This window comes from Vicugna pacos, chromosome 10, assembly GCF_048564905.1.
Source record: "Vicugna pacos chromosome 10, VicPac4, whole genome shotgun sequence".
NCBI lineage: Eukaryota > Metazoa > Chordata > Mammalia > Artiodactyla > Camelidae > Vicugna > Vicugna pacos.
This window is the reverse complement of record NC_132996.1, coordinates 2,645,055-2,717,143: the sequence shown is the minus strand read 5'-3', so window position 1 is coordinate 2,717,143 and position 72,089 is coordinate 2,645,055. Positions and strand designations below refer to the sequence as shown.

At 41.8% G+C, this 72,089-nt stretch overlaps 2 long non-coding RNA genes across 2 annotated transcripts in view; both read right to left on the bottom strand.

Moving 5' to 3' along the window:
• LOC116279489 (uncharacterized) overlaps positions 1 to 6,019 on the bottom strand; it is a 13,070-nt gene extending 7,051 nt beyond the window's left edge. Inside the window, exons 1-2 of the long non-coding RNA XR_012076915.1 lie at positions 5,954 to 6,019; positions 2,564 to 2,661 (exon numbers count right to left, since the gene is read on the bottom strand). This is a non-coding gene — a long non-coding RNA (uncharacterized lncRNA). The remainder of the gene's footprint in view (positions 1 to 2,563; positions 2,662 to 5,953) is intronic.
• A 10,033-nt stretch (positions 6,020 to 16,052) lies between these two features.
• Positions 16,053 to 49,382, bottom strand: LOC140698908 (uncharacterized). Its single transcript, XR_012076914.1, has 4 exons — positions 49,229 to 49,382; positions 25,462 to 25,647; positions 22,853 to 22,973; positions 16,053 to 16,176 (listed from the first exon to the last, which is right to left on the bottom strand). It is a non-coding gene; the product is annotated as an uncharacterized lncRNA (long non-coding RNA).
• Positions 49,383 to 72,089: the final 22,707 nt, after the last annotated feature.

Genomic DNA, 72,089 nt, shown 5'->3' with positions numbered 1-72,089 from the left:
TGTCCTCGGGAGGTTGGTTTCAGGAACCCACCACCCCTGATTCCATAATCCAAGGATGTTCGAGTCTCTTTACAATCAGCCATCTGGATCCATGAAGAGGAAACTACAGAAGTGGCGGGCCAACTGTACAGCCAACAGAATGAAAACATATTCTCACAAAAACTGCACATCTATATTCATAGCAGTATCATTCAGAGTAGCCAAAAGTTACAAACAATATCCATCCATCAATGAATGGATAAAGAAAATTATCAAGAATTGTCCCACAAACTTTTGGTCATTGAATCTTTGACAAAGGAGCTGAGAAAATACAATGGATTAAAGATAGCCTCTTCAGCAAATGGTGTAGGGAAAACTGGACAGCTGCATGTAAATCAATGAAGTTAGACTACTCCCACACAGCATACACAATAATAAACTCAAAATGCCTTAAAGACTTAAACATGTAGATAAGACACTATAAACCTCTTAGAAAAAACGTAGGCAAAACATCTGACATACATCTCAGCAATGTTCTCCTAGAGCAGTCTACTCAAGCAATAGAAATACAAGCAAAATATACAAGTGGGATCTAATTAAACTTACAAGCTTTTGCACAGCAAAGGAATTAATAAGCAAAACAAAAAGACAACCTATGGAATGGGAGAAAATATTTGCAATGAATGAGACTGACAAGGGCTTAATTCCCAGAGTATATAAACAGCTTTTACACTTGATAAGAAAGAAAAACAAACAATTCAATCCAAAAATGGGCAGAAGACCTAAACAAGCATTTCTCCAATGAAAACATACAAATGGCCAATAGGCACATGAAAAAAGGCTCAATATCATTATTAGAGAAATGCAAATCAAAACTACAGTCAAGTATCACCTCTCACCAGTCAGAATAGCCATCATTCAGAAGTTCACAAACAATAAATGCTGGAGAGGCTGTGGAGAATAGGGAACCCTCTACACTGTGCTGGGAATGCAGTTTGGTGGAGCCATTGTGGAAAACATTATGGAGATTCCCCAAAAGACAAAAAATTGACTTCCCATATGACACAGCAATCCCACTCCTGGGCATATATCCAGAAAGAACCCTAATTCAAAAAGACACCTGCACCCCAATGTTCACAGCAGCACTACTTACAATAGCCAAGACATGGAAACAACCTAAATGTCCAATGACAGATGACTGGATAAAGAGGTTGTAATATATATATACCATAGACTACTACTCAGCCATAAAAAATAATAAAATAATGCCATTTGCAGCAGCATGAATGGACCTGGAGAATGCCATTCTAAGAGAAGTAAGCCAGAAAGATACAGAAAAATACCATACGAGATCGGTCATATCTGGAATCTAAAAGAAAGAAAACAAAACAAAACAAAAAAAGACAAACATCTACAGAACAGAAACAGGCACAGAGACATAGAAAGCAAACTATGATTACCAGAGGGAAGAGGGTGAGGGAAGGGATAAATTGGGAGTTCAAGATTTGCAGATACTAACTATGTATAGAATAAACAGCAAGTTTATACTGTATAGCACAGGGAAATATATTTAATATCTTATAGTAACTTATGTTGAAAAAGAATATGAAAATGATTACATGAATTTTCCTATATAACTGAAGAGTTGTGCTGTAAACAAGAAATTGATGCAACATTATAAACTGACTAGACTTCAATGAAACTATTTTTAAATAGACCACAAACAAAGAAAAAAGAAAAAAGATATTATTAAACCAAAAGAATAAATTAATGTTTCAGGCTACAACATAGATGATCCTTGAAAAAGTATGCTAAAATAAGCCAGACACAAAAGGACAAATACTGCCCTTTTAGGTGAAGTGTTTATAAGTGTTCATTGTACTACTCCTTTTCCAGAAGTTTGATGTCTGTCAAAATAAAAATAAAGTGTACTATTCATTAAAAACATAAAACGATTCCTCACAAGAGGGCTTTAAATAAGAAATGAAAAAATGCATGTAAAGCTCCTGGAACAACACTTTGCATGTCCACAGTCACTGCTGTCACTGCTACTCAGAGGGTGGTGCCAGCGCTGATGAGAGCTGCCTCCACTCGCTCCCCTGCAGACAGGAGTGAGGGCTTGGTCTCTGACAGGCAGGGGAACCGAGAACCTGGTTCAGACACAGCCATGCCCCAAACTCTGCGATACCCAATTTTCTTATACAAACTGCTATATGTAACGTAAACACGCTACAGGGATGTATCTTACAACACATGGAATACAGACAATGTTTTACAATAACTATAAATGGAACATCTATTTTACACCTGAAACATATCATATTGTAAATCAGCTATATCTTTATAAAAAATTAAAAAATAATTTAAAAGCGTTATCACTTTAGTATTCAATTCGGTTTTTAAGTAACTAATAAACAGCTTAGAATGTATAAATGCATTTAAGTGTGATGTTTGTTTACATATTTATTTACTTTCAGCTACCTGCTAAAAGAGAAATTAAACAATTTTTTAAACACAGCTTAACAACAGTAGCAACAAAAAGGCAAAAGTGAGAGTGAAGAAAAAATGGAGATTCAATACTTACATGAAACCAGGGGGAGGTAAAGTCATAAAAACGGATGCCATGAAGTCAGGGTAAGTGTTAAACGCCAACTAGAAATTCAGCTGTAAGATTCTTGGCAGCTAAAGCAAAAAGAAAAAGATGATGGGGCGGGTGGTAGAGCTCAGTGATTGAGCTTAGCATGCACGGGGTCCTGGGGTCAAGCCCCAGGGCCTCCACTAATAGATAAATACACATAATTACCTACTCCCCAAAAGAGCCCCAAAGAAAAGAAAAAGAGAAATTTCTTTCCTAAAAAACCTGATACTAAATTTAGATTAAATACTTAAAAAAATAAGAAAAATAGAAAAAGATGAGTGACACAAGCGATAATGCCCGTGAGATAAATCTGCGGTGGCTGCTGGAAGGTCCTCATGTCCCACGTGTGAAAATCTGAAACATCCTTCCCACCACTCAGAGTCATCCTCAGCCCACCCAACCCCTCACCCTGTTAAATGCAGGAGCAGAGGCAGGGCCCAGCCTTTGCTCTCTCTGTGTCATCACAGTGAGACAGGATGGAAGGGGGCAGAGCAAGCCATTCAAGAAAGGCCACAGCAATTAACATCAAAATGGTGAAGGTTTCAACCCCCAATATCCCTTGAGGCTCAGGATGGAGAGATTTAACTTCTAGCAGATCTTGAGCTTCATTATACACCCATTGTAATAGTAACATGGTGAATAACACGCCCCCAGGCACCATGGCAGTCCCAAGGCTAGCCACAAAAGGTCACAGTGTGGGAAATGGCCAACTCCCTGGGAATTCCATCCCCTTGCCCTTAGGCTCGTCCTTCTACTTATTAGCATATGAAACGGCCAAGCCCATGAAAACCAGAAACACAGCGCCGCCTCACGGCCACCCCTCTCTCTCCTTCTTCAGAGAAGGCTCACACACTGTCTGTGCATTGTGAACATACTTTTGATCTGAGCATCAAATCCCCACACCTCGTGGAGTTTCTCTTGCCTTTCAATGTATCTCTCTGAATAAATCTACCTTTACTCAACACTGGCTTGCTCTTGAATTCTTTCTTGCATGAAGCCAAGGACCAACATCTGGCAAGGCACATCCCAAGGGCTCAACCAAAGCCTGGGACACAGCCCTTCTTATGTCCCACGTATTTTTCCTTGTAACAACAGGACTGGGTTGTGAAGGGAGCTCTGAGGCCCCAGCTAAGGGACAGAAGCAGCCCCCGAGGTCGAATTGGCGGGCAGCCTTTCCCCCAGCAGGGGCTCTGGGGTCGGCCAGATTCTCTGTTGTTCCCTGTTTTGCTGACGCCCCATCCAGAGAGCGTTCTCCTAGGCCTGTCCCCACAAAACCCTTCTCTCCAAAATACAAGCACATCATGTCACAATCCTCTTGTTCAACCAGGAAATGCTCAGCCCAATTTTTCTTTCCCCAGTAAAGAACGTAACTGTCCTCCCTCCCATCCCACAACTTTCTTTGTGAGAACTCTGCACTCCCCACACAGCATCCTGAACGCAGGTGCCTTGCTGGCTGGGACCGAGATGATTCAGGCTCACACAGCCTGTGTCCTTACACTTTCCCCTTTCTACCTTAAAAAGCCTTTCCTGAGTCAACCACCCCTCTGATTCTGAACTTCACGAAGTGCTGAGTTTACGGTCATTATGTGCATATCTCCCAGGTTTTGGCTATGTTTCCTTCTCAAGATCTTCATTAAGGAGATGCATCAAGACGTTTAAAGAGGCTTCTCTTACATCTGAGCGGAGAAGCCTGCATAAAATTTAAATGGCTTGGAAGAGAGAGTTAACCAGGGACAGAGAGGTCGCAGGTCCTAGTCAACAGTGTCATGAGGCGAAATGTTCCTCAAAGGCTCAGAGTGGCTTCTGAACACGGAGTCGGCAGGGAGGAGGTGCCAGGCAGTGAGTGGGGTGAGTGACACAGGGTACACCCCCCCAGTTGGGGAAGAATTGGATTTTTTTCAAGTTTTCCAAATAATTTCTTACTACCTTTTTCTCCTATTGTCACATACCATTTCCTAAGAATTAAGAAAATCAACGTCAGTCATTTGGGCCACTTGGGAGAAGCTACAAGATGCCATTCACAGGGCTGGGACATGACAACCACACCAGTCTAAGTTGAAAGACCGGTGGGGGATATTTCCAAGGTGATCACGGGCATGCAGCAAACTCCCCAGCTTCAATGACCTCATCTCACAGGTGGGGCCAATAAAACTACCAAGCAAAATGCGTGATGATTGTGGCTGACATCTGTTTAGTAGGTAAGTGCCCGTGAGAGCTGCCGCTTAATTGGGAATGTGTATGATCATCGAGGCCCAGTCTACCTGTTCACACGCGCCCTGCCTTCCTGCCTTGGTGCAGCAGCAGAGCTTGCTTAGCTGAGATGAACGCCCCCAGAGCAGCCCCGACGGGAAATCTCCCAGCTCTGCACGGCGAGACGTGTTCCTTTCCTTCTCAGAGCTGATCACAATTTGCAGTCGTCTGTTTTTATGTTTATACCTTTTGTAACTGCCTCCCCTCCAGAGTTTTTGCTCAAGCAGCACAGGGCCAGGTTTGTCTTGCTGCCTGCTGGGTATTCTGGGCTGGGAGACAGCCGACCCCACATCTGGCTCTGGTGCTGAACGGAGAGGGCAGAAGGCCCAGGGGCCCATGCTGAACAGAGGCCCCTGTACCCAAAATTATGGTATTACTTTGGGCAAATTGCACAGTCTTCTTTACCCTGAGATTACTCATCTGTCCATGAAAATAACTGCCCATGGCACACAGATTTACAAGGATTAAAGGAAATCACCAAATTCATAACCTATTCAAGGGGCTACCAGTGCATCGTCAACAAACACATGCTGCCGTTACGGCTCTGACACACGCCAAGCGGGGTGGCCGCACACAGTGAACACTGCTAAGTGCCAGTGTGTTAAGTGCTTCATGTGCGCTGTAATATTCTTTACAACGAACAACAATCCCAGGAAGAAATGAATATTACCATGCCCAATTCACAGATTCACCAACAGGTTAAGAGAGGTTACATTCTAGTCCAAGGCCCTATAGTGAGGAAATGGCGATTTAAACCTGAATCTGGCCCAGGCCTGGGCTCCATCTTTTTCCCATCCACCTGACCACTTGCCTGTGAAATCCGCCTGTCCAATACAGAAGTTTGCAGCCGGCCAGCTCTTAAATGCAATGTGTGCCACCTTTTGTCAATGTTGGTTAATAACCATAAACACTTCTCATAAACCACTACAGTAAAGAAAAGTGAACTTATGTCCCTACCCACAAAGAAGAGGAATTCTGCCTTGCCTTCTCCTGTAATGTGCAGAAACCCTTCCCTACACCACGAAATCCAAATGTATGCTTCCTCCATGTTTATGTTAGCACACGGCTTTTTAAAGTAGAAGATACCTGCAGTAATTCCATCTCGGCTGCTTTCCAAGGTTGCAGATTATCCATAATCAGTCTGTGGACGAAAATACTACAATGTGAATGAAAATACTGCAACCAAGTAAAACATAACTCTTAACTTTTAGGCTGCACATGTATTTCAGTCAACAGTTTTGGACACCATGAAGGGACCCACGGCAGACTTCTCTCCAACTGAACTCTCCGAGGAACCGGAGCCTTGTTACCAGCAATTGGCCCTTTGTGCCCGTCCACCTCCTCGGGGAGTCCAGATGAATTTGGGTGAGTCTCTCCTGGTTCTCGGATCTCCCATATTGGTTGATGATCCTGAGTTTTATTTGGCGGTGTTTCCAGGTAACTGGCCCTCCAGTTGAAAGAGAATGGGGGGAATTACCCACCCAGTGGAGACATACTGGATGGAGCCTGGTTGAAAGATAACGGGAAATACCCACCTTGAGGATACATCTGAAGTGGGGCTGGTGGAAACAGCCTAGGAAAATACTCACCCAGTGGAGACGTCCCGAGTGGGTCCAAGTTGAAAGACACTGGGTTCAGGACTGTGTGATTAGGTAAGAGGCTGGTCTAATGTTTTCCTCATTTTGGTTACCTCCATTTAATTTTTCGGGATAAAAGTAAAACTCTTATGCGGAACCTTTCAAGTCCAAAAATGGGACCCTCCTCCTGGCTGGTAACATCTTTCTCGGGTGACAGAGAAACTTACAGGAGTGGTAGATGCAAAGACTTCATGCCATAGAGTTGTCCCTGTGGGAAAACTTACTAGCAATTTTATTCTTACAATGGGGACTAGAACTTTCAAAAAAAGAAAAAAAGAAAAGAGAAGAAAAAGAAATAACAGATTGCCAGCTTCCAACTAATAACCCAGCCAGGTTTATATACGTATAGAACTCACAACATTATTTGGGAATTAGAAAAAAAAAAACTCACTCTGAAAGTAACTAACCAGGCCTGATAAAAACATTTTTTGGCATTCTGAACTTATAAAAACAAAATCCCCTTTAGGGAGAACGTGGATTTCTCATCCTGTGTCCTTGAATTATAAACATTTTATCTTTCTCTGAGTGTTTTATGTGTGTGTATGTATGTATATATGTGTTTCCTTTTTTATAAAGGAAAATTGGACTCTGCCATACAAAAGGTACAATATTGTGTACATATGGTGGCCACGCAAATTAATTGGGATTCTCAACATACTTTTTATGGTACTAATTTTCAGACATTTTGCAATCTTAAACTTTGTTGCATCAGCCTGGACCACAAAGGCCTTTTCCTTTTGAAGAGTAAACTTTTGAATTTTATTTAGGCAACACCCCCACTCTGAAGTGGAAAATCCTCTTCATCTTATTGTTTTAAAATCACTCTCTCTCTCTATATATATATAAATTGATGGTCATATGATGGATCCTTTAATTTGGAAAAACTTTAAAATTGGTGAAAGTTGAAAAAGCTCTCATTATAAACAGCTGTTTTATTGGTACCTTTTAAAATCAAGTTTAAAGGTAGAAAAATATATTTAATGGTTAACCTAAGAACTTAGTTAAAAAAAAATGGTTTGAAAAGCTACATTTGTGTTTTTTCTTTCCGATCAATGGTTTTAGAGATGTTAATAAAAACTTATAATAATTAAAGTTAATATGGCTAAATAACTGGAAAAATGTTGTAAAAATGTCGGAAAAGAAAAAAAGATAAGGGGCTTATCCCAAATGGATAAATATTTTTATATGGTTATTTTGAATGAGATAAATAAAATGGACATTTTTGGATTTAGATACTAGGTTTTGATACTACACTATGTAAAGTTAAATAAAAAAAGGGCCAAAGAGCTCACCTATTGTCCCCCAACATTTAAGTTCAAACAAGTCCGTTTTATTTACCACAGTTTAAAATATATGTATTTATAGGGCTAAAATATATATATAATATATATATATATATATATATATATATATATATATATTATATATATATAGACTGAAATACTTGATCAATGATTGGGACAAAAGACCAAATAATCAAATTAAAAATTGGGAAGTCCCTAAGCTCTTTGGCTCAAACTTTGGGATCCTAGAGACTTTTCTATAAAATTAGATACAATGTACAAACACACACAAAAAGGTTCTAGCACTCCTTCCAGAAATAAGAATTACTGATTAAACCTAATAAATATAAAAATTAAAGGTATGAGATTTAATAAAACTGAGATAAAAGTTTGTAAAATTGGTATATATAAATGGGCTTTATATAAACCTTCTGCTTAATTATGTTGTGGGATAGATATGTTTCAATGGAAAAAGGCTTCCAATCTTGGTATGATAAGGCTGGGCCCATATCTGTTCCTCAGAAAATATTAATTGTACAAAGTAAAGGAAACCAATAGAGTTACATGAGCCATCCAGTATAACGTAAAACTAAAAACTAATATTCAGTGGCTAATAAAAACATAAAATAAGAGGTTTACCCTGGGTTTAACTTATAACTCAAGGAAAAGAGACCTTACTAAATGCCTTATGGAAGCTTTGGGAGACAAGATAAAGTAAACCTTAAAGTTTTAAAACATGGAATTCTTTGTTTACATCTCTTCTCACTGATACAAAAAAACCAATTAAGGATATACAATTGGGTCTGGGTGACAGAACAGTTCTCTGAGGAGCTGGAAGCATCTGTCTTTGTCTTACATATCAGAAATTTAAATACAGCAAAGAGTGACCTAGGACTGAGCCTAATTAGCTCAACGAGATAAAACTTAAGGCCAAGAAATTTTTGGCATTTTAGAACTCAGAACTCTGACAGGTCCTCCAGACTTTGTCAAGAAATCTTAAATGTCTGTTTCATAAATAGTAAGCCTTAGTGATTTGAGAAACCAAATTCAGCTTACTCCAACTATTATTATACCTATCTTATAAGTAAGTTTTAAAGTGAAGCTATGAGATCTCTAGCTTTTGTCTGTTTATAAGCCTGCATACACATTATAGATGTGAGATATTTCTACAGCTAAAAAAAGAAATCAAATTCAAAGAGCTCTGCTTAACTGACGTAAAAAATAAGAGCTTACAAATGAAGTATTTTTAAAATAAAATCTGAACTAATTGAATTTCAGCTTCACGTGAACTGAAAAACATTCAATATTAAGATAATATTTGATATTGTTTAGTTTAAGTATGTTCTAATTAATATAGACATCTTTAAAGTCATCAATATTAAGTATAATACCTTTAATGTACCTAGGTTTCATGAAAGTCAAATAAGATCCTGTTATATCTGTTGCAGATTTGTCAAGAAAAAAATAACAGTAATGTGGTGTGGTAAAATTTTAAGTAAATTAAATGCAAATGAGATGAGAGCTTTGGGTAAATTTTTAAAATATATTTTTAAAATGTATGCTTAAGATAATCTCTAAATGATTGGTATCTTTAAATTCTACAGTTGTGCTACATTAAGTTAACTGATAGGATTTTATTAAATACCTATGCCATTTTCAGATAAAATAAGATTGGCATACGTATTACTTAACATTTAAATTCCTCTTACAGAGAAAATAAAGGTGTTTAGAAATATTAATAAATGGTTGGTGCCACCCTGAATTAGACTCTATTATTAAGGGAATGATCTAAGTATCCTAAGAAATTAAGATAAATGTGTAAAGGAAGATATAAGAATGGAATTATGTTTTGATAATGAAAAATAGTGACTTTCTCCTGAAGCTGGCTACTTCTGAATGGAAGAGAAAATAAGGGACACACTAATATGAGTATAGAAAGCTTTGGAAGGCTTGTGGAAGAGGAATCCTGAGGAAAGTGTTTTGTATGTGGTTGGAATTGGCTAAGTTAAAATCAGCTTGGGCAAAGTAAATGAATCTTAGAAGCAAGCTGGTACAAGACTAGATTTGGTTTTCTCACTGTTAAGAGGACAGAATTTTCTTAAAATGTTAATCCACTTTCATTAACAAATTGTAAAACTTCTTATACCACTTAACTGATCTGTTCTGCCTTTACCTTTGACGTATTTTCTTGTTAATGAATAAGTACTTCTTTAGAGTGATCTATAAGTTTATCTGACCAAGTGTTCTCACATCTTCTAACAAGCTACCTAAATATTAATTTCTAATTAAAGTTCTTTTAATCTCCAGTTAACTTTGGAATGCTACAGAGGGCCCCTGAAACATCCCAAAGAGAGATTTTAAACTAGTAAATTTCATTTGGCATGTTAAATAACATGGTATTGTCAAATGAATAATAAATCTTCCTAGGTTATATTGCATGAGAAAATATTATTAATATAGATACTCTAGAAATTATATGGACTCCCTAAAATTCTGGTATATCAGAAATGTTACCAGTGATAATTCTGGTTATAGTGACCAGGTTTCTTTATCGATTATAGTATAAAGGTGTTTAACCATGCTTTTTAAATCTTTTGTCATTTATAGACAGTTAATGGTTTTCTTCTGATGATTTTGCAAAATGCTTTCTCTTCAAGGGGATTTACTGATTTCTAATAAGTTTCAAACTATAGCACTGAACTAAACTGGGTAATTAATATTAAAGTTCCAATAAAAACTCTGATTAAATGAATTAGTTACATGGGACTGAGTAAACTGGCGAATATGGTTATAATTTTTGATTTTGTCTGAAATACTACTGGCTTTTAACCTGTTTCCCAGACATAAAGAATCTCTTCTCCTTAAGCTAGTTATTATTCACAGCAATTTGATAAATTATACCTATGTAAGCAGACTTGGAACAGTTATCTATTCTATCTGATCCCTCAAGAGACTAAAATCTCTTAGGTCCCCAGAGGCTCTGTCAGACAAATGAGGAAGATCATCTCCTAACAGATATAGGAATCTCAAGATATTTTACGGATTTTAAAGAGAAAAGTATTTACCTAAATCTGTAAGGCAGAATCGCATGACAAGCCCTTAATGTGGCTTTCCTGGCCTTAGAAAACCTTATTAACATTCTACCCTAAGACTCTTTATTAAAAGTTCCAACACAGCCAATTTAAAAAAGCCTATATGATCAAATAATCAGAGTTAACTTGTAAACCAATTAATCTTGATTTGGCTATATTTGAGAAAAATTAGGGTAACTTTAGAGAGAAAAAAATATATTTTAGTGGGTACTAGATTCTAGTTTTGTTAATTGAGGTCTATATTTAATAAGACACTTCCCAGATCATTCCTTGCTGTTATGTCACATTGCTGTAAAGGTTAATTGAATTATGTAAAGGATACTCTAGGTTTGTTTCTGAAGCTCAGTAATCTATCCTTGGGTAAAATTCCAATGCCCCATGACCTGCGGCCAGGGGATTATACATACTGGAACTGGCATGACTTAAAGAACTGTCTCCAACCTGAATGGAAGGACCCTTTATCAAGTACTCTTAAGTAGACTGTACACACCGAAGCTGAAGGAAACGGACATTTGGATTCATTTCCTATCAGAAACAGCCCCTGCAGTGCACTGGCCTATAGAGCACTGCTCACCTTAAAGCAATGCCCAATTGGAGAAAAAGCTACCAGGCCAGGATAAGAAGAGGACATCTGACTTAGACAGCTGACCCAAGACATCGGACCAGGCCTGTATACTAATTCCTTTGACAATTTCTCCTACCTTTGATTATGAACTACTCCAATTGTTAAGTTCATGGTAAATTACCTATGTCTAGTACTTCTGTGTTACCTTGGTGGGTTTCCCTACTCCAAGGCTGTAACTATATAGCCCTGAGAAACATTCTAAAAAGAAATTATAGTTCTGTTTTTGCCACTGTTGTTCTTACAAGGTGGGAGACCTCACCTGGCCAATTAATACCTGCTCTGACCCTGACCATAAATATGAAATTTCTCATAAGATCACTCAAACTCAATCGGAAACACAAGCAAAATTTTAACCCAAAAATATAACTTCTCGACTATTAAATTCTTACTCGTGACTTTATTAATGTTACTAGCTGTATTACTTACATCCTGTCTATTTTATAAAATTGTTGTCTGTAACATTTCCCAATGTGTAACTAGGCCTACAAGATTGATGATGGCTAAACTTCTTGAAGAAATACATAAAATTTATAACCCTGCATAAAATAATTGTTATAGTGTGATTTTAGTTATGGGAATGAGCAACGAAGAGTGAACATTTCCTGGATCATAGTAGACTAGTATGACAGGCGATCCAGAGAACTTTTAATATCAACAGGGCCTGATAAAAAAACTAACATCTTGAATGACAGCTCAGAAGATTCTTCACCGAAACTAGGAATGAGCCATCCTAGCACCGTGGGACAAAATAGGTCATGAAATGACTCTCAAAATATTGGTCGAATTTAGGACTAAGGGGGAGCACTGTGAATGAAAGTACTACAATGTGAATGAAAATACTGCAACCGTGTCAGTAAACAAAGAATGCTGAAACCAAGTCATCAGCGGCTGCTGCCACCCTCCAGCAAGGACAGGCCTGCAGCCCAGCCTCTCAGCCACTCACAGTGGTGCCCTCTGAGCGGACTCAGAATAAGAAAGGACAGGATACTGGCCCTAGATAGCTAGGTGCTCATCAAAGGAATGAATTCAATGACCCCTATGTTTGCTTCCTCCCATACATAGAAAAGCACTAAATTCTTGAACTTGAGATACCTGGCTTTCTTTAGATAACAAGCAATCTTATTATTTCAACTACCTGGTCTTTGTTGTAAAGCTCCTATATAATCCTAGCTTCTCCCCTACTCTTGGGAGTAGTCCCTCAGTGTGATCTGAGGGGAGGTCATCCTGGCTCGAGTCCTCCCGACAAATAAAACATAACTCTTTAATTTTAGGCTGCACGTTTATTTCAATCAAGTCCAAGAATAGACACAAATCGTCAATTCTGTAAAGGGACACACTGGATCAGGAACCAAAAGCGTGCATTAGTCACGAAAATCTACGGCTCCCTCTTTCTTCCTGTCATTATACAATCCCTCCAGAACTCATTACTTTGCTGTCTGCTTACCTGGCAACCAAACTCAGAGAAGGGTTAACTCAGCAGAGCGCCATGCTGGGGAGAACACCCCGCAGCAGTACTGCGGGCTGCTACCCTCCCACACGCTCTGCTGACCCCTAGTGTCCTCCGTGGAGACCAGGCCAACAGAGCTGTTCCCGACAGCTGCAAAGTCCCACACGTTAAAAAAATCATTTTATTTTATACGATATGTTATGTATATACCCATCTCTGAAAACAGCTTTGCCAAAAGCCCAAATCTTCAATATTAATCTGCAAAGGCAAATCTGGTCCCCAAGGGAAAATAAGTCTTAAGACGACGCTAAGGCCTCCAAAGTCTTCTCCATGACTGTCAACCAAAATGACTGCAGGTCTGCAGCTGCAGGAGGCTGCATGTCTGCTTTTAAAGCAACCCCTTCCTGCCCTCGGGCGCTACAATGTCCCTCTATGCCCTCCCATCTCAGGGTAAGAGCAGCCGCTGCAGAACCTTGCAGGGCAGCACTGACAGGACTGGACACAGAGGATCAGAGCTAAACTAAACCTTCTGATGACATGAGCTTGTCTCTCTGTCACTTTACAGATGAAGATATATATAGGGAGAGGTGGGTGGGGTGATATTGCTCAAAGTCACACAGTTAATAAGTTGCGAAGTCTATAACTCTGCTCCTCCCTCCGATGTGACCCCCCAGCTGGGAAGCCAGCAGGGTTCTCTTGTGCCTGCCTGACCAGTCCTTTCCTGTCACTCATATCCCACCACAGGGTCGGACCCTAGCCTGCCTTTTCAGCATCTTTTCCCTCCAGTATCTTAGGAACAAGGCTGTTTGGGCCACTGTATGACTTCCGGCTCCCCAAACCCTCCGTGCTCAGGCTGGTCTTGCCTATGCGCCTATGCATTCGGCTCCCTGTTCTGAGGCTCTTCCTCCCCTGCAGGAGGATGTTTCAACTCTCTGAAGGGACACCCACTCAGCTGAGCCCTCTTCTTCCCCTCAGCACGGCAGGTATCCCAGGCCACATCCTCAGCTGCCCCATTAGGACTGCCGGTGCCCAGGTCTGCTAGTCAGACCAGCAGCCTCAGAGCCAGGGATTATGCCCGGGTCATCCTGCAAACCTACCATCCGCCTCACAGCCCCCAGCCAGCAGGTCACCTGGAAGTCACAGCAAGTGTCCCACCCCATCCAGAAGTCTCTTCACTTGCCAGCACCGTTGATGACTGGTTTCCAACTTTTGGTCAGTTTCGCACAAAAGAGCAGCTTCCACTGTGAAGCAGGGGGTTTTCGCTTCTGCTCTCCATTCTTACTGGAAACGTCAAGGGAAACCAAAAGGCCTCTTCTCAACCCTTTTCTGATGACACCCTCCCACCCACAATACTCACATTCTCAAGAGAATTGGGTCCATGTGATTTTGTTTCCCTTATGCTAAGTGGCTCAAAACACTGCAGAATTCTTTCTCTTTTGAGGATATTTGTACTCAGTTTATCGGCTTTAATCTGTTGTTCTCTCTCTCTTCAGTATACCTAGCAGTTGCCACCTCTTACTCCCTTCAGCAGCCTCCCTCCCAACATCTAGTCTAGGAAATCAGCTGTGATGAGTGTCCCGGGGGCAGTCACAGAAGATGCAACTAAGGCACAGAGAGGCGACATAATTTGCCCAAGAAGATCAGCTTCAACCCCTAACAGTCTGTGTAACTTCCCTCTGTTTAACACTTATGCTAAGCAAGATAAAAAACGTAGATTATGGTTAAAAACAGATGAGGTATCAAAATGCATTCAAGGACATACATCAACCCTTTGACGTTCATTAACTCCACTATTTTGTTTCTATTTATTTTATTTCTATTAAAAAATAATTAAGAACCTCTGCAGTCAATATAGCAAAATGTTACTGGGTTTTAATCCAGAATATAGAGGTGTTAAGTCTGTCATTACTTACACTTATTTGTATGTTCACAAGACAAAATGATTTGTAGGTCTCTCTCCCCTCCGCCCTACTCACTACTGGCTCTCACCTGAGCTCCCAGACCACACATCTAACAGCCTTTCACTTAAACCACAGCTGAACTCATCAGTTTTCCCCCAGAAATCCCTCTGCAGCTTTCCTTCCTCAGAGCACAGCAGGACCATCATTTACCTCATTAATCCACACAGAAACCTGGACCTTACTCCATCCTACCTTCACAGACAGCATTAATCCTTTCCTTTTTACCATCTTAACATGCCTTCAATCTGTTCGCTTTTACCCACTGACCGTCCCACCGCTCAAGAGGAAGCCACCAACACTGCCCACCTGGACTCACGAGTCTCCCAAGTGGCCCCACAGCCGCTCTCCCCTACTTGAGACAAATGGGATTGTGTCACTCCCGCGCTTTTAGGACTCTTTGCAAACCCACTCTTCTCAGAAGAAACTCCCAGTTCTTCACCTGATGAAGGTCTTTGCCATGAAACTGTCAGCTGAGGGAGGGCAGGACACGCCCTCTTCCCTTGGACCAGCCCTCTGGCAGAGCATCAGCTTGGGAGGACCTGCTGAGCTACACCAGCCTGTATTCTAAACCTGGTCTTGAGTTCTTAGCAAACTGCTTCACTTATCCATACAAATCCAAGGTAGATAAGAAAGATTTTAGATGTTGAGCTAGACTATTGATTTGGGGATTTTGCACTAGCAACCTGCAAGTACATGTTCTAAAGATTCTGTGTTCTTAAAAGCACACTTAGATTTAGGTAGTGTTTGTGGAATGTCTTCGGAGTAAAAGGGACTGTACTTTTACAGATTTTATGTTTTATAACATGAACAACCCAGACAGGGTCACAAATGGAACCGCCTCACAAGTGACAAGACATGTGAGAGGCATATAGCAACAGGTCACAAAGATGGTAAAAGCAAAGTTGTTTCTCCAACCCCCGAAAAAATTCCTCAAAGAACAGAAAACTCTGAATTTTGAAAGTAAAATACCATCATATAAAGAAAGAAAATATATAATCCTCTTCATCAGGGTTTCAAGATCTGACTCCAGAATTTTTTGCAGGCCATACTGAATCCTAGCACAGGAAAATCAGATGGAACAGTGGTAAGTTCCAGGAAAACGGCAGTAATTCCTCCACTTGAAAGAGGACACACACTCACCTGTCGAAGATGAATGTAAATCGCATTCTGGAGAAATTCGGAAGCTTCCAGGCTATGCTTCTGGATGGCAAGGACACGGACAGATTAGAAGCATGCTTCTTAGTGAGTCGCCGGCATTCTTACACTGCAGGGGGAAAAGGAGGCCCTCAGTCAAGAGCAGAGATGTTCCTGTCGTGTCTCACAGGCCGTGCCTCGGGGACTCAGTGCCCTGCAGCAGCCCGGCCCCAGGCGAGCACCCGCAGCGTGGCCTAGTCAAGCAGGCGGGGCACTGTGCTTGAGAAAGCCCATCTCCGATGTGGGCAAGAGGGGCTGGTAAGGTTGTTTGAACCTATAAATGCTCACAGAAATACACCTACAGATAATCATGTGATACAATTAACAGAAGCAGGCTATTTAATAAAATTTCAATTATCACTGGTAATTTTACCATTCCTTTTTGTTTGTCCCCTGCACTCTGAGACAGGCTTAGGCTCTCTCAAACCGGCAGCTCTGATGCAATAGTTGTGAAGTTATTTTACTTTGCTGCAAGTGTCTACCCTCCCCGTGTCACTGTGACTGTCGTCTCTTAACAGTGTCAGATGTCTTCCTGGATCTCTCCCTGAGTTCCTTGCTCCTGCTTCTCAGATCCTGAGATAAAGGGCAAGTAAAGACATATGACCAGAATAGGCACTGTGGACTTGACCAAAGTCCTCAGTGACCCCAAGGTTAGTGCTGCCCACCCCTTACCTTCAATTCTCAAGGTTCTGCCCAGGGTGACGTCCAGACAGGATAGCGTCCTGGGCCAATTAAAAGCTGTGTGGCTTGGGTGCAGGGACAGTGGCAGGAGTTGGTTCCGGAGCCGAGCCCCTCCCCTCCTCTGCTCTCCTCTCTCCCAAGGCCCCACTGCCAAGCCCCCAGGCTCCCTGATATTCTGTCCTTCTCTTCTACTCTACTCCAAGCCCTTTCCTTTTCCTTTATTCCCTAATTATCCCCAGCTGGCGTGATTTTTCACAATATTTGAAAAAATTTCCTGCAGCTGAAAAAGAGGTCTCCAGAGGTCAATGCCCATATGCTGGTTCCTGAAGACAGCCCCTGGTTAGTGGGACCCTCACCACCACTCATGGGGCATCAGACATGTTGCTGGTTCGACCACCCTCAAAAAGAGTTTGCTGTGACCACGAGGCACACACAGTTTCCCTGCTCACAAAACTGTAGTTGGTCCACTTATCCGTTATTAAGAAACAAAAATAAAAAAATTGTTCATGTTTCTTACTAAAATTATTTATGAGGTGTGAAAAAGAATTGTAATAGAAAAGAACAAATTTGACTCCATGTTAGATGTGTTCCTTGGGCTTTAAACCTGTGTCCTGTTTTCTAGGCTCAGACTTTGTAGCTCTGGACCTTTTGTAAAAGAAAGTTGACTTTAGTCTGAAATATCCAGGAAAGCCTATTCTCCGGGCTCTAATCTTTAAGAATGTTAGCTCTTCTGCACTTATATAGAGATGGCAAGTTGTAAAACAGAGAATAAACTTTTTTTTTTGCAGGTTTTACAGGGGCACCATGATTTGACCCACATGGACAGCTGCAAGAACAAAGGATTCCATGGACAAACAATTCGTACAGCAAGAAGTTTGCAACAACCAACCACACCCCCGCCCCTTTTTAGTATACAAGGAGACGGAATTCTGACTTAGGGAAGAGGGTTCACCAGGATAACATTATGTCATGTTCTGGGTCTGCCATCTTTTCAAATAAAGTCACTATTCCTTGCTCCAACAGCTCATCTCCCGATTTATTGGCCTGTAACGCAGCGAGCAGAACGAGTTTGGACTTGGTAACAAAATGACTGCATTGGAGGTAGTATGTCTCCACTGTTTCCTCATTTCCAATATGTCACAACCTATCAATTTTATACGCTGTTTAACAATACAACCAAAAAACCTATCATAGGGAATTGATTCCAAGGAAATAAAATTATTTCTACTCTTTCAAAACTTTTTTTCTTTTCTAATTTATTTTGTTTTGCTTATTGAAAAGAAAATAAAAGTGAAATCATTTTATTTCACGTATTTTTGTAAAAGATACATATTTTAAATACTACAAAGAGACTTAAATTGCAATAAAAATTGTTCATATATTAGTATAAAGATATATAAACAATCAATGCGGTTTAGGAAAGGAATGGATATTTACTAAAAATCCACTGCACATCCAGTCTTTTACAAGCATATCCTGGAATAAAAGCTCTATGATCCAGGGGTCCCCAACCCCCATTCTCACTGTCGAGTCCCTTAGTAATCAACTACCAAGGCACCACCATAGACCCACGTGATCACTATTTTAGGTATAAATGAGGGAATTAGCTCATTAAATTCTATAACAAAAACCTTAAAATATATATACTGAACTTATTTACATATAAAGAAAATTGGACACAAATAAGTATAGTTTCTTACCCAAGGTCACAAAGCTAGTAACTGGTAAAGGCAAGATTTGAGCTCATTGGCCTGATTCTAAAAACTAAGTTGGAAATCCCATTCTACTGTGGAGGGTCCAGCAGCACAGCCTATCACCTTATCTTTTTTCAGATCTAGCCTTAGACAGCCTGAGACAGCACCCCATTCCTATGGAATTTGAGGGCAAATGATAATAGTAAGGATTTTATATCCAGTAGTTTCTTAGTTCTCATTTATATCAAGTGTCAGGAGGTCAGCAGAAAACCTCTGAGAAATATGATTAGATCCAGGGCTTTTTGCTGATTAGAAACTCAGTCTATCAGGAAAGAGTGACCTTCCCATAAGAGGCCACATGGACATAAACTAAAGGCAGCTGAGCAATGAAAACTAGCAAGACCCTGGAACTCAAGCAAGAAGGAACCCTGCCATCCCGCAACAATTTGCCTCTTTATCCACTTGGACATGATGGCAGAAGACCCAGGTTTTTGTTCAAGTTACACAGTCATGCATTCTCACCCATAAAAAGTTATGACTCTATGCTGTCTTAAGTCTCTTCCAATTCAAATATTATGACACCAATATCTCAGCAAAATGTCTATGTCTCCACTTACTCTCTTCTATTACGAGAATATTTCTATGGCCACGAGGCAGAAATCCAGTTAAAAACACCATGCACGAAGCCGGGTGAATGTCTGCATAAGAGACTTTCTTCTCATGCTCACTGAATGAAAACTCGGGAAAAAGTGGTCCTTCTCCCTCAGCAAGTGGGAGGTAGCCTGATTGTGTCTGTGTGCGTGTGCGCGCGTGTGTGTGTAAATCAAATACAATGAATTCTGGGATGTGTAGTTTTTTTATGTTACTATCATTTCATGAGGATGAGACAACCTTTAAAGTAATTTGAATCTAGTGTTCTGAGAAAGTCTCAGGCTCTTTTGGTGGAGGAGGGGATAGAGGAAAGGAAAGGAGGAAAGAGGTAAATGAAGCTAAGGAGTAAGAATACTGCTAGGGAAAGGCAAGACATTAGTTTTGTTCCTACTTGCATCACACACAAATTAGGGACTGGCTTTCCCCGATGCCTTGTCAAGCACTGAGTTGCAGAAGAAGAGGCGACACCCATTTCTCACTGAGCTTGTGACTGTACGTGGCACGTTATAGACGCAAATCATTTACCCTGATCAAACACTCTAGCAGCAGGCCGTAATTCTCCTATTTTGAGAGAAAAGAAAACAGGAGTTCAAAGAGGGTATATAACGACAAAAGTCAGAGGACCAGTAAACAAGAGAGGATGAATTCAAACTCAGATCTGAATGCAGAGTCTGCTCTTCCCACACCCAGGCCTGGAAAATCCTTAACACACAGGCTCCCCAGCTCCCCTGCAGTGTTCTGGCACCAAGCATTTCCCATGGCGATGGTCTCCAGTTCTCACAAACACAGCGCTCTGTGCAGGCAATGACCTTGATCAGACCTTGATCATCTACCTGCCACGCCCACCAGGCTTCTCCATAAAGGCAGGAAAGCTGGCTTTCAAGTGCATACAAAGCCATCCCTCGTCTTACCTGGGCTCTTCTGTGGCTTCTCCAGCCTAAAGGCAGCCATGAAACTGCTCAGAGTTTGCACATGAGCCACAATACCTCTCTCCATCTGTCTCCCCACTTGTACTACTTAGCTGTGACCATTTTGATAATGTTTGAAATAAATTTTTAAAAACAGAAAAGAAAGGATTCTGGAAGAAGTACTTAATACTTACAATTTTAAATGCCAAGTTACAAAGTGAGTATTTACAAACCGAATCTGCCTTCCAAGGTGTCAGTTTAATCAGTTAAAATATATAATAGTAAAAAGTTCTCACTTACAAAATTAACAAAAACATCAACAATAATCTCTAATAAACTCAAAATTAATGCCCATGTTCTACATGGAGAAAACTGCAGGAATGTACTGAGGGGTAAATTAAGAGGTGTGAATGTAGAGACATCAACATATTGCATGGAGGAAAGCAGTTTTGTAAAGATGTACGTTCTCCTAAAGATAATTCAAAACTTACTAAAAAATCCCATGAAAACTCTTATCTGTTTATTTTTAACTTGAACAAAGTATTTTAGAATTCTTCAAGAATAATAAATTCATAATAGTAGCCAAGAAAATTTGGGATGGAAGAACAGAATCAAAAAACATAACACTGTCGGATATTAAATAAATTTTTACAATATATAAGATATAGCACTGGAATAAGAAAGTAAGATTTACAGAAATTTGCCATGAGCTCAAAAAAAGACTCTAGTGTACATCAGTATTTTGTACACGTGGGATTTCAAATCAAAGAGCAAAGTATGAATTCAATAATTGTTCTGGGACAATCAGAGAATCACCTGGAAAGAACAAATTATATTCCAGTCATAATGACCACAAGAAAAATTACAGATAGTGATGTAAATATTAAAAAGTACTAACAAGAGAAAATACAACCCTTTGCTCATATTAATTCAACTTCTCCTCACTATGACAAGTACTATTATCATCTCCATCTTAGAGATTAAAAAAACCTACAGAAGATAATTATACCATTATAAGAAAGTATTTTTAAGAATAATCCCAAAGATAAAAGCCAAAAGGAAGACATTTAATATCTTAAGAATATGTTTGGCCACAACAAAAATAAAACCGAGTGAACAAAATGAAAGGCAAGAAATGACAAGAAAAACTGTGTGATACATTTTGATGAAGACAAGGGGTTAAAGTTCATAACATACAAAGAGCTGTGACAATGCAACAAGAAGCTCCCTCACTTAAATGTGTGCAAAGGACAAAAGGGATCATTCACTATTAAAAAGTCAGATATCTAATGAGTGAAAAATGCTGAATACCACACTGGTCATCAAATGCAAGCTAAAACAATGAAAAAGCACTTTTTCTCATCATATTGGCAAATATTTATAAAAGATATTCTAGCTAGTATCCATCTGTGAGAGAACAAACTGTGAGCGACATTTTGGAGGACGACATGTCAATGGATATATAAACTCTGAAAAAAGTGTGTACACACAGACTCAACTTCTAGAAATCGTTTTGTTTAGAAAAATATCAGTTCAAAAAGATGTATTCATCAGGGCATTTACACAGCACTATTTACAGTGGTGGGAAGAAAAGCTGAAGTGAAATCATATCCAGCAATAGAGAATTGGTTACATAAGTTATTCTACGTCTTTTCATTCCCCACTGGAGAAGGAATTTCTAGAGTCACTTGAAAGGAGCCTGTGATGAATGTAAATGTCACATCCAGGGACTAAATTTCCGGAAGCCTTAACTAAAGGAATACTCATACAAGATCACAGGAATGTTTGTACAAGAAGGATGACAGTCAAACATCATTGCTGACAGTGGAAACTGGAGAAAACTTGTGTCCACCATCAAGAAAATTATGCAGTAAATCACGGTGAGCTGTGGGCTCTGAGGGGGCCGGCGTTTCGGCATGGTCCAGGGCCTTGTCCACAGCACTCTCCCACCAAAAGTGTCCTTGCACAAGAGACCACACCTGCACATCAGGAGAACCCTCCACTCTATCTGAAAGGACTGGGGGAGCCTGTAGTAGGAGGACGTCTATAATATACCCCTGAGTGAATAAGCAAGCTGCAGAAAACATATAGTATGTCCTTATTTTTCAATAAAGCACATATACACACACATATACATAGATTTCTCATGTACGTGTATGTATGTATGTATGTATGTGTATACATATATGTCATAGGCATAAAGGTCATGAAATATATACACCACATTTTCAACAGCTTTTACCCTCAGGAAATAAGGGGAAGAGATGTAGGGGCCTATCGGTACCACCACAGTTCTCTTTTCCGTATTTCAGTGAAGTATACTTGGAACTTAACAGTTTATTCAAGTCCGAAGTAAAATGGACGATGCCTCCACAAGACAGAATGCTATACTGGTCATTAAAAATCATGCCAGGGGAGAAAGAATATTGCAGAAGAACATGTAATAAGCTGAATGGAATATGAAGTTCTCCACACAGTAAAGAGGAACAGAGTGCTCGCTGGTTTTTATGACAGAGCTGATACACACTGACGAAAATAACAGAAAATAGGTGTTAAAGTGTTAATTATTATCTCTGAGTAGTGGGACCAGGATAGCATCTTTTGTCCCTTTTTCAGACTTATTAGATTAAATACACATTATTTTTCATCTAAAAAAAAGCATTTTCAGATATCTGGTAACACACATTGAAGAAAATACACGAGTATTTACAGAAACAAATAACTAGGAGACACCGCAGCAGCGTCACGCAATGTAGAACTGGCGATCCTGAATAACAACGCGGTTACATAAGGACCCACAAAGTGAGAGCACCTGCTGTAACAGGGCGTGGCCCCCTTCTATTTGTCAGTTGTGTCTTCAGGGCTGAGGCAGTTCTGAGCACGGCCAGTGTCAGTGCTGGTGTCTGGATGGATGCCACTGGATGAAGGGGCACCTGCAAGCCGAGAGAAAGAACAGAAATCATCCTCTGCTTTTTCTGTCACGTTTATATGTTACTTTAAAAGAGAGGCATAAAAAGGATAAACTGTGTATCTTCCCTACTGAAATTTCAGAAATGAAACCGTTTTTAAAGTCTACAAAGCTTATATTCTACCTATAAGTGTCTTTTCAGAAAAGCATCATGTTTATTAAATGTTAATTAACTCAATTAACTCCCTGTTGAAACCTTCTATTAAAGAACATGAAATGCACTACGTAAAAGCACCACGCCTGCAGTGACTACCTTAGCTGTCTTGACGGCAGTGAAGTCAGCCCCCACCATCCCGTGGCCCTGAGCTCCTGACGCTGGTAAGAAAGCACGCTGACGCCTCAGATGGAGAGAAGCAGTGAAAGCATTTTCTGAAATCTACAGCACTGACAAAACATAACTGACAAATCGCAGGCTCCTTTGAAGCGGTCATTTTCTGTTTCTTGCCAACACCCTTCAATGAGCAGAACCACCCAATTCCCGAGCCATGGGACTCACGTGTGAAGCAGTTTTGGAGAAATTTCCAGATATAGAATGTAACCAACTATACATAGAACTCTGACAAAAGAAACGATGAAATACTCTGCTTTTGGAAGACACTCAAAATATTCTCCTACGCCTTAGTAGCTGGAAAGACCGGGCTTCTCCTAAGCCACTTATTTATTTCACAGCCAGTGAGCATCTCCCACAAACTCTACTTCCCTGTGTCTGCTGGGAGCCTCAGGAACACTCTTGTTCTCCATCTTATAAATGACAGGGCAGAGGTGTGTGTCTCAAGCCTGCAACCTTCACACAGGCTCGCCTCCTAGCCTCACTGTCTGAACTTGGCCCCATTTTCTCACCTGTTTATTTGGTATCTGTTCTTCTGTAAGCTGCCTGAAATGCTTCTTGGAACAAGTCAGAAGAATGAGTGGGTAGAGAAATGGACAGATGGACAGGTGAGACATGGGCAGACAAACAGAGAAACTCCAAGAAAAGGGGAACAAAGAAAATTTCCTATGCAAAACCCTCTTCTAGTCAGGGAAGAAAACCACCACGGAGAAGTGTGAAGAGGCAGGTAGCTTAGGACTGTTTCCTGGATTCCATGAAATATCACACCAAGAGATGAGAGGGTAGAACTATAAATAATAAAAGAAAAAAGCATGCATCCTTGAAAAATATATTTACAATATGTACTTTCTAAAGAATACATTCAAATCAACAGGGCCCAATAACACAATCCTTGGGTATTTACAGAAGTGAGAATCCCACCTTCAAACCACAAGGCATCCCTTCGAAGCACAGAGAGTCTACATGGGGCGGTCATAAAGCCGTCACCACAAAAGCTATGCTATCCTGCACTTACGAGGAACGAGCAGCTGTGCTCGGGCTGCCAACGCGTGTCATTTACACCCCACAGCACCTCTACGGGGGGGGGGGACGCCTAGGGAGCCCAGTCTCTGCAGGACAGAAAACCAGTCCTGGAGAGGCTAAGCTGACCTGCCAGTTCTCCATCTCACAGGGCTGGTCACTCCAGAGCAGGACTCGAACTCGGACCCACGTTTGTAACCACAGTACTACCGTGTATTATGTGTTTTTTGTGTGTATAATACATTTGTTTCTGGCATGAAAGGATATTTAATAAATGTTCGGTTGTCTTGTCTATTTCATTAGTTCACAATCAATCTATATACTGTTGAATTGTACTCTTTTCCCCTGGAGAAAGTAACGTAAAGAGCAGGGGTAAGAATGAGAAGGGGCTCCATTCTTTATCTGGTACCTCATCTCATCCAAGTCCCCAAACAGGGTGAAGGAGCAAATGTTCTCTTCATCTTTTAAAGAGAGGGCTCCACTGAGGGTGGCTTACTCAAATCCAAAACCAAGGTTGGGGGAAGGACACACGCAGCAACCAGTGCAGTATCACCTGTAGGAAGACGAAAAGAGCTCACGGGATGGCTAAGGGGGTATGCCTCATTTAATTTCAATCGATAAAAGAATACCAGAGTCTAAAAATACTAGCATGAAATGGATTTGCTCTTTCTTGACATCTAGCAAGTTTCCACAGCCCCTATGTAACATTATCGTGAACCAGTGAAAAGAAGAGTCCACAGACAGGGAAAATCAGTGCCACAGTCAGGCTGAAAACCAGGCTGGAGGAAAGGAAGAGAAAGGGCATAGTTAAGAAGAGGGGAAAGACTGGGAAAAAGGCATCATCACAAGGACTCTCAAGCATCATCCAACAATCATAAAATCATTCATTCAAGAGAGAGTTACTGAGGTCTTATTTTTGCAAGATTTTACAAAGGGTAAAGAAAAAGCTCAGCGTCCTTGGTGGCAGCAAGTGGGGGGTTCAAATACACTTCTGATTCCTGTACCTTGCACACTTGTCCTCAGTATAAAGGCAAAGAAAAAAAGTAAAATAGTACTCTGTAAACTCAATGCATTGTTGAAAAAAAATTAAAGAAGTCCTAAATACCTGGACAGACACACCACGCAGATTCCTGGATCAGAAGACAGAGCTCTTGGGATGGCAGTGCTCCCCAGAGCGATCCGTATATTCAACGTGGTCTCGATCACAATCCCAGCGGACTCCTCTGCAGAAGCTGACTAGTTGCTGTTACAATTCACATGGGAATTCGAGGGTCTCAGTAACTAAAACGTACTTGAAAAAGAAGAATAACGTGATAGGACTTGTAATTCTCAATTTCAAACCTTATAAGTGTAACTCCAGGTGAGGTTAGAGGCAATTTTTAAGTTATTATTGTGTTTATCCTTATTTTCCAAATTCTCTACAATGGATATAACTGTTACATTAAGAAAACTAAAAAGTAACGTATATTTAAAACATGCACACCGATTCATTCATTGGGAAAAAAATATTTTAACTATAAAGGGGTAAACAAATATCTAGTGAAAAAGGACTACTTAAAAAAAAGAGTGCATTTACATTTTTCATAAATTGAAAACTGGAAGGCACAAACAGATCAAGTTTCTAGGGAGACAGTTGCAACATATTAATTGTTATTTCCAAAATTCTAATTGAACAATGAAAACTCAAGAAAGGGAAAATCGTGATTGACAGCCAACTGCAAACACATGGAAAGCAAAGGCCTAGAAATCACAGTTCCTTTAACTCTGCTACTAACTCAATAGGAGAGGCAATTCCTCACTGAGGAATCCCATGCATAAGACCGGATACACAGTACAAACTGCAGTAGAATCGGGGGTGATTTTCTTAGAAGAATTCTAAAGTTATAACATTGCTGAAAAACTATAAAAACACTGACAGACAGATTAAAACACATAGTCATATATATTATATAGAAACATATGAAGTCTGCTCCCATGTTGCATAGAAATACAAACATATTTGTTCATTTATGGGAACTGATTACTTTATCCCAGGTAGAATATTTCAACTAAAACAAGTAATCAATATTACACTCCTCTTGTCAAATCTAGTTGATAAATTACTCTGCTATGTAACCATACTGTGTCTAAGATAGATCTAAAGTTAGTGAAAAAAATCTTCTTATGGTTTCTTGAACTATTCTCAAAATTCAAAGCTTAGTTTTAAAATAGATCTGAGCAGTATTTCTCTATGATCTTTTCCCTCGTGAAATGAACAACACAGTCTGTTGTCAAAATTATGTCCTTACAATGATTCACGAGCACCATATCCTAACAAAACTGCTGGACAGCAAGGCACTATCCAGACACTGTGACCAAAGAAATGAAACACAAGGAAGACAGAGACCCTATTCTGGATGGCTTATAATATGTGCCAACATCGGGGTTTTTATTTGATTGGTTTGATTGGGTAGCAAAATGAAATCAATCAAGTAATTTCTTCTTTGAGGATTCTGTAAGTCTTGACTGTTTTTAGTGTCATAAGCAGGAAAGACATAAGCATGACTTGATTAGGTCAACTAGCAACAATCATCACTGGAGAGTGAGTAATAAGTTAACTGATAGGAATTCTTCTGCCTACATGAGACCTAAAATAAACCTACACTGACCTCTGCAAGGAAAATGAGGAGATGAGGTCCCCAATGAGAAAACAAACTAACAAGAAATCAAAAAAGGAAAGATTTTTTTTCATTAACGATTCCAGGAAGTAGTGGAGCAAGCTGGGAAGAGCACAGATGCTGGGGACAAACATGAGGGTCTGAAATCCCACAGCACTGGGTAGCTCTGACACTGATATGTCAGTGAAATTTTCTGCATCTTAGTCTCCTGTCCATAGACTGGGGACAACAACAGCATCCCTCTCCTAGAACGGTCCTAAGAATTAAGTTATTTTATATATAAAAGTTTAAATAAAATACCTCAGATTTTAAATATTACCCCAAAAGCACAAGAAGCAAAGAAAACAGAGATAAATTGGAGTTCATCAAAAGTGAAAATTTTGCTTCAAAGGGCACCATCCAGAAAGTGAAAAAACAACAGACAGAAGAAAATTATTTTAAATCATTTATCTGATTAGGAATTTGTATCTCCAAAAAAAAAAACAAACAAACAAACAAAAAAAACCCTCCTACAACTAAACAATACAAAGGCAACTCAATTAAAAATAGAATGATGGATCTGAAAATGTATTTTTGAAGGAAAATATACAAATGGCCAATAAGCAAAAAGAAACGATGTTCAGTATCATTAGCTGTAATTGAAATCAAGTCAAAACCACTAGGAGAAACTGCTTCACACTCACTACAATAGGATATACTCAAAAAGAGAGTAACAAGCAGTAATGAGGACACAGAGGAAGCGGAGCGCTCAGCCCTTGCTGGTGAGGATGAAACACAGAGTGGCCACTTTGGAAAATAGCCTGGCAGGTCCTCAGAGAGTTAAACATTTGGTTTCTGAATGGCCCAGCAATTCTGCTCTCTGGGCACACACGTAAGAGAACTGAAAACAAGTGTCCACATGAAAACTCTTACAGGAGTATTCACGGCGCCATTACTCATCACAGCCAAAAAGCAGAAACAACCCAAATGCCTATCACGTGATGAATGGGTAAACAGTGGGACCCAGCCATACAGTGGAATGTTATTCAGCAATAGCAAAGTATAGCGTACTGACCCAGGCCACAACCTGGACAAACATTGAAAACGTTATTCAGTGTGAAAGAATTCAGTTACAATAGACGGTTTCATTAACATGAAATGACTCGATTTACATGAAATGTTCAGCACAGGCAAATCCTCATAGAGAGAAGAGTGGCTCCTTGGGGCTGGGGAAGGATGGGGAAGATGTGAATAACTGCTTATGTATACAGGGCTTCCTGTTGGGGGGATGAAAATGTTCTAAGAGTGACTGCGATGCACAATTCTGGGCATAGAGTAAAAACCGCTGTACATTTTAATGGGTCAATTGTATTAAAACTGTTAAGAACAAAAGCACCTCGGTCCAGTACCTTCCCATTGTAAATGCAAATTGCTAACTTTTATTACAGGAAGAAGAAACTGCCCTCAGCATGAAAGCAGGAGATCAGCAAATGTGAGTTAACTGAAATTGGACAAGAGCATTTCACTTGAAACAGTTGCTGATTGTACACGAAATATTCAGAAATAGGAAAATCAGTTTGACATCACGAAGAAGCATTCTGCCTCAAATGCAGATCAAGGATTCGGCAAGCCCAGCTGCTAGAAATGACCAGAGAAGAAACCTGGTTCTTAAAACAAGGACCAGAGCCAACAAGGAAATGGTGGTGAGGAAAGCAGGGGACCGAAAATCTGGAAGAGTTTGCTACAAATAATTTCTCCACTGAAAGTTCAAAAATAAAATGAAAGTGATGCAATGCTGTGTTGACCTCACGTGCATGGGCTTCCTCTGGTGCTCGACAGATCTGTAACCCTGAATGAGAGTCTCAGGAGAATCAGCATGCCTCCTGGGAACCCCAAGTGACTGCCCACCAGCACGCTTACCACCATCACATCTGCCAGGGTTGTATTGCAAAGAAGAGACCAACTTCTAAAAGGCACAGGAAATGTTGACAAGGGAAGAAAAGGCTGTGGTCAGTCCTGGGACAGAGGCCCTGTGAGCAGAGGCCAGAAGACTGCAGGTGAACTGCAGTGGCCCTGGGGCAAGAAGGGACCACGGGGTAGCAGATCTCAATTATCTTCTCTCTCTCCCTCGGTTAGGAGAGATATACCTGCATCCTTCTCACCTGGAACTGTGGGTTCTGGCTGGCAGAATTCTTACAGACACGGAATGATTATTCAAGACTCTGGAAAAAGTCCAGAAATCGATAGGGAGTAGGGAGCCAACTCTACGAGCCTCTCAAATTCTCCCATATTTACTGTGTATAATCAAAGGAAAAAGTCATTAACAGTTGTGTGATAGTAAACAGGAACTTGGGGAAAGTCTGAATGAGACAGAGATTGTAGAATCCACCATGAGTACAAACTCTTTGTGTATCTTTAGGGAAGTCATGGGGTGAGGGGGAACAAAATACTTTCTTTAGATGTGTGAATTACAAAGCAGACCACCAGACCAGCCAGGTCCTTGTTTTGGGGATAATAGACTATCCAACTGCACACAAGCCCAGCTTTTATAGCTGAGGTCCTGGGTCCTTGCTTTGCAATGAGCAGAGTGCTATCTAAACCTCAACTATGCAAGCAAAGCATTGTCTCTGTTTTTTAAGGCAAGGAGACAGGAGTGAGCATGCACAGGCCCCTGCTTGCAAAGCAGTTACTAAGCATATTTTTTCTTCTTAAAGTTGACAGGCGGCCTGGGTCTGTTACAATTTGTTAAGCAAATCAAGGGCTCCCACATGGAACCATTATGGAGGATACCCTGGGATGACAAACCCTGGTTTGGCTCTTTTCCTGCCAGCTTCAGCCACTCTAGAAGGGTCTATGCACATCCTTGAATAACGATCCGACAGAACCACCCACACTCTTAATTCCTGGTGCTTGGAACTTAATTTTAGCTCTACACAACTTAACGTAGAAAAGTTTCAGAAATAAAAGATATTATTATCTTTTTATATCTCATCATAGGACTGATTTTTCTGATTGCTCTAAGCTGCTTCTTCTTGGTAAAGAATCTAACTCTGCAGGTGAATTCAGTACTTTCCATTGGGCATAACTAGCCAATGTGGGCTCGCTAGCTTCTATTGGTCAAATACCGATATATATAATTGATTTCATTGTTCATCAATTTCAGTCGGGAGGAGAGGGAGTGTCACTCTTCCTCAGCCCACCCTCAACTCTTTTCTCATCAGTAACTCAGGCCTCCTGAAAACAAAGCAAAGCATTTGTTTCCCTTCTTCTACACTTTCCACAAACCAAACAGGAAACATCAGCCTGAAGAAAGAATTCAACACAAATGTTAAAACAAAAATCTATAAACCTGAAGCAACTCCATCTCCGAATCATGATACACAATGACATGAGAGTAAGTGTGTCAGGCACAAAGCATGCGGGAGCCTGACCACCTGATTTCTATTCTTCAAAGGAAGGAAGGTTTTCGTATTTTTTATTATCACTTTTTGTCATTGTTTCTGATTAAGCCAAAAAATTGTTTATGAAATAATTTAGCACTGCAATAACAGATTTTTGTTGTATCAATTCAGAAGGCATTCAGAGGGGATAGGAAAACCCACCTCTGTAAAAAATTCAAAATATATTCCCCTGTTAAGAACACGCATACAAAATGCAACAGAGAATTCAAATTCTTGTGGATAGGAGGAAAAGCCACAGAACCAAAGCAAAGTAATACTATGAGTCAATTCAAAATTCACTGGACAAACATACTCAATGCATTCAATGAATTTTAAAGGCACACTGCAAACCATTCACTTAATGATCTGCAGGCTAGAGGAAGATTTTCCCTCTTTAACAGACAACAGAAATCAATAGGGTGCCCCACCAAACAAGGACCAAAGAACAATCAGGTTTTTAACAGTTCTGATAAATCAGCATGTTCTTAAAATGAAAATCAAGAAATTTTAAGCATTCATTCACATCACAATGAAACAAGCACTAAAAAAAAAAAAAAAAAAAAACAAACCCAAAGAAACTAAGCACATAGACCATGCACCTGGATCAATGAGAATTTCTTGTGCCACTAGAAGAAAGAACAGGCTATAGCCTTTTACTTGAAAAATAAAACTACTTTTAAGGATAAATGCTAAAACACATTTCATCATTCATGTTGCCTTGAACAATCTGAGGCACTTGTATCTGATTAGAAAAGCAATTCTGAGTAATAGTATGTTACAGTTCAGTGCCAGTTTGCTTTAGAAGAAAAGAGAAAAGAAAAGCTACTATTTCTCATACCCTGCACAATGTGTGAATTGCCTCCCTGCCTCTTTCTCCTCCCGTTTTCTAAGCTCCTGCTGCCCAACCCTTCTGAAGTAAGTATGAGAACCACTTATTCCCACCAATATGCCAAATGACAAAATAAAATCAACTTATTTGTGTAAATATATGCCTATAACTTGAACTGGAGAAGAAAGGTATCAGAAGTCCATATGGAACTTATTTCTAGATTCCTGAAATCACACACACAAACGTTCACACAGACACAAACACATACCCTCTGGATTACTGGGCACTTCACAAGCTTAGGACTTCCAACTTCTAGAAGATAAATTTGTAGTTAGTTTAAAATACAAAACTGTCAGCTTTTGAAAGCCTTGATCATCTGCTAAACCATCCAAATATCAAAGAGCCCCAATTAGCCTTCTCTGTAGAATGTAATTTCCCATGATGGCAAAACAGGCCCTAAGAAATACTGGATCCAAGTCTCGTGTTTATCACTAGTTATGATCATTTTTAAGCACATTAACAGATTCAGAAAAGTATGTCCCAACAGCATTTATTCTTATTTAAATAGTATAAGTGTTCAATTGCCTATACAGACTAGGTCCCATGATGGTGTTTAAGAGCTATTTTGTGTATTGCAATATGTATTTTTAAGTGCAGACAAGGAGAGTGGGTATTACTCAGTTGTAGAGCACCCGCTTAGCATGTACAATGCCCTGGCTTCAGTCCCCAGTACTTCCAAAAAATAAATAAAAATAAGGGCATATTTAAAAATAAGAATAAAGCTATAAAAAAAAAAGACTAAAAACCACTGTAATCTAGGAACCACAATTACAATAAAAAAACAAGTGTTTCTATCAAATATTGACTATATGCCGAACACAGGTACAACCACAAATCACACCTGACAACCATCACGTATGAGTCTCAGCAACCCTACAACGTAGATAGGGGTGAGAAACCCAGCTCTGTGGATGAGGAGACGGAGCTCGGAGGAGCCGGGGACGCTGACCGCCCTGCTCCCCGTGACACCACGTCAGCCCAGGGCAAGCGCTGACAGAGCTGCACTGAGGGGACACCCAGCTGCATGGAACCTTGGGGCACTAGGGAGTCCCAGAAGACACTCAAAACTGTTCAGTGAATAACCAGCTCAAATATATTACACTCTGCCACATCCTTTAAACAGGGAACATGACTGAGACCTTTTTGATGCCTCCGTGTCCTTTCTGCCATCATCAGTTACTTGCCCTCTCAGCACGACCAGTGATGAACTGGACCCCTTATGTAGTGCACTCAGATGGCAGAGCTTTTAAAGCTGTTTTATGAAGCTTGTAAGACTCTGTCTATGCCTCACACAGGCGGTCATCCATCACTTCTCACTGGTGTTGATGTACCACCTGAAATCACTCCTTTCTGATTTTTAAAGTCCCTTCATCTAATCCAGACTTTTCAACAGCAAAGAAGCAGCTCAACCACAGACAGTGGGCAGCTTTTCACCAAATTATTCAAACAGCCCATCGGACTACCTGGAAGCCCTTTTCTTCTATTAAACCCACTTCCAGGTGCCTCATCATTTTCTGATTGGTGGACTTGGCCTCTGACTGGTCTACTCAGAGAGCTCCCAGCCTCACATCCGGGGGTGGGAGAGGACCCTGATGTTGGGAGAAATCAGTGAGGAAGGCGTACATCCTCCAGCCAGGTCTGCACGGCTAGAAGTGCCACAACGTGCTCAGAAATTATACCGTCAGCACCCCTGTGCTCCCATGGGCTGGTTTTACATTAACCAAACTCATGAGACACTGATGCAAGAAAACCAGAAATTTAACTTATTAATGTAACAGAAGACGTGAAATTATGAACCAGACTGCGATATCAATGTTCAACCATGAGTACATTTTCTCCTCCAGGGCCCAATCACGGGCAGGCAGTCACATGGCAAGCGTGGACAGAAGCAGAGCAGGAAGGGTTTCTAGATTAATTCAATGGACTAAATTTCTGTTATACCAACAGATCTACTGCCTGGAAAACAACGCTAATCACGGTGCACTCTTCATGGACAGTGGCCGAGACACGACTGTGAGCACCTGTTTAACTCTCCTTTCCCTGTCCTCTCTGGGCTAACTGATACACAGACGTAAAGAAATCCAGGGATGCAGATATATCTAAACACCCAAAGCCCATTCTGGGAGCCTCAAAACCAGGCAGCCAGGGTTAAAATACTAGCTCTGCCACTTACTACTTCTGTGACCTTGGCCAACTTACTTACCTTCTGTGTGCCTCAATTTCCATACTGTAAAACTGGGATAACAATCAAACCTTCCTTTCTCGCTTGTTGAGAAGATTGAAGGATTCATTTCTATAAAACACTCAGAAAAGAATGTAGCATATTTTTGGTGCTCAACAAATGTCAACTTAATATTACAGTGGTTTACAAGTCTCCTTTCTAATCATCTTCTTTGTTTCCTGGCTAGACTAACTCCCAAAGGAAATCCTTATTTCTCTTTCTATAAACTCTTGGGGTGCACCCTTCTGCTCCATGCCACCACCTGTTTAAACTGAAGGAGGGGTTGCCTCCTCCCCACTCCTCTGGGCCATGGAGAGTGCTTCTCCTTTTACACCCCTGGCCCCTGGCCCCTGGCCCACAGCTGGCCCTCCTCACACTAACAGAGTGAGGTGTGAGTCCGGGGAGACAAGCAGGGCATGTGAAACCCTTCCTATCCCTCCACTGTTGGCCACCCTTGGGAAGCACCCGGCATGCTCAGCTCCATGGCAGGACAGCCGTGTGCATGATGGGGCAGATCCTCTCAAGGGAAGGCTCGCTGTGGCCCAGAGCTACATGGGACAAGGTAAGTCTCTACTTCTGGGACACAGTTTCATGACACTCATTTACCCACAGCCCTGAAGTTCATGGAGAACGTGGCTTCATCAGTAACAAAGAAGACATTTATCGCCTGCCTAGTATTTTGTGTCATCTCTCAGTTGGCTGCTGGAGACAACATATGTATAACTATTGGATCCCCTTAGGCCCCAACATATATGAAGTAACAAAAAATTCTGTGGCTTAACGTTGTTTCAGGGTGACTGTGTAACAGTTCTGACTCTGCTGATGCTTAATTATGGTTATAGGAACTATGGAACCTCCTCAAATATCTTTCATCATAAAACCAGCTTTTCTTATTTTCCTGTTTCTTAGTAATTGCCAAAGACTATAAAATGATGGCTTCACACAAAACAGCAGCTAAAGTTTATGAGCCCTCTTGACATACCCACTGTGGTAAACACTTTACATAATTACTAATTCTTACAATTCTACAAAGCAGATATGAGCGTCCCCATCTCACAGACGAGGAAAAAACTCAGAACGAACTGACTCAGGCTCACGTGGCTCAGTGGCAGCGCGTGCACGCAAACCCAAGTCAAAAAACTACACCCCTTCGTATATGTACCAAATCATCTCCCACCAATTAACACACAGCGATGGGGTCAATACTCAGGGAACTCAACACACTTTTTATATTTAAGATGCTCCAGGGCCGCTTCTAGCTCTTTTATAAAATCCCGGCTCACTGGTTTCTAACACTGGAAGCAAAGTCCGATTTTGCCATAGTTTGCACAGCAAGTCTGAAATGTTCACAGCGAGATGACAGAATAAAACTAAGATATAAGCAGAATAATTTTTCCAGGTAGACAGACATAATGGATATTGTGCTATTCTGAAGCATTAAGCAAAGAAATCAAAATAAAATCACGTTGTTTAATCCTTCTCTTACAAACAGGAAAATTAAGACTCTAAGAATGTGCAACAGCGCCACCTATGGCTAAAAAGATCTTCCAGGTTGCCTGGAAAGATGCAACACAAACATTGCCTGTAGGATGAGAAACGAGATTCAGATAACTAAAAGCTTATGTAGCACAGACTGCAATTTGCTACAGGGGAAGAGGGGGGTATTAAGTATTTATTCTGATATTGCTAGTACTCCTGAATATAAACAAAGGACATAGGTTCATGGAAACTCATCTTAGAAGAGGAAAGAATCCAGTCCAGCCACTTAATTTTACAGGAGGGGAGACTGAGACCTTGGATCTGTCCTCCTGGCAATCAGCAGCCAAGCTCTCATAGTCCTCATGTCTTTCACTGTAGAAAAAACCAACAGATATGTACTACGCCTATATTCATAAAAATCACGCCTGTATTTTTCCAACAGTAGGCAATCTAAGTATCTTGCCAAATACTTCTCAAAGAGCCAGGAAATAATACAAGTTTGTTGAAATACAAAAACATTTATTTACATATTAAAACAGCATGAGCTTTATTCTATTAAAACAGCGACATGTCAAATCAAAATTTTGATTTTTTTAAAACCTGTTAAGAGTGCGGAAAAAAAATCAAAATTTTCTTTAATCACAAAAGAGAGAAGCTTATTCCCTGAAAATGATCAATGTGGATTTTTCTAAACTTAATGGTTCTGGTCAGAATCCCACAAATTTAAAAGTCTGAATGGATGGTTACACGGCAACATGAACTCTGAGTTGTAACAATACATATTCTGTGTAAATAATCTTCAAGGTCGTCTGCTTAAGGCAATATAACTAGTCCTTGTCTCACTAGAATGACACAGATTTCATTAAAACTTCATACTGCACTAAAAAAACCCCTGAATCCTTGTTACTTTAAGCCATATTCATATATGTCATATATATTCATATTGAATATGCATCAGAAATAAGCTACACTTTTCAGTATTCAGAGTTGATACTTCTAAAGTATCAGTCATCGTGACAGCACATTTTTATTAAGCACCGCTACGGTGCTTTGTATACAAGGTGTCTAACTCTCACAGTCAGACAAGGTAAACGGCATTACTCAAATTTCACAAATGACGAAATGTACTTAAGGCATGAAAACAACTAACACATTCATCATCAGGAAAGAAAAGAGTAAGGATTTTACTTACAATACTCACTGACAATCTTTTCTTCCATAGTAAGTCTATATAAAACTAATTCAGTCTTTGTAAATTTTTCAGTCAATAAGCACCGCTAGAGAAAAACAAGTAACATCATTAGCAACGGTTGGACTTTCAAAGCCCACTTCTATTTTTCACAATAATTATTTTAAATGTTTTGTTTTTAGTGCTTACAAAGCACTAAAATAAAAAAGAATTACCTTTTTAAGTCATTACCTGAGAATAAAACTTTCTGATAATGTACAATTTTAATTTATGTCACTCTTTCTCACATTCTCACTGGTGTCTCTCCTTTGAAGACCTCATCAGGCTGAGATCGCTAAAATCGGTCATTTATGGACTCACAGGAGTTCGGGAAACCACTCAACGGGAGGCTGATTAGAGGAGCAATTGAGAATTCATCCTGTGCAGCCTGGATTCCAGCACCGAGCTAGCCACAGCCTGCTGCGTGTAATTTGGGACAAGCTGCTCCATCTCTCAATCCCTCAGCTGCAAAAAAGGAGACACTGATACCTATCCTCAAACACCTGCTATGAAGTAAAACATGAGGAAAGCATTTCAGCCTTAGGTAGGTGTCCACTCAGAGCGAGTTTTGTCATTATGGTGATGAGGATGGCTGTTAATAAATTAAGCTAGACCAAAAAGTAGAAATCACCATAAAGGAGAAACATTTTAAGTCAACGAACATTTCCTTTTGGATGGATTGCAGAATATTCTATTGATTTTTTTAATAAACCAAGTTTTGTCCATTAACTATAGATTTACAGGTTCATGGACAAGTCTCCAGAAAAAGAATTAGAGGCCTCTAACCTCTGAATACTAAGAAAGTAAATTTAAAAAAAAATCAGGGGTAAGATTATACCTCATTTGGGAGAGTATGTGCTTAGCATGCATGAGGCCCTCAGTTCAGTCCCCAATAACTCCATTTAAAAACTTTTTTTAAGAAATGGAGAATTAAAGCAAAAAGGAGGAATGCAGAATTTTTTTAGAGACTCAACTCAGATTTAAGATGGGGAAAAAACATCCATTTCTCAGAAGAAATCTTGAGAACTATGTAAACCGGATCTGAGATGTCTAGTCTTCTAACATTATTCATGAGTTCATATTACCAAGTCTTAAAACTACCTGATAACCCACAGTGGTGATACTGATCGTAACAGCTGCCATCACGGATCGAGCTCCGGCTACGACTGCTCTGTTCTGACATCTCTGCCCCTGAGGCCTCACCAGGCGGAGAGCACTAAATTCGGTCATTCATGAGCATCTCATGTGAGCCCTCCATTTGTGTTTCTCACTTCCCCCTCACTATCTGAGAGAAGCACTGTTATCATCTTCTCCTCACGCAGATAAGGCCACTGAGGCACAGAGACTAAACCTGCTGCAGGTCACATCGGCATTAAAGGATGTCTGTATTTCTGCTGTTTTGCTTTTGACAAAGGAATCTGGGATATCAATTCAAGAGAGACTGTTAAATAATCAAGTCTGTCAGGTCTTCACCCCAAAGAGCAGATACTATAAATTCCTGATGTAGGATGAGGCTGCCGCCACAAACTGACTCAGCTTGAAATTAATATCCAAGATGAAGCAGCGGATACACGTAAATATTCACGCCTGTTAACTCCGCTCACCAGTCTGGGACCTTCACTGCATGAACGGGGGTGAAATCCCCACCCGTGTCAGGGATGGAAGAGCAGCTCTTCCCGGTCTCACCCAGGCTTCACGGGCTATTTCCCCCAACAGACTGTCCTCAACGATTAAAAACCTCTCAAGATTTTCACACCATACAAAGCTGAACGACATTTCTGCAGATGGAGCACTTTCTCAGGCTTAAACCTTTTTTGCCTACACTTAGTAAGGGGGAAAAAGAAACATGACTCTACAAAGTCTCTGAGTCTCACCACTCACTGGAGTAGAACGGCCACAGCAGAAGATCAATCTTCACATGGCAGGATGAGAACAAAATAAAGCCGCCCCAACCACAGGCACTCCCAGATACAGCGCTCAGCAGTCTTCTGCACACTCACGGTTGTGCAGCCCTTACCACCATCTATTTCCAGAACACTTCATCACCCCAGCAGAAACACCCTGCCACTAACAGTCACTCCCTAACACCCCTCCACCCAGCCCCTTGCAACCATCACCTGCTCTCTGCCTCTGCATGTGCCTATTCTGGGCATTTGAGATCACTGAAATCAACAATATGTGGCCGTTTGTGTCTGGCTCCTTTCACTTAACATGCTGTTTTCAAGGCTCGTCCATGTTGAAGTGGTATCAGCGTCTCTCTCTTTTTCTTTTTTTTTTTGGAAAACGTTAAAGTTTATTAGAAGGTGGTAATTACTATCAAAAAGAGTAAAGTGGAGTATAAGGGATTGGGTTTCAAAGGGAAAAGGGCGGGTTGAGCAGTCAGGATGGACTTTCCAGAGCAGGAGGCATTTTCATCTTCCCTTTTATTTTTTTTCTTTTTTATTCAATTTTATGTTTGAATAATGTTCCACTACATGGAGATACTACATTCTGTTCATCCATTCAGCAGCTATGTATGGACGAGATCCAGAAGAATGAGTGTAAGGTGACTAGCAGGGATGGCATTTAAACAAAGGGCAAGATGTGCTTTAAAGAAAAAGCCAACCAACAGAGGCACAAGGAAATTCACTGCGTTTCTGAGGAAAGTGATTGCTTGCTTCAGCAGGACTACCGTGCAGGGCTGGGGCGGATATTTGAAGGGATCACGGTGGGGGAGTCACCTGAGAAGACTCCCCACTGCAAGCAACTCAGACAATTCTCCTCCCTCATCCTGTATTTTTAGAGTCATGTTTCTATGTTTCTCTTATTTCAAGTAATAGCACTTTAACTGCACATCTGATCATCTGCATCAGATCGCATTACCTCCAAGCCACAGAAAATCATTCACTGATTGGAGCAGCTCCAGGACATCACGGTGATGGATCAGGGAGTCCTGCAGCATCCCACCCTGCCGGCACAAACCCCACATGTGCCCTGTTGATATCCAGAAAGGAAAATGCATGGAAATATCTCACTGCTGATGCATGACATCTGCCCCCATATTGCCCCAAATTCATGCTGGCAAAGCACTACTCAACCCGCTCACTCCAAAAAAAAAAAAAAAAAAAGCTAAGAAGGCAAATTTAGGCTCTTCCATTGAAAACCTGCATCCGTCACTGCCAGTATCTCAGCTAGAATGTTCCTGACTTCAAAAACCACTGCGCAGTTACTTTTCAAACGTGTAAGTCATATATGTATTCCACGTAGATGATATTACAGTAGGATTTTTCTATTCAAAATTTCCAGTTGCAACATTAGCACAAGAAAGTTTATGTTTCAGCTTTAAAAAAAATCAGTTATCTTCCACTTTCTTAATGTTGATCCTATTATTATTTTATAAAGGGAGCTATGCTACATATTATAAACCAACTGTTTGGCTTCTGCAAACAAGACCTTTATGACTTCACTATTTCAGAGCAAACTTTAACTATTCTTTGAGAGGTGGGGCCTGGGGCGTTCACTAGCAGCTCTTTAAATACTGACAAGTATGTGCTATTAAGTAATGCAAAGGCTCTAACTCCACATTAACTCAGAAACCAAAGAAACTACACCAAAACCTTACTTTATCATTTTTAAATATTCCGATTCTGTTGAATATTAAATTTCTTAAAAGGTATGATTTCTTTTTGAGAAAAACAGCTGTATTAAATTTCCTCTCACAAAGAAAGCAATGTTTAAGAAGAATAAAAACCCCTATGGAAATCCAAAAGACGGGACGTTTCTAGCTAACTGAACATGCAGATTTGAACACAAACTTATGTCCCATCTGATCTCACTCGAACGAGCGCAACAAAGTACTGGGCTACCCTAGAACTTACCTCTTCTGTTCCAAATGTTGGCTGAGCTAAGTTTATCAGGCAAGGCAGGGAAGGAGAGATGAGGAAAGTCCACCTGGCGGCCTCCATCTGTTTTCTTCCAGCCACAAGGTGCCGCTAGGGCGGCCCCGCTAACAAGCCCTCTCCATAAGGAAATCCGGCATCCACACTGCCCCTGCCGTCCCCAAGAAGCCCAGATGCCCCTCTCCCACTGGTCGCCTCCCAGCCTGTGAATGGTCTTCTAATGACCCCGCCAGTTGGTGGCACCCTCCCCCTCCTCCCCGCTACACACACACACACACACACACACAGAGCCAGGGCAGCCTTCCCAAAGTTCAAATTTGATTACATCAACCCCCACTTCAAACTCTTCAGATGCTCCCTGGTAGTTCTAGCCCCACCCCTGACCCTGACCCTGACCCTGACGCTACTCGCCCAGCCTCACCTCAGTACCCAGGTCCCCAGTGACCTCAGGGGCCCCCTGACTTGCTCCTACTTCCCACTTGCCTCCAGGCTCATTTTGACTGTTTCTCAAGGAAGCCTTCCCTCCCTCCAACCTCTGTACTTTGTTCCTCTGTTCCTAGAACATTCTAGGCTAAGTAAACTTCTGACACTGCTAAGCTTCCAAGAAGCAAATACATTTTGCTTACTTATGTGGGTCCACCCTCTCTCCCCTAGACACTTAGAAGTTCGCGTGTTATGAATAAATGAATGACGGGGTGGGTCTCAAAGGGACAGACATACCTACTCTCGCCTGTCCTGGCCCTTCTTTCTGTAGAACATCAGAAGCAAAACCAGAAGTACCTTTCCTGAGGGTCACTTCCTGCTGACACCCTTCACTGCCTCCTGTGTCAGTTTTAGTTAAAACCCAAGCTGCTCCAAAGCCCTCCTCCCAGGCCCTCTCCAGTGTCCTCCCCAGCAGGGGCACCATCCACTCTGGACCACACAGGGCACTCTCCTCGAGTCCCCACCCACAAGCCTCCAGGCCTCTGCCTGGGCTGCACCTGCGACCTAAGCCACCTTCTTTACACCTTCTCCTGGCTGACTCTTACTCTGTCCTCAGAACTGAATGTAGAGCCCATTTCTTCTAGGAAGTCCTCTCTGATAATGTCCTTTAGCTCTTGGCTGGGCTTCCTCTACAGCAGCACTGCATGGCGACCAACTGGTGTTTGTCCACTCACTCCTTTGAGACCATGACGTCTTGGAGGCCACGTGGGAAAAATGAGTGAGACGACAAGAGGGGTGGGAAGAGCAAAAAGCAAAATCAGAGCCTAAGTCCCAAATTTAAGGATTCTTTCTCAGAAAAAAAGAATTAAATGTTTCATACGTGTGTCATTTGGCTACGATTTTTGTGGCTCATGGAAAGCAAGAGCTTGGTGTTCTAGTCCAAAAACCAAGTTACATGCAAAGAAATGTATATATTCATATATAAAGCAAACCATAACTGCTCAAAAACAGTTTGCAGTCAAATTCCAAAGGAACTTTGATAAAGGCAATCTCTCTCTCTCCTTTTTTTTTTTTTTTTTGGAATCATATAGTTTCAGAAGTATTTGTATGACTAAGTGATGCCTACGGCCTATGATTCTGCACTGGAGTGTTTGGGGCTGAGGAAGCCCAGATTACATGCACTGTGTGAATGCAATCACACCAACACACTGACAGGCGCCCTAGTGGCTGAACTGAAGTTCCAAAGCAGACAACCTTACAATGGAAGACAGTTCTAAGTAGAAAGTAAGAAATGCAATGTTCTGTACTCAATTTCATACATTATTTGGGCCATTAACCAATAGTACATCTTGTCTAATGAAACCCAAAAATAAATTGTCAACGTCGATTTTCTCCATCTGATCGTTTTATGTTAACATTGGTTATCAAACCCTCAATCCATATGGAAAGCTCAGGCCTACGCTGCAGCACAGTTACATCCCGCGGAAGACAGCCGATCAAGGGAGAACTGGAGAGTTTCCCTTCAGAAGCTGCTAAGTCTGGTTATGCACCTGTACGTCATTTGCAACCACGTCATCGTCAAAGGAGTAAGACCTTACCTCTGTGGGGCGAAAAGCACTGTGGTGCTTCCGAACCATCAAAGAACACTGAGCTTTGTGAAACAGTCCTGAGGCACATAAATCGCACTTTTTCTGAAAGGCTCCAAAACTGACCCACTTCACCATTCCACGTACAACAGGGAGGTACCAGAATTAGTAGAGAGAACATGCCCTTGAAGTCTGACAAGGTCCTGCTTGAATCCTGCTACAGCATTTACTAGCCGCTAAAAGGACCAATTCCTTAACCCCTCTGAGAAGGTTTGCCAATCAGCAAAAGGGGGCTGCCACTGCCCACATGGGAGGGATGGATGTGAATGGAACACGCAAGTAGGGCGGCCGACTGGTACCTGACACGGGGCCTGGCTAGTTTCCCTCCGCTGCCCTTCTCCCCCTTTAAACTTGCACTGTTGACTCTGGTAAGGGGCAGGGCTCCAGGCTTCTACTACTCACCCACCAGTCTGTCCAGGGGGAGAAGTTGGTCCCTGCTTACATTGCACCAATGCACCTACCTTGATTAATGCCTGGGGGCTCAGCAGGAGGTGACAGGTGAGGTGAACGGAGCCAGTCTGGGAGAAGCCCGTTGCTGGAAGCTGTGTCTTCAGCAGTGCCCAGGCTCCTAAACCTGCCACCTCATCTCCAAGTAGCAGAAGCAGAGCGCGGAAATGTAGATCACAGGGCCCTGTGAGGACAAGTATAGATCGGGGCCACGACATGCCTTGTCCCTTCCTTAAGCCATAGAGACATTTCCGGGGAGGAATTGAAAATTCATCCAGAGTTCGCCAGTCACTACATGCAGGTGGGACTCGGGTCCCCTTTGCCCCTCACTCACAGGGCTGGTCTGGACATTCTTTTGATCAATTCTCTGACATCTTCTCCTCCAACTGGCCAACAACCAGATAGTAGGATCTGATCTTAGGTAAGTTCAAGAATCTCAGAGCACCGCCTCCACAGCGGGCCCGGCAGCACGTGTCAGGTCCTCCGACCGTCACCTGTGGGACCGCCATGAGCGCTCTCCTGACTCAAGGCCCAAGACTGCAGGCCGGGGGGAGACAGCTTCCCTCACTCACCCCAGCAAAGGGAGACCACTTCTCGGCAAAGACATCTCACCCTCTTCTGCCCGAGGGACAGCTCGATAGACACACGGGGAAACAGAGCAGAAGGTGGGAGGGTAGGCAGCCCAGAAGACCTCGTCTGCACTTCCGAGGCAAAGTGGGGCGGTTGACTTAATCACAGGGACAAAGTGAGGATGAACCTTTAAGTGCTCTGTCCCATACTCTATGATACACCTTTCCCTCCGTAAGGAGTTCATTCGGAAGTCCCTGGCGGTGTTTCTGATGTCCTAACATGGCATGGTGGCTGTCAGGCAGGAAGAGAAGGCCTGAGCTGTACAGGTGCTGGGCCTGGGAGGCATGAGACACCGGCTCCACCCCAGATCAACCAGCGCCTCGTTCTGTGTCTCGGGATTCAGCATCTCATCTATAAGCAAAGGGACGAGACTGTCTCAGGACAGGCTGCCCAACAGGAGTGAAATGAGATCCAGGTAAAGAAAGTTTCCCAGTTGCCACATTTAAAAAGGTAAACAAAGAAACAAACCAACAAACAAAAAAACCAAATACTAGAAACTGATTTTAAGAACAGATCTTACTTAATCTACTGTATGTAAAATACTATCATTTTGACATGTAATCAATACAGAAAGTAATAAGATAGTTTATATTCTTTTTACTAGACAAGCCTCAGCGTCTGATGTGCATTTGACCTACAGCACATCTCAGCTCAGACCAGCCTCCTCCCCAGCGCTCCTAGCATCAGTGGCTGTGGCTACTCTATTGGACAGCAACTCCAGGGGTCCCACCAGGGGTCCTGGCTGAAAAGGGGGAGTAAGTGTCCATATTAACCCTAAAAGGATCTCTCTGAAACAAAGGCAGATTCACTTAAATGTCTGTAAACCGGCGTCCTGCATCTCCCTCCCCCCCTGGCTACAAGACAGCCCTCTTCCTTGCTGATCCCTTTCTGGATGTAGAGAAGCAACCCGGCACATAGCCAGGGCGGATGGCCCACCAGGTAGACTTACCTGCTGTCTGTGTCCAGTCCCATGAAGTCCTCCTTCTCAAACAGGATGCAGAGGAGTGGCATCTTGTCCCCAGAATTCTCCGGGGCCCCATCCAGCTACTTGGACTTGGGCAAGATCAAGATTGACTCAGTGAAGTCCTCGATCCTCTTCTCCACCAACCTGCAGTCCTCGTAGATTGAAGGCCATGTCAGTGCGCTGCTGCTCAGCTACCTCCCCATGCAGCACAAAGACAAAGAGCTGAGATTCATTAACGAGGTGCCATACAGCTCCTCTGCACGTGGAGCTTCTCGAAGGCCTTGGCCGAGAGGCAATCTGTAATGGTGACAAGGCCCATGACCTTGCGGTGGGATTGGAAGACGCTCCACCCATTCTCGGGCGCATAGTGGTGCCTGTTGTGGATACAGAGTGCCCACTGGGAGCCGCACGGGCTGATCTGGCTCACCAAGGAGATTCGCTTATAGATGCAAAAGAAATTCTCCTCTGAGCTGATCCCCACGGGTTGGACCACCATGGGGAGTGTCTGGTGGTCCTCAGCGCACTGCACGTAGTCAGGGATGCTCATGTTGCAGCCCCTGCCGAGAGGGGAGAGGAGATGTAGGTACATACTGTGCTGCGGGCTGCAGGCCCCTCTGGGTTGCGGTGACCTGGTGTGTACCAGCCAGAAGGCAAGGAAGTCCAAGCAAAGCCAGGGGTACAGTTTGTCCTCAGAGTCTGCACATGACTACCGTTGCTCGGATCACATTACCCAGCTTTTGGTCTAGGCTTCCTGCCCCTGCAGAGAAGGGTCATTTCTTGTTTTCTGTTTCTAAGCACCTAGCCAGGCCCTGATGCAAAGTCAGTGCTCAAAACTGCTGAATAAAGAAATGAACAAAGGAACTGCTTTCCCCAACCCCCTTCAGCAGAATATAAAGAAAAGAACCACAGTGGGATCAAAAGATCTGGATTTCTATCCAATTTATTTGAATCCCTAAAATTCATAATAATGGATAAGAAAACTTGCCTTGGAGAAGAGGGTACAGTTCAGTGGTAGAGCACGTGCTTAGCATGTACGAGGTCCTGGGTTCAATCCCCAATACCTCATTTTAAAAAATGAAACAAATAAATAAACCTAACTACCCTCCTCAAAAAATATTTTTCTTTAAAAATTCAAAAAACACCTTGAAAGTAACACAATTGTAAACTTCGCTATACTTCAATTAAAAAAAAACCTTGCCTTACAGGAATATATCTGGATTACGGAAGTTTGTATAGTAAAATACCTAGGGTACCACCTGCATAAAAAGGGGGGACTGTACAAATTTACTATCCCTCCTTTATGAGCTATATTTCCTTTGGGGGATGTTTATAACCTCTCAGAACTAATTTTCTCAGATTAAAAAAAAGAAAACTTTACCTGATTCTCAGTAATGCTGAAGAATCAGATAACCCTATGAAAGCATCTGACCCATAGAGGTTACTCAATAAATGTTTGTTGAATAAATGAATAAGCAAGCAAAGTGAATGCTGCTCCCTGCCATTGACCATCATAATGGTACTGCCTGGAAATCCCAAGCCCACATTCCACCCGACTCTACACTAACCATGTGGGTGAGCTGGGCAGGCCTGTGTGCTTCTCTAAGCCCCAGTTTAATCATGAAAATAAATGAGGGCAATAAGACAAACCTCAAAGGGTTAGTGAGTAAGTAATTAATTGTACCCCAACGTTGTAAGATGGAAACATTAAGGAAAATTGGGCAAAGGGTCCATAGGAGCTCTCCATATTATCTCTTAGAACTACATGGGAATCTACATTACATCTCAAAATAAAAAGTCTAATTTTTTAAAGAGGCTATTGAGATTAAATGAGCTCACTGTCTCAAATAAGGAACACACAGTACAAATAGGACAATGCCCAGCCCATGAGATACACTCAGTTAACATTCCCAGTGAACCCACTGGTCCCTCCAACTTCAGAGCATGATGATGGGTCCTCATGGCCAGAGACCACTGCACCTGAAGCTAACAAAGCTAATGGTCCCCACATCCAAGAGCCCCTGCAACCACCCTAGGTCTAGTTTTGTGTTTGTAATTTTTTTTTTATTAAATAGGAATCCCCAATTGCATAGACTTCAGGTCACCAAAACCTGACCACTGAGATCATGATGGCAGACCTTCTTGGTGAAACAATAAAATGAAAAGGCATTTCCACAAGAACTCTGTGTAAATCTACTAGGGAACTTCATCCTGGACTGAGGGGAAGAGGACTGTGGAGGAGGGGGCAATCTGGGGCACACAGACCCATGGGCCACCTGTCCCACGATGGAGTTTAGACTCAAACCTCACCCTCCATGAACTTCAAAATGCACACAGAGTGCTGTGGACAATTTTTTTTTTTTTAAAGAAATCCCTGACTCCCTAGCAGGTCTTGTTTCTACCGAGACACAGATGGCTTATGTGTATAATGTTCCACAAAAACCCTAAAATATTATCACCCCAACTTGACACATTAAGAAACGGAGGGAAAGAGGTTTATCACATTCTACAAGACTAGATAGAGGCCACGTCAGAAACCGTATTTAATCCCAAGCCGCTGCTCCAGTGTTCACAATAGAAAGTGTGACATACTGCCCCTTTCCTGCCCTCTCCCTGCAATTAATCTCTGAGGAGTCTTTTCTGTGCCACCTGGAATCACAATCACATCAATTTTCCACAAAGAGCTATGTCACTCCCTGGAGGACGTATCAAAATCTAAAGGGTTGTGATGGGAGGAGAGATCTGCATATTCTGTTTCTCAAAGGAAACATGGCTTTAAAAGAAACTGAAAAGCACTTATCTAGTCTAAGCCCTCATTGTGCAGAGAAGGAAACAGGGGCTGAGAAGAGACGAGGAAAGGGCCTTATTAAGAAATATTGCCTCAGCGCAGCACCAAGCCAGCCCTGGGCAATGCTGGGGGAGGATCTGGGAGGCCCAGGAGAATAAGTGTTAGAAAAACTAAAGAGAAGAAGCATACAAAGCCCTGTCTGTACATCACCATAACATGAAGTTCCACCAAATTACCCAGTGTGGGTGTAGCCAAAATTAAGGTGGGCTAAACAGGTTATAGAAACCTGGAAGTCTCAACCATAGTGGAAATTCCAACATTTACTGTGGTTTTTTCCCAGTTCAAGCATCAGCTCTGGGGCGCTCTGTACCAGCTACTACAGGAGACCTGGACTTCTCTCAAATACAGATCTCTATTACCACGCGTGAATACCACATAAAGGCCCACCAGAAGGAAAGCGCCCAAAGATAAGGTGGAATTACTGAAACTGAAAGCAGCCAACCAGCATATATTACTAGGAAAAACTGTGCTCCTAGAAATGGACTCATGGGCATAGAAAGCAAACTGTGGTTAGCAGGCAGGAAAGGGAGGATAAACAGATACACATTAATAAATATAAAATAAATGACAAGGACCTACTATATAGCACAGGGAACTATATTCAATTTCTTATAATGAGTTGTACTAAAAACAATTTAAAACATATGTATATACATATGCATGTTTATAACTGAATCTCTGCTGTACATCTGAATCTAACACTGTAAATTGACTACCCTTCAATAAAAAATAATTTAAAAAATAAGTAAAAATAAAAGCAACGCCATTAAGAAAAAAAAAATCACTCTTATCCCCTTAGCTATAGGTGGTGGAGAATTCTGTTTGCAAGCACCAAGTCCACTGGATCACTCCAGCACTGGCTGTCACTCTTTCTGACCATCAGAGAGTCACTTGGCTTCACTGAGGTTACTTTTCTCTTCTGTGAAAGGCTACAGTTGCAACTAACGATGTATAGAATCTCATCATTCACAAGCCCAACAATTAGCGAGGACTTCCCATGGGCCAGGCTCTGGACAGATGAAAAGATAGGGTCCCAAATAAATTCATGGGCAGAAGAAGTTTATGCCATAAAGACGTTAATTCTTCCTGTTTTGATAGACAGATTCAATGCAATTCTGATTAGAATTCCTACCAGATTTTTCATGGAATGTAACAAGTTAATGTATGGTCAGGAACAGCTAAGAAACTTCTTTAGAACCACCACTGGGGAGGGGTGGATAGGTCATTCATTTCCATGGGTCTTTCTGAAGTGATGAAAACGTTCTGGAATAATAATGGTTGCACAACTGTGAATATGCTAAAAACTGCTGAATTGTACCATCTAAATGGATGGACTTCATGGTGTGTGAACAATATCACAATAAAGCTGTTTTATGAAAAAATTTTTCTTGACAATTGTTTTTCTCTGTATACAACAAGTCTGCCCCACAATTTAAGAAAACAAAAAACCAAAACAAACCAAAATGTGCCAGGAGCTCTTTTTTTTTTTTAACATTTTTTATTGATTTATAATCATTTTACAATGTTGTGTCAAATTCCAGTGTTCAGCACAATTTTTCAGTCATTCATGGACATATACACACTCATTGTCACACTTTTTTCTCTGTGATTTATCATAACATTTTGTGTATATTTCCCTGTGCTATACAGTGTAATCTTGTTTATCTATTCTACAATTTTGAAATCCCAGTCTATCCCTTCCCACCCTCTACCCCCCTGGTAACCACAAGTCTGTATTCTCTGTCCATGAGTCTTTAGATTCCACATATGAGCGATCTCATATGGTATTTTTCTTTCTCTTTCTGGCTTACTTCACTTAGAATGACATTCTCTAGGAGCATCCATGCCAGGAGCTCTTTAGGACTGCAATGTCCCTGGGTCTCCAATGCCTCTGGTGGTGCTGTTCCTGTTAACACACACTAGATGGACTGGGCTACTTAGGGACTGTAATTATCTTTTTAAAATCGACTGTCACATGTTTCACCCTGGGAAAGGGAAGGAAGCAGGATGTCACAGCCTTATGCCTTCAGCTCATTTTTAACTGAACCAAGCCCTGCTTTCAACACTATAATCCCTCGCACTATAAAAACACGTGACATCAACAAGCACCGCCATCATAACGCCTGAAAGTGTTCTAGGTACTTACCTGGGGTAGAAACACTGAGGGAGGAGACAGAAGCTCGCTCAGCACTGGCGCTCCCTTTTCCCGACTCCACCAGGAGAAGCTGCACTTTACAACCGGGGGCTCTCAGTCCAGGGAGCTGCGCCCACGCCGCCGAGCTGGTCCTCAGGGAGCGGGAAAGGGAGAGGGCAGCCCTGGGGTCGCGGGGCAGGGAAGGGGGGTGGACCCGGGCTGCAGCCCAGCTCGGAGGCCAGCCCCAGCCCCAGCCGCCCGCCCCCGTCTGGGTCCACAGACCCCGCCCACCGAGGACACAGCCCTCCCAGGGGCGGGTACGGGTAGAAGACCGAGGAGAGGAAGCCCGGGAGGAGAGGACTCGCGGGCGGGAGAGGGGAAGGGGACGCCAGCCGCGGACTGAGGGGAGCCCGGCTGGGCGAGAGGCGGCAGGTGCACACCTGACCCTGGACAGCTGTGGCCGGGGCGCCGGGGCAGGTGGCGCGGGCAGAGGGGCCTGACCCGAGGAATTCAGCTGAACACATGCAGATCGCACCCTCGCGGATTGTGACACGCGGACCGTCTTCCCGCAGTCGCCTGACACCTTTCCTGGGAACCCCCACCTTTCACTTCCACAGCCAGAGGCCCCGGTCCCGGGTAGGAGCCGAAGGCCTACCGGGCGACAGAGCTGAGCAGCCTTTGGGGCCGATCCCCGGCTCGGAGCTGGAGCTTCCAACCCGCGGTCCAACTGGCACCGACTGCGCATGCGCAGGAGGGCCAGCGATCTGCTCTGGGTTGTGTGAGAGAAGCTGGGGCACCAAGGGAGCTAGAAGATGGTAGGACGAGGAGAGGAGTGGAAAAGTGGAGGGAGACAGATGGACAGGAGGAGCAGAGAGAAGGGAAGGATATGGAGAGGGGATGGGAGTAGCGGAGATGAAGAGAAAAAGCTTTACCTCTGGGCTCAACCCAAAGGAGGCAGCAGTCCTGCCTCTGTACCCTTCTCTAACCCTTCAAGCCTCGCAGCTCAAGTTGTACCTCCCTGGTCGAGCCCTCCAGCCGATGTCTCTGCAGAACCCCTACGGGGATCACACCCATTGTCCCCACGCGGAGCTGGGTTTCCTGTTGCTCTGGGAACCAAGCATCCGCAGGTGTCGCTCAGAACTACCTTGGGAAGAGTACATATTCCCCTTTTACAGGCTGAGAAACAGGCAGGCACCATCTCTGCCTTAGCTCCACTGTCCCAGGTGTTGGCCTTGCGGGGAGCGGGAGGTACAAGATCAGAGCCCCAGACAGAGCAGACTGCCTGAGTGTTGGTGCGTAGTCCCCATCCCTCCTGGGTAAAACACATCTAACCCTAGTGGAACCATTAAGGGCTCACAGTAGGTTCCTGGGTGTGGGAGAGCTGTCCTCAGTTCCAGTGCCTAGCTTGCTAGGTAGATAGGAGTGTTACCGAGTCCAAATTCATTCTCCTCAGTGAAGGACAGGCCAATAAGTTGGGAGACCTGGTGTTGGGGCATGGAATAGCAAGTTTCTGTACAGCTAGATGGCATACTAATGTCCTGGAAAACCATCTCCCCAACTCAGAATTCAGCCTCATTTCCTACATGCTTGGTTATTGCAAACTTCTTGGTGTAGGAATTCCTTGTTGTTAGAATCCTTTGTTCTTACAGCTATCTGCCTGGGTCAAATCTCTGTAAACCTCCAACAAAACAAACTTTATTTTCTATTCTGCAACTTGTTTTCTTTTTATGAATGAAAAAGTGTTAAATATCCTTAAAGGTCAGAGCCTTCAGAATAGGTTCTTCTGTATATTTCAGGCTCTAGGCAACATTGTTTTACAAGCAAGATGAAGCCTAGGAGACAGAGCACAGGGTTAAAGTCAAAGGAACAGATCTAATATGGAGTCAGATTGTTCTTTTCTATTACTGGGGCAGAAGCCACTTGAGGATTTAAATCCCTTAAAGTTAGAAATAACTAGAACTTTAAAGGAATTTACATACATAGGTGGGAATGTGCATAGCATATCTGAAAAAGCACACAAAGGATAGTAAAGAGTGACATCTCCAGGGAGGGCTGGAAGTACAGAGGATGAGGGAAAACTTCTTTCACTTGTATACTTTTGTGCTGTTTGAATTTTTTTAACCATATGAATTTATTTCTTTTTCAGTTTAAAAAAAAAGTGTTGGAGCAAAGGAGTAACTAGCACAGCAAATACAGCAGCCATGGAATCACTGAGCCATCACTTTTAATTTAAGCCAGGAAGCATTTATTGACTCTCTCCATTGTGCCCAGTGCTGTTTTAAAACCTCTTTTATTAATAATAATAATAATAATTATAACATAATAATAATATTAATTATTAATTATTAATAATAATAATTATTATTATTAATTATTATTATTATTTTATAAAATAATAACATGCTATCCCTCACCCCTGCTCATGGCTGGTGGAAAACCAACTGAGTTTTTATTGATTTGTTTTCCAAGGAGTAGAGATGAGTTATAAACAGAACACAACTTCAGGGCAAAATAGGCGGAGTGGTTTTCCAGCAGGCCAGACAGCTATGAAGGGTTTTCAATACAGGCGCCCAGAGGGTGAGAGAAAAAGCCTCCAGGACCCTACAAAAAGCTGCCCAAACTTCCTTCTCCATGGCACTACTGAAATAGGAAAGAAAAAATTCTGACTCCATGTTAGATCTGTTCCTTTGACTTTAAGAAAGCCAAGTTAATAACGCTCCGGTCTTTTCATGGGTTATGATGTCACAGAGGAGATGGACAGGTTAACAAGGGACGACTCTGCAGTGATCACGGAGCCGGGGAAAGGGATGGGCTGCAAGATGTATGATGCAGCCGCAACTGTGCCCGTGCTTCTAGGCAGGAACCCAAAGTCACCTCGACAAGGTGTCAAACACTTGTGCCCACGTCCTCATCACCTAACATGTATTAACGAGAAATGGAAACCCATAAAATGCCAATACCCTTGGTGGGTACACCGTCCAAAGAGCAAAGTCACAGTTTGACAACTGGCCATCTCGGTTCATTCTTGGAGAACCTTAAAAACCACTCCTCTGTCCTCAAGAAGTGCTGCCTATTTGTCCGATCTGTGGCTCAGGGATACAGCACGTCCAAGTGAACTTCAGTGTCTGCACAGATTTGACTCTTTCTCCAGGTTCACTTGCCCATTCTAAAGAGGCCTGAGCTAAGCCCATCCTCCGTATGATCAATTCCCTCCGGTGACAGCTCATTGAGCCTGCAATTAAAAGCCAACTGAACAAAACTCTCTGTCCTCAGCTAAAAAGTTCACCCACCCTTCACTGCTTTCTTAATCTCCTTTCCTGGCTAACTGCAACAGACTAACACCTCCCTCCACCAAGCTCCCCGACTATGTCAGTTTGTCTCCCCAAACAGAAAGTAAGGTCCATGAAAGAGGAGACAACTCCATAGTCACCTCTGAATTCCTAGCATATAGTAATGTCAATAGATAGAAATATGATTGTGGCTTCTTTCCTTTAAAACCTTTCTTGTTATTTGAATGACCCATGAAGGACAGGTGTTTGTGGTCCAGTATCTTGATCCACAGCACTCTGGAGGCCTTTTTCGGAATGGCTGTTTACTGATTCTTTCAAACCACAGCTTCTCATTCCAGGACGAGCTGTGCTTTTCTGCCAGGAGTTTGTGGTCACTCTCATGCCAGAATAGCTTTAAACTATATCCTTACTTTGGATTTGTTATTTTTCCCCTCTTCCAAAAAAATTGACTTTCATTACTTTCTTGCCTTGAGGATCTTTTTTCCTAGTTCACCCTTTAGTAAACCGTGCTTCTTGGGATGGTCTAGGCCTTACATATGATCAGCCATACAACTCCCAGTGTGAGCGGCCTGGTGCTCAACTCCTGCCCTCCTGTCAAGGCAACTGAAACCCAGCTCAGTAGCCAACCAGCACCCCAGGGCTTCTAAGGCTCGCTTCTCTCCCAGAATCCCTGCTTTCTCGTTTGTCTTGGCTGCTGAGGATTTCCCCCCACTTTCTTGACAATTAGCTGTGCAGCTTGAAAGATGAGGAAGGAAGGATTTATTTCTTAATAAGCATTTTAAGGAACTAGTGTCATGAAGGTTTTCACGAGATTCTAGAACACTCCATTGCCGAGACAGAAAACACACTAGATATTTACTAATTTTAGGTATCATGTGCATTTTTCTTTGTTTTTGTTTTCTTAACTGCTAATAGACATTATTTTAATTAAAAAAATAAAGCCCCAAATAGGATAGAGACTTGAGGGGTCATGCAAAATTAAAGGGCAAAGATAGAAAAATGATAAATACTGTACAAAATTAATATAATACATACACTATGGATCAGATCAGCAATTCTCAGTGACAACTAATTAAAACATGATCATGAGGTAAAACGTCTCTCCTGTCAGGAGATGGCCAACAGAAAATAGAATTAAGACAACAAAGTAAAATTCTAAGTCTGGCGAGGTACAGAAGTCTACCAGCTAAATGTGTCTTCTTCTGGAAAAGAGGGAGGCTCACCAGCTCTTCACTATGGAGCCTGAGCCCACGGGAGGACGGTGAAGTGAGCTCTGTAAGTACCCAATTAGCAAAGTGAGTGATGAATAAAGAGACGTGAGCTTTGATGACAGAGATGATACTACTATTCACTTGTCCTGTAAAGTATGTCTTCACGTTCAGTGATCAATACCTCGGCGTCCTCAGGGGTTGAGATTATAGGAAATTGCTCAACCCGGGCCCAGACCTCCTCTTTGAGCTCTTGACACTGCAGTTAGATGTCTCAAGGGCACCTCCAAATCAACCTGCAAAGACCTGACTTCACGGTGCTCCTCCCATAGCCGTCCTGCCCAGGACCCCTGGTCGGGGGGCAAGATCTCCCTCCCTCTCCCAGCTCAGGCCCATCACTCACAGATGTGACTGGACCCCTCGTTCAGGGCCCAGATTTCCTCAGTCACTGACTCCCACCACCCACACCTGTCCTACCAGGTACTCACTGGCACTCACTCAGCACTGACTCTGCGCTGGGGACCACGCTGCACACTGTACAGACGTAATCTCACTGGATCTCCACAGCAGTCCTGGGAAGTCGGTTCGTCACTGCTTTAATTGATTAGATAATTTGTTTCACTTCCTTGAGTGCATCATCCAAAGTGACACGGCTACTGAGCCACAAACCTGGGACTGAAAACCACTTGAAAATTGAACACTGCTACACCTCGCAGCCACCCTTCTCTGACTCATCACATCACCTCCTGCCGAGCCTTCTAAATGTTTCTAAGCATTCTACAATACAAAAGTGATCTAAGAGAGCACCCCTCTCCCCTACTTAAAATCTGTCAATGATGTTCCAATGCCCTTAGGAGAAAGCCCCACCGGGCCTGAGCACAGCCCAACAGGCCGGCATCCGCGTTCCCTGCACGGCCTCGCCGCCTAACAAACCACGCAGCTCTACACGTGCCGTGTCCAGGACACGGATGCTGACTCCGTACAACCCGGGGCTCGTCTCACTCAAACAATGATCACCCTCTTCAGTGTTCACCCTCTTCATTGCTGACTCTCAGAAAAATATTTTCTCAGGATGAATCAATATCTTTTTCCTTACAACTTCCCGTCATTGATAATGAGCTCCACCCAAAAGAGAAAAGACCTAATCCTCAGTCTCCTTATCTGTAAAGTGCGAATAACAAGGAAATATGTGATGTTTTAAGAGAAATAATATTCATGTGAGGCTGACGGACAATTCCCAACATACAGTAAGCACTCAATATGTGCTTAGTTAATATTAATAAGAATACATTGCATTCCAGCAATCTTAAATCAATGTTTTATGCCTTCGTCCAACAGACTATAGACAAACTGTTGGACAAACCCCTTTGAGCAGATCAGCACAAGCGTACTGGCAGAGGTAAGCGCGGACTCCAGTTACAGCTGCAGCCACCCAGCACTACGGGGCGGGGGCAGTTTGCTCAAACTCTTACATGTTGCTTGAGCATTTATTTGTCCTTATTGAATAAAGACAGGTGTTCTTTAGTCAAAGCTCCTGAAACATAAGTCTTCAAAGATTGATGCAAATTAGCTTTCAAGTACAACACTCTCACTCGAAATTATTTGAAAATGATAGTCTTAGCTCCTCTGGACATCAAAAGGCCATGTTGTTAATGTATCAAACTAAATACACCGAAAGGGTTGTTTAAAAGTAATTAAGGGACTTCCGGGCAAGATGGCGGAGTAGAAGGACGCTTGTAAGTCACCCTCTCCCACAAATACACCAAGACCCACATCTACAGACCCACTCAGCCAACCAGAGCACCTGCGGAACTCCAACAGATCATCGCCCTCTTCAAAAGATAAAGACGCCAAAAATCTGGTAGGAGTAAAGGAAAAAAGAAAGAACAAAAGGCAAAGCAGCGCGGAACGGGTCCCGCGGGGAGGGAGCGGCAAAGGAGGACTGGCACTCACTCGCTGGGTCTCCCCTCTCCAATTGAGAGGCCAGCGGGACGGAGGGGGAGCCTCCAAGGCTCGGATCTGTACAGAGCAGCCCTTGTCTGACAGAACTAAGTTAAACGGGCACAGAGCGTCCCCCCGACACCGAGCCTGAGACGCTGGCCGGCAGCGGTGGGCAGGTCCAGGCTGCACAAGCCGGGCGGAGGACGGGGGCGGCTGCACGGAGGCAGCTCCAGAGGACTGCAAGGGGCTGGGCGCCGGGGCTGTGGGTGTACAGGACAGAACAACCTGGGCCCTCCATAAAACAGCAAGGTTGATGTGCTCTTGGGGGAAGGGTGCATACCCCCATCTCTGAAAACCCACGGAAACTTTTCAGGGGAAGAGGGGAGGGGCCCAGGCAGAGCCGCCATATTCTCCGGCGCTGAGCACCCAGGCGGGGGCAGAGGCGAAACCTGCGTCCGCACCGAAGGGCTTAGCAGCCTCAAGGGCCAGACTGAGACGGGCCTACAGCCCTGGGCAGATAGGATCCTTCCATCCTGGTCCCCCAGAGAACTTGCTCCACAAAGACAAACAAGCAGCTGGGTCTTGGCTCGGAGCAGGGACGAGCCCGCCCCTAGGTTTTCCCCGAGCCCACCCGCGGAGCGCGACCAGGGCGGAGCGCCGGTGCAGAGCGCGCAGCCACACAGAGCAGCGGAGCTACCGGCGGCGCAGGCAGGGGGAGAGCGGACCCCGCCTGTTGGGCAGGAACACAACCCCTGACCGAGGTGCTGGGAAGGGGCACGACCCGCCCTCCTGCCTGGCCAGTCTGCAACATCTGACTGCGGCATCCCGGGGGCAGTGACCCGCCCGCCCGCAGCAGAGGAGAGCTGCATCTGACCCCGTGTTAGGAGGCGCGATCTGCTTGCCGACAGGTGCTGGGAGCAGCACAGAAGAGGGCGCCAATGGAGGGCCTATGAAAACAAGCTGAGCTTCCAAAACAGGACGAAGACAGAAGACATCACATTAAAAGCACACACACTCCAGGAGAACACCGACAACCCCCCCCCTTTTTTTTTTGGTTTTTGTTTTGCTTTGTTTTGTTTTTTTGTTTTCTATTTTTGTTTTTGTTTTGTTTTGTTTTAATCTGTTTTTACCTGTTCTATTTTCAATTACTCTTTTAATTTTTACTTCTTAATTCATTTCTATTTCTCTTGGGTTTTGATGTCCTGTTATTGATTAGACACAGGCTTCAAACACATATATTCATCTCTCCACCCCCCCTTTTTTTTAAAGGTTTTAAAAGGACGTCTCCACCCGATTAATACTCTGCTTCAACCCGCTCTTCTATTATTCATTATACATTGTTTTCAAACCCTCTTTCTCCCTTCTTTTAAAAATCTTTCTCTCTCTCTCTTATTCTTTTCTCTTTTTTCTTTTTTCTTTTTTTTCCCTAAGTTCTATTCCTAAATAGGCATTAGATAGATAAAATCCTTAAGATCCAAAATAGACAACTGATACTCCATAAACCACAGTGCCAGAGAGGTATGAGCAAGATGAAGAAGCAGAGAAACCTTTCCCAATTAAAAGAACAAGAGGAATCCCCTGAAAGAAAGCTCAATGAAATAGACATCGATAGCCTACTAGATCAAGATTTCAAAAAAGGAGTGATCAAATTGCTGAAGGAATTAAAAGAGATAATGCTTAGAGAAATAAAATATGTCAAAACTGAAATTGAAGCTATAAAGAAGAGCCAAGCAAAATGGGAAAACTCAATGACAGAGATGAGGAATGATCTAACAGCTGTGCAAAGCCGACTAGTTAATGCAGAGGAACGAATTAGTGATCTAGAAGACAGGGCAACAGAAAGCACCCATTCAGAAGAACTACAAGATAAGCAAATAAAAAATAATGATAATAGCATAAGGGACCTATGGGATAATATGAAGCATCCCAATCTTCGCATAATAGGGGTCCCAGAAGGGGAAGAAGGATCAAAGGGATTTGAAAAGGTTTTTGAAGAAATCATGACTGGAAACTTCCCAAACTTAAAGAAGGAATCAGATATACAAGTACAGGAAGCTCAGAGGGTCCCAAACAGGAAGAACCCAAATAGACCCACACCAAGACATATCATAATCAAGATGGCCAGAGTCAAGGATAAAGAAATGATTCTAAAGGCAGCAAGAGAAAAGCAAAGAGTGAACTACAAGGGAACCCCCATAAGGCTCTCAGCTGATTTCTCTACACAAACACTACAGGCCAGAAGGGAGTGGCAAGATATATTCAAAGCCCTGAATGAAAAAAAGATGCAGCCTAGGATACTTTATCCAGCAAGGCTATCCTTTAGTATAGAAGGAGAAATAAAGAGTTTCACAGACAAAAAAAAAGCTGCAGGAGTTTAGCAACACTAAACCCATGCTAAAAGAAATATTGAAAGGGCTATTCTAAATAGAAAAGCAGCAGGATGCTACAGAAATGAGAGACTCACAACTGGAAAGGTGATAACTCATGAATTACAAATAAAGAAAACACAAAATTATAAAAGAAGACATACAAATCACTGAGAGTGGGAGAGGGAGGCAGGGAAATATAGAATTTCTTTCTTTCTTTTTTAAATTTTTTTAACAGTAGGATGGGTTTGAGATCATGTTATTATCAGTTTATTAAAAACGGGTATAGGTTAATAGATTTACAAAAAAGGGTAACCACAAGTCAAAAATTTACAAGGGAGTCACAAAAATTAAATAAAATCCATGATAATACAAAGGAAAATTACCAAACCACAAAAGGAAGAAGAAAGGAACAAAGAGGATATACCAATTCAACTGCAAAGATAAGTTCAAAATGGCAATAAACACACATCTATCATTAATTACTGTAAATGTTAGTGGACTAAATGCTCCAGTCAAAAGACATAGGGTGGCAGACTGGATAATAAAGCAAGAACCTTCAATATGCTGCATACAAGAGACCCACTTTAGGGAGAAGGACACATATAGATTGAGAGTGAAAGGATGGAAAAGGATATTCCATGCAAATGGAAAAGCTAAAAAAGCAGGTGTTGCAGTACTGATTTCAGACAAAATAGACTTTAAAACAAAGGCCATAAAGAAAGATAAAGAAGGACATTTTATAATGATTAAAGGAGTGATACAAGATGAAGATACTACACTCGTTAATATATATGCACCCAATATAGGAGCACCTAAGTACATACAAGAATTACTAACAGAGATAAAGGGGGATATTGATGGGAATACAATCATAGTTGGAGATTTTAACACTGCATTAACATCACTAGACAGATCTTCCAGACAGAAAATAAACAAGGCAACAGAGAAATTAAATACTACAATAGAAAAACTAGATTTGGTGGATATTTTCAGAGATTTATACCCCCCAAAAATACAATATACATTCTTTTCAAGTGCAAATGGAACATTTTCCAGGATCGATCATGTACTTGGACACAAAAGAAACCTCAACAAATTTAAGAAGATAGAAATTATCTCAAGCATCTTTACTGACCACAATGCTATGAAACTGAAAATCAACAACAGAGAAACAAAGGAGAAAAAAAGAAAAGCATGGAGATTAAACAATATGTTATTGAAAAAACAATGGATCAATGAGGAAATCAAAGCTGAAATTAAAAAATACCTTGAGACAAATGATAATGAAAGCACAACCACTCAAAACCTATGGGACACAGCAAAGGCAGTGCTAAGAGGGAAGTTTATAGCGATACAGGCCTTTCTCAAAAAAGAAGAACAATCTCAAATAAACAAGTTAACCCACCACCTAAATCAATTAGAAAAAGAAGAACAAAAAGCCCCAAAAAGCAGCAGAAGGAAGGAAATAATAAAGATCAGAGAGGAATTAAATACAATAGAGATTAAGAAGACCATAGAAAAAATCAACCAAACCAAAAGCTGGTTTTTTGAAAAAGTAAGTAAAATCGACAAACCTCTGGCCAAACTCACAAAGAAGAAAAAAGCGAGAGCACAAATTAGCAAAATAAGAAAGGAAAATGGAGAAATTACAACAAACAAAATAGAAATACAGAATATCATACGAGAATATTATGAAAAACTCTATGGAACCAAACTGGATAACCTAGAGGAGATGGACAAGTTTCTGGAAACATACTGTCCACCAAAACTGAATCAAGAAGAAACTGAACACTGGAACAACCCGATCACTAGAAAGGAAATAGAAATAGCAATTAAAAACCTCCCTACAAATAAAAGTCCAGGACCGGACGGCTTCACCGGGGAATTCTACCAAACATACAAAGAAGAACTCATACCAGTCCTTCTCAAACTCTTCCAGACGATTGAAAAGGAGGGATTACTCCCAAACTCATTGTATGAAGCCACCATCACCCTGAGACCAAAACCAGGCAAAGACACTACAAAAAAAGAGAATTATAGGCCAATATCACTGATGAACATAGACGCCAAAATCCTCACCAAAATTTTAGCAAATAGAATCCAACAACACGTAAAAAAGATTATACATCATGACCAAGTGGGGTTCATCCCAGGGACACAAGGCTGGTTCAACATACGCAAATCAATCAATGTAATACATCACATCAACAAGAGAAAGGACAAAAACCACATGATCATCTCAATCGATGCAGAAAAAGCATTTGATAAAATTCAACACCCATTTATGATAAAAACTCTCACCAAAGTGGGTATAGAGGGAACATATCTCAACATAATAAAAGCTATATATGACAAACCTATAGCCAGCATAGTTCTCAATGGTGAAAAACTCAAAAGCTTCCCAGTAAAACCTGGGACAAGACAAGGATGCCCACTCTCACCACTCCTATTTAACATAGTCCTGGAAGTCCTAGCCACAGCAATCAGGCAAGAGAAAGAAATAAAAGGGATCCAAATTTGAAAAGAAGAGGTAAAAGTGTCATTATATGCTGACGACATGTTACTATATATAGAAAACCCTAAAAGGTCCACAAAAAAGCTACTAGAGCTGATCGAAGAATTCAGCAAGGTAGCAGGTTACAAAATTAATGTTCAAAAATCAGTTGCCTTTCTTTACACTAACGATAAATCAACAGAAAAAGAAAGTAAAGAAACAATCCCCTTTAAAATAGCACCCAAAGTAATAAAATATCTGGGAATAAATCTAACCAAGGAGGCCAAAGAATTATACACAGAAAACTATAAACCATTGATGAAGGAAATTAAAGAAGACTTTAAAAAATGGAAAGATATTCCATGCTCTTGGATTGGAAGAATCAATATTGTTAAAATGGTCACACTGCCCAAGGCAATCTACAGATTTAATGCAATCCCTATCCAATTACCCAGGACATATTTCACAGAACTAGAACAAATCATAATAAAATTTATATGGAACCATCAAAGACCTAGAATTGCTAAAGCATTACTGAAGAGAAAGAAAGAGACTGGAGGAATAACTCTCCCAGACTTCAGACAATACTATAGAGGTACAGTCATCAAGACAGCATGGTATTGGTACCAAAACAGACATATAGACCAATGGAACAGAATAGAGAGCCCAGAAATGAACTCACAAACTTTTGGTCAACTCATCTTCGACAAAGGATGCAAGAATATACAATGGAATAAAGACAGTCTCTTCAGTAAATGGTGTTGGGAAAACTGGACAGCAGCATGTAAAACAATGAAGCTAGAACACACCCTTACACCATATACAAAAATCAACTCAAAATGGATTAAAGACTTAAACATAAGACAAGATACAATAAACCTCTAGAGGAAAACATAGGCAAAACATTATCTGACATACATTTCAAAAATTTTCTCCTAGAAGAAATAAAAGCAAGAATAAACAAATGGGACCTAATGAAACTTACAAGCTTCTGCAGAGCAAAGGAAACCAGAAATAAAAGAAGAAGAAAACCTACGGAATGGGAGAAAATTTTTGCAAGTGAAACCGACAAAGGCTTGATCTCCAAAATATATAAGCAGCTCATACAACTCAATAAGAAAAAAATAAACAACCCAATCCAAAAATGGGCAGAAGACCTAAACAAGCAATTCTCCAAGGAAGACATACAAATGATCAAAAAGCACATGAAAAAATGTTCAATATCACTAATTATCAGAGAAATGCAAATCAAAACTACAATGAGGTATCACCTCACACCAGTCAGAATGGCCGTCATTCAAAAATCCAAAAATGACAAATGCTGGAGAGGCTGTGGAGAAAGGGGAACCCTCCTACACTGCTGGTGGGAATGCAGTTTGGTGCAGCCACTATGGAAAACAGTGTGGCGATTCCTCAAAAGACTAGGAATAGACTTACCATATGACCCAGGAATCCCACTCCTGGGCTTGTACCCAGAAGGAAATCTACTTCAGGATGACACCTGCACCCCAATGTTCATAGCAGCACTATTTACAATAGCCGAAACATGGAAACAACCTAAATGTCCATCAACAGGTGACTGGATAAAGAAGATGTGGTATATTTATACAATGGAATACTACTCAGCCATAAAAACCGACAACATAATGCCATTTGCAGCAACATGGATGCTCCTAGAGAATGTCATTCTAAGTGAAGTAATCCAGAAAGAGAAAGAAAAATACCATATGAGATCGCTCATATGTGGAATCTAAAAAACAAAAACAAACAAACAAACAAAAACAAAGCATAAATACAGGACAGAAATAGACTCATGGACAGAGAATACAGACTTGTGGTTACCGGGGGTGGGGCGGGGTAGAGGGTGGGAAGGGATAGACTGGGATTTCAAAATTGTAGAACAGATAAACAAGATTACACTGTATAGCACAGGGAAATATACACAAAATGTTATGATAAATCACAGAGAAAAAAATGTGACAATGAGTGTGTGTATGTCCATGTATGACTGAAAAATTGTACTGAACACTGGAATTTGACACAACACTGTAAAATGATTATGAATCAATAAAAATGTAAATAAATAAATAAATAAATAAATAAATAAATAAATAAAAGTAATTAAGATGAAGCCATCCTGAATAAGCTCTCAGTATAATCTGCACAAAGCCCCACCCAAGGGTCTCATTTCTCACTTCCACATAGGTGTTCAGGTAGCTTAACGTGGGTCTTGGTTTCTTATAACATGGGGGTTGGAAGAGTTGTGGATAGATTTATGTAGCAAATATAAACCTAGGGTATTTGCTGTGAATGTATCCTAGAAATAAGTAAATTGATGTATAGTCCCACCCTCAAGAAGCTCAACCTTTCCATTTACAACAGCATTAAAACTAAAATGAGAGATACATTTAACGAAATTTTACCAAATTTGTACATTGAACATTTTCAAGTATCACTGAAATAAAATTTAAAAGATCTACATATATGGAAGACATCCCATGTTCATGGAATGGTAGACAATATTGTTAAAAATGTTAAGACTCCCCAAAGTGATCTACAAGTTCTGTGGAATCCCTATAAAAGTTCAGGGTTACTTCTTTGGAAAAATTGAAAAAGTGATCCCAAAATTCATATGGAAGTGCAAGGGGCCAAGGACAGCCAAAACAATCTTGAAAAAGTAGAGCAAAAATGGAGGACTCACTTTAAAGTGTACTAAAAAGCTATAGTACTCAAGTCAGTATGGTACTGGCATAAGTTTGGATTAATAAATCTATGAGAAACAATAAAAACCCAGGGGGAAAAAACTTACATTTACAGTCAGTTTTCCACAAATGTACCAACAACACTCCATTGAAAGAATAGTCTATTTAACAAATGGTGCAGGGACAGCTAGGTATCTGCAGGCAAAAGAATGCATCTGGAATCTGGACCCCCATATTTTATATAACAAATAAAGTTAATTCAAAATGGATCACAGACAGAAACGTAAAACTAAACCTATAAACTTTCTAAAAGAAGACACAGTATAAATCGTTGTGATCCTAGGATAGGCGTTGGTTTCCTAGTTACAACACCAAGCGCACAAGATAGAAGAAAAAAGCAGATAAACTGGACTTCATCAAAATTAAAACCTTTTTCTTACAAAGGACATCATCAAGAAAGTGAAATGGCAGTGGTAGGGGGTATCTCAATTGATAGAGTGCGTGCTTAGCAAGAAAAATAAAATAAATCAATACATGTAATTACCTCCCCTATAAAGAATTTTTTTAATGTTTAAAAAAACTAAAGTGAAAGGACAATCTGCAGAATAGGAGAAAAATTTTGCAAAGCATGTATCTTATAAGAGAGTAATATCCAGGATATATAACAAAAGCTTACAACTGAACAATACAAGAAAATAGACCAAATTTTTAAATTTGCCAAGGATTTAAATAGATATACAAATGGCCAATAAGCATATGAAAAGGTGCTCAAAATCACTAGCCAAAACAAAATCAAAATGAGATCGCTTTTTACACCCACTAGGATGGTTATAATCAATACATGGACAATAATAAGTGTCGTTCAGGAGGCAGAGAAACCTCATATGTGGCCAGGGGAAAGGGACAGTGGTGCAGCTTCTTTGGAGAAGTCTGGTGTTTCCTCAAAAGGTTAGGGTTATATGGCTCAGCAATTCCACTCCTACATATAGAGTCATCCCTCAGTATCCTCGGGGGGTTGGTTTCAGGAACAACCCAACCCTAGATAACATAATCCAAGTATGTTCGAGTACCTTTACAATCAGCCATCTGGATCCATGAAGTGGAAACTATAGATATGGCGGGCCAACTGTACAGCCAACAGAATGAAAACATATTCTCACAAAAATTTGCACATCAATATTCACAGCAGTATCATTTAGAGTAGCCAAAAATTACAAACAATATCCATCCATCAATGAACGGATAAACAAAATTACCAAGAATAGTCCCACAAACTTTTGGTCATTGAATCTTTGACAAAGGAGTTGAGAACATACAATGGAGTAAAGACAGCCTCTTCAGCAAATGGTGTAGGGAAAACTGGACAGCTGCATGTAAATCAATGAAGTTAGACTACTCCCTCACAGCATAGACAAAAATAAATTCAAAATATCTTAAAGACTTAAACATGTCGACAAGATACTATAAAACTCTTAGAAGAAAATATAGGCAAAACATCTGACATATATGTCATCAGTGTTCTCCTAGAGCAGTCTACTCAAGCAACAGAAATACAAGCAAAAATATACAAGTGGGATCTAATTAAACTTACAAGCTGTTGCACAGCTAAGGAAACAGTAAGCAAAACAAAAAGACAACATATGGAATGGGAGAAAATATATACAATAAATGAGACTGACAAGGGCTTAATTCCCAGAATATGTAAACAGCTTTTACACTTAATAAGAATGAAAAACAAACAATTCAATCCAAAAATGGGTAGAAGTCCTAAAGAAACATTTCTCCAATGAAGACATACAAATGGCCAATAGGCACATGAAAAAATGCTCAATATCATTATCAGAGAAATGCAAATCAAAACTGCAATCAAGTATCACCTCTCACCAGTCAGAATAGCCATCATTCAGAAGTTCACAAACAATAAATGCTGGAGAGGCTGTGGAGAATAGGGAACCCTCCTACCCTGTGCTGGGAATGCAGTTTGTGGAGCCAACTGTATAGAGGTTCCTCAAAAGACAAAAAATTGACCTCCTATATGACCCAGCAATCCCACTCCTGGGCTTATATCCAGAAGGATCCGTAATTCAAAAACACACCTACACCCCAATGTTCACAGCAGCACTATTCACAATAGCAAGACATGGAAAGAACCTAAACGCCCACTGACAGATGACTGGATAAAGAGGTTTAAGTATAACTGTAAAATAGACTACTATTCAGCCATAAAAATATAATAAAATAATGCCATTTGAAGCAACACGAATGGACCTGGAGAATGTCATTCTAAGTGAAGTAACTCAGAAAGAGAAACAAAAATATCATATGAGATCGCTCACATGTGGAATCAAAAAAACCAAAAAACAAAAAACAAAAAAGAAAGAAACAAAAAGATAAACTTTTCTACAGAACCGAAACAGACACAAAGACATACAAACCGAACTATGGTTACCAGAGGGGAGAGGGTGTGGGAAGGAATAAATTGGGAGCTCAAGATTTGCAGATACTGAGTATGTAAAGAATAAACAGCAAGTTTATACTGTATAGCACAGGAAAATATATTTAATAGCTTATAGTAACTTATGTTTAAAAAGAATATGAAAATGAATACAGGTATGTTCGTATATAACTGGAGTGATGTGCTGTACACAAGAAACTGACACAACATTATAAACGGACTAGACTTCAATGAAAGTATTTTTAAATAGACCAATAACGAAAAAAAAGGAAAAGGATATTATCAAACCAAAAGAATAAAGTACTGATTCAGGCTACAATATGGATGAACCTTGAAACTTTATGCTAAAATAAACCAGACACTAAAGGGCAAATAGTGCCCTTTTAGGTGAACTGTATCTAAGCGTTTATTGTACTACTCCTGTAAATTTTCCAGAGGTTTGAAGTCTATCAATATCAAAATAAAATGTATTATTCATTAAAAACATAAAAGGATTCCTCACAGGAGGGCTTTAATTATTAAATGCAGAAATGCATGTAAAGCTCCTAGAACAACATTTTGCACGTCCACAGACAGTCACTGCTGTCACTGCCACTCAGAGGGTGGTGCCAGCGCTGATGAGAGCTGCCTCCACTCGTTCCCCTGTAGACAGTAGTGAGGGCCTGGGCTCTGACAGGCAGGGTGACCGTGACCCTGGGTCAGACACAGCCATGCCCCAGACTCTGCGATAACCAACTTTCTTATACAAACTGCTCAATGTAACATAAACACGCTACAGGGATGTAACTTACAACACAGGAAATATAGCCAATGTTTTACAATAACAATAAATGGAGCATAATATTAAAAATTGTGCATCTATTGTACACCCGAAACTTATTTCATATTGTAAATCAGCTATACCTTTATAAAAAAATTTAAAAAATAATTAAAAAATGTTATCTCTTTAGTAAGCAATTTGGTTTTTAAGTAACTACTAAACAGCTGAGAATGTATAAAGGCATTAAAGTGTGATGTTTATTTACATATTTGCTTACTTTCAGCCTCCTGCTAAAAGAGAAATGAAACAATTTTTTAAACACAGCTTAAAAACCATAACAACAAAAAGTAAAAGTGAGAGTGAAGAGAAAATGGAGATTAAATACTTCAATGAAACCAGAGGGAGGTAAACTCATAAAAATGGGTGCCATGAAGTCAGGGTAAGTGTTAAAGCCCGACTAGAAATTCAGCTGTAAGATTCTTGGCAGCTAATGTGAAGGAAGTGAAGGAAAAGCCCAGCTGGGCTAACGAGCTAAGTCACAAATCTAAGTGTGATAAGTGTCGGTTTACTGATCTAAGTTCCGCCAGGCTAACTCATAAATCTGAAGTTTAGTGTCAGTTTACTGGGCTAACAAGCTAACTCGTAAATCCAATATCAACAACTGTCAGTAACGTGATCTGTTCCGAATTGATAAGATTCAGTGTACTGATTCCTTGTTTTTTGTTGTTTGAGCCGCATTGGCTAATAGCCCCATACTCATAATTAACCCTGTAAAACCTCATGTGCACGTCTTGGAGGTGCTCAGAGCTTCGGAGCAGAAGCCCCTCTGAGCCCGCCGGTGTAATAAATCTGAGTACTCCAACCCCCCGAATGGTGCTTGTTTCTTGGCTGGCCTGTGGTTTCTGTAACAAAGCAAAAAGAAAAAGATGATGGCGCGGGTGGGAGAGCTCAGTGGTAGAGCGTGTTCTTAGCGTGCACGGGGTCCCGGGTTCAACCCCAGGGCCTCCACTAACAGATAAATACATCTAATTACCTACCCCCCAAAACAGCCCCAAAGAAAAGAAAAAGAGAAATTTCTTTCCTAAAAAAACTGATATTAAATTTAGATTAAATACTTAAAAAAAAAAAAAGAAAAAGATGAGTGACACAAGCGATAATGCCCGTGAGATAAATCTGCGGTGGCTGCTGGCAGGTCCCCATATCCCACGTGCGAAAATCTGAAACATCCTTCTCACCATTCAGAGTCATCCTCAGCCCACCCCACCCCTCACCCTGTTAAATGGAGGAGCACAGGCAGGGCCCGGCTTTTGCACTCTCTGTGTCATCACAGTGAGACTGGAGAAGGGGCAGAGCACAGCCATTCAAGGAAGGCAACAGCAATTAATATCAAAATGGTGAAGGATTCAACCCCCAATAGGCCTTGAGGCTCAGGATGAGGAGATTTAACTTCTAGCAGAGCTTCAGCTTCATTATACACCCATTGTAATAGTAACATGGTGAATAACACGCCCCCAGGCACCATGGCAGTCCCAAGGCTAGCCACAAAAGGTCACAGGGTGGGAAATGGCCAACTCCCAAGGAATCCCAGCCTCTTGCCCTAAGGCTGGTCCTTCTACTTATTAGCATATGAAACCACCAAGCCCATGAAAACCAGCAACACAAGCACCACCTTGCGGTCACCCCTCTCTCCCCCTCTTCGGAGAAGACCCACACTCTGTGGAGTGTGTACCTACTTTTAATCTGAGCATCAAACCCTCACACCTCGTGGCGATTCTCTTGCCTTTCAATGTATCTCTCTGAATAAATCTACCTTTAGTCAACAGTTGTTTGCCCTTGAATCGTTTCCTACACGAAGCCAAGGACCAAAATCTGGCGGGGACCATCCCAGGGGCTCAAATAAAGCCTGGGACACAGCCCTTCTCATGCCCCACATCTGTTTTCTTGTATAAACAGGACTGGATTGTGAAGGGAGCTCTGAGGCCCCAGCTAAGGGACAGAAGCAGCGTCCAGGTCCCCAAATGTCGGGCAGCCCCTCCCACAGCAGGGCCCCGGAGTCGGCCAGGTTCTCTGTGATTCCCTGTGGTTCCCTGTTGGCGCTGACCCCCAGCCAGAGAGCGTTCTCCTAGGCCTGTCCCCACAAAACCCTTCTCTCCAAAATACAAGCACATCATGTCACAGTCCTCTTGTTCAACCAGGAAATGTTCAGCCCAGTTTTACCTTCCCCAGTAAAAACCTAACTGTTCTCCCTCCCATCCCACCCCACCTCTTCTTTCTTTGTTAGAATTCTGCACTCCCCACACCATCCTGAACGCAGGTGCCTTGCTGGCTGGGACCGAGATGATTCAGGCTCACACAGCCTGTGTCCTTACACTTTCCCCTTTCTACCTTAAAAAGCCTTTCCTGAGTCAACCACCCCTCTGATTCTGAACTTCACGAAGTGCTGAGTTTACGGTCATTATGTGCATATCTCCCAGGTTTTGGCTATGTTTCCTTCTCAAGATCTTCATTAAGGAGATGCATCAAGACGTTTAAAGAGGCTTCTCTTACATCTGAGCGGAGAAGCCTGCATAAAATTTAAATGGCTTGGAAGAGAGAGTTAACCAGGGACAGAGAGGTCGCAGGTCCTAGTCAACAGTGTCATGAGGCGAAATGTTCCTCAAAGGCTCAGAGTGGCTTCTGAACACGGAGTCGTCAGGGAGGAGGTGCCAGGCAGTGAGTGGGGTGAGTGACACAGGGTACGCTCCCCAAGCTGGGGAAGAATTGGTTTTTTTCTAGTTTTCCAAACAGTTTCTTACTACCTTTTTCTCTTATTGTCACATACCACTTCCTACGAATTAAGAAAATCAATGTCAGTCATTTGGGCCACTTGGGAGAAGCTACAAGATGCCATTCACAGGGCTGGGACAAGACAGCCACACCAGTCTAGGTGGAAAGACCAGTGGGGGTAATTTCCAAGGTGATCACGGGCATGCAGCAAACTCTCCAGCTTCAATTACCTCATCTCAAAAGTGGGGCCAATAAAACTACCAAGCAAATTGCGTGATGATTATGGCCGACATCTGTTTACTAGGTATGTGCCCGTGACTGCTGCCGCTTAATGGGGAATGAGTACGATCATCGAGGCCCAGTCTACCTGGCCACAAGCGCCCTGCCTTCCTGCTTTGGTGCAGCAGCAGAGCTTGTTTAGCTGAGATGAACGCCCCCAGAGCAGCCCCGAATGGAAATCTCCCAGCTCTGCACGGCAAGATGTGTTCCTTTCCTTCTCAAAGCTGATCACAGTTTGCAGTCGTCTGTTTTTATGTTTATCTCTTTAGTACCTGCTTCCCCTCCGGGGTTTTCCTCAAGCAGCACAGGTCCAGGTGTGACTTGCTGCCTGCTGGATATTCTGGGCTGGGAGACAGGCGACCCCACGTCTGCTGAACGGAGAGGGCAGAAAGCCCAGGGGCCCATGCTGAACCGAGGCCCCTGCACACAAAATTATGGTCTGACTTTGGGCAAATTACACAGTCTTATTTACCCTGAGATTCCTCATCTGTCTATGAAAATAACTGCCCATGGCACATACAATTACAAGGATTAAAGGAAATCACCAAATTCACAACGTATTCAAGGGGCTTCCATTGCGTACTCAACAGACACATGCTGCCTTTACTGCTGTGACACACGCTAAGTGGGGTGAACGGACACAGTGAACACTGCTAAGTGCCATTGTGTTAAGTGCTTCATGTGTGTTATAATATTGTTTACAACTTACAACAAACCCAGGAAGAAACGAATATTATCATGCCCATTTCACAGATTCACCAACAGGATAAGGGAAGCTACACTCTAGTCCAAGGCCCTTTGGTGAGGAAATGGCGATTTAAGCCTGAATCTGAGCCCAGGCCTAGGTTACGTCTCTCTCCAATCCACCTGACAACTTGTCTATGAAAGCCACCTGTCCAATACACAATTTGCAGAGGCCAGCTCTTAAATGCAATGTGTGCCACTGTTTGTCAATGTTGATTAATTACCATAAACTGCTCTCAGAAACCGCTGCAGAAAAGACAGGTAAAGTCACATCCCTGCCCACAAAGAAGAGGAATTCTGCCTTGCCTTCTCCTGTAATGTGCAGAACACCTTCCCTACACCACCAAATCCTTTTGTATGCTTCATCCGTGTTTATGTTTGCACACGGCATATTAAAGTAGAAGGTAACTGCAGTAATTCCATCTCGGTTGCTTTCCAAGTTTCCAGATTATCCATAATCAGTCTGTGAACGAAAATACCACAATGTGAATGAAAACACTGCAACCATGTCAGTAAACAAAGAATGCTGAAACCAAGTCATCAGTGGCTGCATCCACCCCCCAGCGAGGACAGGCCTGCAGCCCAGCCTCTGCAGCCACTCACAATGGTGCCCTCTGAGCAGACTAAGAATAAGAAAGGACAGGATACTGGCCCTAGATAGCTAGATGCTTGTCTAAAGAATGAATTCAGTGAGTCCAAATATTTGCTTCCTCCCATACATGGAAAAGCACTAAATTCTTGAACTTGAGATATCTGGCTTTCTTTAGATAACAAGCAATCTTTTATTGTTCCAACTACCTGGTCTTTGTTGTAAAGCTCCTATATATCCTAGCTCCTCCTCAATCTCTTGGGAACAGTCCCTCAGAGCGATCTGAGAGGCTGTCATCCCGGCTCGAGTCCTCCCGCCAAATAAAACATAACTCTTAACTTTTCGGCTGCACATGTATTTCAGTCAACACTTTTGGACACCATGAAGGGACCCACGGCAGACTTCTCTCCACCTGAGCTCTCCGAGGAACCGGAGCCTTGGTACCAGCAGTGACCCTTTGTGCCCATCCTCCTCCTCGGGGAGTCCAGATGAATTTGGGTGAGTCTCTCCTGGTTCTCGGATCTCACATATTGGTTGATGATCCTGAGTTTTATTTGGCGGTGTATCCAGGTACCTGGCCCTCCAGTTGAAAGAGAATGGGGGGAATTACCCACCCATTGGAGACATACTGGTTGGGGCCTGGTTGAAAGATAACGGGAAATACCCAGTGGAGACGTTCCGAGTAGGTCCAAGTTGGAAGACACTGGGTTCAGGACTGAGCGGTTAGGTAAGAAGCTGGACTAATGCTTTCTTCAATTTGGTTACCTCCACTGAATTTTTCAGAATACAAGTGAAACTTTTAGGAGGAACCTTTCAACTCCAAAAATGGGACCCTCCCCCTAACTGTTAACAGCTTTCTCGGGTGACTGAGAAACTTGCAGGAGTGGTAGAGGCAAAGACTTCGTGCCATAGAGTTGTCCCTGCGGGAAAACCTACTAGCAATTTTATTCTGACAACCCGACCTTAGAATGGGGAATAGAACTTTGAAAAAAAAAAAAGGAAAAGGAAAGAAAGAAAAGAAAAAGAAATGACAGATTTCCAGCCTCCAACTAATACCTCAGCCACGTTTATATACGTACAAAACTTACAACTTTAATTGGGAATAAAAAAAAAAAGAAAATCTCACTCTGAAATTAAGTAACCAGGAATGATAAAAACATTTTTTGGAATTCTGAACTTATAAAAACAAAAACCCGTTTAGGGGTAACTTGGATTTCTCTTCCTATGTCCTTGAAATCTAAACTTTTTATCTTTCTCTGGGTATTTTATTTTTGTG